General features: G+C 41.2%; 1 pseudogene; it reads right to left on the bottom strand.

Annotated features, from left to right (window-relative positions):
- Positions 1–31,750: 31,750 nt before the first annotated feature.
- LOC104671350 lies at positions 31,751–33,086 on the bottom strand (annotated as a pseudogene).
- Between the last annotated feature and the right edge of the window lie 39,003 nt (positions 33,087–72,089).

Consider the following 72,089-nt stretch of genomic DNA (forward strand, 5'->3'; position numbering starts at 1 on the left):
AACAACCTTTCAGCCAATCCGTAAATGCTTTATTAATGCCAGCATTTTGTGCCAGTTTGTTGGCTAGAGTTGTCAGTCCTTGTAAAGTTTTTGTGATGGTCCTGTATGGGGCAATATTGCTGGGAATGAAAGTACATTTCCTACCCAGCATAACACATATACCCCCTTTTTCTGCTGGTATTACGTCTAGTGAAAGCCTGCTTCCTCAGGCCATTTGGCTGGTGGCATTTCATGGGCTAACCACCCCTTTGAAGGTGTCCCGAGTATAACTGATGAATCTCTGTTGATTATAATAGATGTAGTTAATCCAATGCACATTCTTATTAATAGTTGACCACCAGAAGAGTGTTCACTTAAACTCAGCCGCTATTTGGTTTGGGGCCTTAAATTGACTAGGCACCCCACTAGGGACTCCTATTGAGTCAACACATATATTGAGATTAAAAGAATTTGTCAAGTCTCTCTGGTTTTGGTGGCCATGTGTATTTTGGGGTATCTTATGGAATGCCAGGGTGAAGGGAATGGCCAATTTGACTATAGGACAAGTCCCGGTCCAGTTGGAGGGTAACAGGTTATGGAGGTTCCTTTTCCCGCAATACCACCAGACATCAGCCCAGGGTATATGAGGGCTGAGGAGTTGCCATTGCCTAACTCACCAGTGATGTTTAGGATGTGGGTACAAGTTGAGAGTTCTACCATGGGCTTATTGAATTCTGCCACCTGCCTAGAGAGGCAAGAGGAGGGGTTCATATTTCCTACAGAGAACGAGGGGATTGCTCTTGGATCTGACCTCTGCAATGTGGGAAAGAGCAATGAGAGACTCTTGCAAGTCTCATTTCCTCATGCATCTTCGTTTTGGTATAGAGCCAACATTCAATGCATTCCTTCAAGATCGGTATCCCATCCTGGGGGAAATGGAACCACCTGTGCCTGAGGTTGTCACACAGCACACGTGTAGCAGTTACTGTTGTTGAGGGCTTGTATGGAAAATTTGACCCATTCCACCCAGGCATTCACATTCCTGTACCCTGTTTTAAGTTTTAAGGGTTGCATTAAATCCTTTACCTCAATTATTTTCACTCTTTTAGGGTTATTTATTTATTTATTTATTTATTTATTTTTTGAGACGGAGTCTCGCTGTGTCGCCCAGGCTGGAGTGCAGTGGCGCGATCTCGGCTCACTGCAAGCTCCGCCTCCCGGGTTCCCGCCATTCTCCCGCCTCAGCCTCCGAGTAGCTGGGACTACAGGCGCCCGCCACCGCGCCCGGCTAGTTTTTTGTATTTTTAGTAGAGATGGGGTTTCACCGTGTTAGCCAGGAGGGTCTCGATCTCCTGACCTCGTGTATTTGGTGGACTAAAGTGTTTATTAGGGTTTGGGGTTGGAGTAGTCCCAGGCAAATGGGAGGTTGAGTTCTTGATTAGTTTGAGAACAAATTGCCCTAGGGAGATCTTTCCTTGTGATGTCTGCTCCTAACCCATATACCCGAGATGCTACTTTTGGTTCTTGGTTTAGAACATCTGGATTGTCAATGGTGATGAGTATAGGATTGCATTCTAAATTCTGACAGTTATTTGGCAAGGAGCCCTTCCCTTGGACAGCTGTAGTTTATTCTTTAAGGGTTTCCAGCTCAGAGTTACCCACCCCATGTTTACTGTTCAACCCTGAAATTGATCAGTTTACCATACATCATCCCAGCTGGGGCAGGATGATGCCCTACTGTAACCTGTATCTGGTTTAGGGCAAATACATTTATTCGCCTGCAAGAGTAGTCTCTGATTTTCTAAATTCCCACAGAGTAAGACCTGGCAAGCATCAAATCTTATAGTCTGGGGTGTTACTGTCTTGGTTACATTAATTACCAACCTAATTGGGTAGGGAGAAGTCCCCTGCCATTTTACATTTTGAGCTTCTGTTCTTTGTATAGTAGCCTATCCCAGCAATATTAACTTCCAGAAATGGGGCCAGCCCATTTTTTCTTTTTAGATTTTTCTCAAAGTTAACTTTAAGGGTTTCTCAGCTGACCCCTACACTTTCCACTGGTCTTTTTCCCCTCTCTTCTGGGGTCTCTTTTACCAGTCCTGTGACTTTAGTATTGTGAGTCCACCCCTGTTCAGCTGTTTGCACGGCCATCTCAGTGGTCAGGAGCACTTGATAGGGACCTTCCCAGCTTGGGCGGAGCTTGTCTTCTTTTCAAGTCTTAATCAGCACCAACTCACCAGGCTGAAAGTGGTGAACCGCGAATTTAAGAGGCAGAGTTTGAGTCAGAAGTCCTTTTAACCTGAGGGATGACAGGGTGGAGGATGTGGCCAGTATATAATTTCTTAAGAATTGATCCTTGGTTTCCATAGTAGGGAGATTTGTAGCTCTGCCTAAATGTGGGAGCCCATGTAATAACTCAGGGGGACAATCCTAAGTCTTTTCTTGGGGCTGTCCTAATCCTAAGGAGTATATTGGGAGACATTTAGTCCAAGACATTTTTGTTTCTAAGATTAGTTTGGTGATATGCTTTTTGAGAGTTTGATTCATTCTTCCTACCTTTCCAGAGGAAGGGGGACATTATGAGGTGTGATAATCCCATCTAATTTGTAAACCTTCCATAATTCCCTTTAACATCCTTGAGGTAAAGTGGCTCCCATTGTTTGAATCCGTATTTTCCACCAGGCCAAATCTAGGCACAATCTGTTTTAATATTATTTTGACCATATTCCTGGTGGTGGCTGTTGGAAGGGGAAAGGATTCCACCCAGCCAGAAAGGTAATCTATGATCACCAGTAAATACTTTAGTTTTCCTACTTTGGGCATTTTTGTGAAACCTACTTGAATGCTTTGAAATGGGCTTAGTCTGGGAGGTTTTCCTCCCATGGACTGTTTTCTAACTACCTTTACGTTTATCCTTTGACAAATTACACAACTTCCACATACTTGTTTAGTGAGGGTAAAATTCCTATAGTATTACATTACAGAGAGCCTGGGGTCCCCAGCTGACTCCCTTTGTGTAATATAGACATTAGTTCTCTCATCAGGGGTTTACTGATTATTTCTCTCCCATCAGGAAGTACTCATTTCTCATTTTTAGTTTAAGTGACCTCTAGTCTGTCTAATTCTTCCTTCTCCTTTCTGGTAAACTGGGGCCTTAATACTACCTTAGGAATGTCTGGGATCTGGCTAAATAGTATAATTTGTTCCTCCAGGGAGGCTTGCTTAGCAGCTTTGTCTGCAAGTCTGTTTCCTGCAGCTTCTGTAGTGTTCCCTTTCTGATGACCATTTACATAAACTATGGTTACCTTTGCTGGAAGCAGGAGGCTTTTTAAAACCTGTTTGGCCAGTTCCCCATGCACCAATTATTTTCCCCTGCTATTTATTAGGGCCTGCTTTGTTCAGATTTCTCTAAAAGTGTGTACCACCCCATAAGCATATTTAGAATCAGTATATATAGTGCCTTTTTGGCCTTCGAGTTTCAGGGCCTGGTTAGGAGCACATAATTCACAAGTTTGGGCCCAGGAGCCATTAGGTAATCTACCTTTCTCACATGAGGAGTGTTTATTTTCATTAATGACAGCATAACCAATATTTTTTTTGCCATCTATCATTGGGATAACCCACCCACAAACAGCCTTGTCCCGTCAGGTACTGGAGCTTCCCTGAGGTCTGGTTTAACTTTGGTTTGCTGTTCTATGATATCTAACAGTTACAGTCTCATGTCTTTTTGTTCTCCTCTCCTTTCCATAGGAAACTGGCTGGATTCAGGCGAGTATTTGTTGTTACAACCAAATCATCTTGTTCTAGTAATATGGCTTCATATTTTATAATCTGAGAATCCGTTAACTATCTCTTGGCTTTTCAATTTAATACATTCCTGACCTGCTGTGGGGTGCTTACTGTCATGTGTGTCCGTGTGAAGAGACCACCAAACAGGCTTTGTGTGAGCAATAAAGCTTTTTAACCACCCGGGTGCAGGCTGGCTGAGTCCAAAAAGAGAGTCAGCGAAGGGAGATAAGGCTGGGGCCGTTTTATAGGATTTGGGTAGGTAAAGGAAAATTACAGTCAAAGGGGGGTTGTTCTCTGGCAGGCAGGAGTGGGGGTCACAAGGTGCTCAGTGGGGGAGGTTTTTGAGCTATGATGAGCCAGGAAAAGGACTTTCACAAAGTAATGTCATCAGTTAAGGCAAGGACCGGCCATTTTCACTTCTTTTGTGGTGGAATGTCATCAGTTAAGGCAGGGGCAGGGCATTTTCACTTCTTTTGTGATTCTTCAGTTACTTCAGGCCATCCGGGTGTATATGTGCAAGTCACAGGGGATGCGATGGCTTGGCTTGGGCTCAGAGGTATCAAAAACCACACTTACTATTAGGGCCCTACCAAAGGTTAGTTTTCGACTCTTTTCTACCACTAGGGCTGTGGCAGCTACTGCTTGCACATATTCAGGCCACCCCCAAGAGACAGGATGGAGAAGCTTGGAGACAAAAGCAACAGGTTACCTCTTCCCTCCCCAGATTTGAGTGAGTACTCCTAGGGCCATGCCCTGCTCTCCTGTTACAAAGAGGTGGAATGGTTTCTTTAAAGACAGAAGGACCAGGGCCGGGGCTGTGATGAGGGCCTGCTTTAGCTCTTTTACTGCCAGAGTTTCCTTTGGGGACCATTGCAAGGGATCGGGTTCCTCTTCTAGTAACTTGAGATACAGAATCTCTGTCTTTTGAGCATATGAATTAATCCATAACCTATAATAGCCAGTTAAACCTAAACATTTTTGGAGGTTTCTCTTTGTTTAAGGCAAAGGCAGAGCCACTATTCTCGATAGTTTATTTGGGTTTATTTTCTGTTTCCCTTCACTAATCAGGTATCCTAAATATTTAACTTCTTTTTTTTACAAAAGGCAATTTGTTCTTAGAGACTCGTAATCCCCTTTTTCCTAGGAAATTAAGTAAGCTTAGGGTGGTTTTTGATACCTCGGGCCTCCTCTCCCTAGAAATTAAAAGATTTTTTACATGTTGTAACAACTGAGTTCCCTTGGAAGGTTGGAATTCCTCCAGGACTTTTTCTAAGACTTTTTCAATTAAGTTCGGGGCTTCCGTGAAACCCTGTGGCCGCACAGTTTGGTGGCACTGTTGTTTTCTCCCAGTTACAGGATTTTCCCATTCAAAGACAAAAAGGTCCCTACTCCTAAAGTCTAGGGAAAATGCCCAGAATGTCTTTTGGATCCTCCACACTGAACCACTTATGTTTATAGGGTATCTTACTAAGGAGAGTGTAGGGGTTAGGCACCCCAGGGTGGCGGGTCTGGACAATTTGATTTAGAGTCCTTAGATTTTGCACCAATTTATATGACCCATCAGATTTTTTGACAGGGAGAATTGGAATATTGTATGGTAACATGCAGGGTTCTAATGGTCCAATAGAAATGGGATATTGTGGCCTGGCGCGGTGGCTCAAGCCTGTAATCCCAGCACTTTGGGAGGCCGAAACGGGCGGATCACGAGGTCAGGAGATTGAGACCATTCTGGCTAACACGGTGAAACCCCGTCTCTACTAAAAAAATACAAAAAAACTAGCCGGGCAAGGTGGCGGGCGCCTCTAGTCCCAGCTACTCAGGAGGCTGAGGCAGGAGAATGGTGTGAACCCGGGAGGCGGAGCTTGCAGTGAGCTGAGATCCGGCCACTGCACTCCAGCCTGGGCGACAGAGCAAGACGGAGGGCAAACTACTTTTCCTGGTTGTTTCTCATTCCATCCATCAATCTTTTGTAATTGTTTTACAATGTTAGGCCAGCTCTGAGTTACAAAGTTAACCTTCAGAAGGCCTTGCCCTAGTGGGTCCTCTGGACCTAATCCAGAGTATTTTCTCGTCTGATCTCTGAGCCTCTGTAGGAATGCAGAGGGATTTTCTTCTTTTTTCTTGTTGAATCTTGAATGCCTTTGAGACACTTTGTGTCCTAGGGGTGGACTCTTTGATCCCTTTAATTATTAGTTCCCTGAAGCCTTGCATTCCGGCCTGGTCCCTGGGATCATTATTACCCCATTCAGGATTGACATTTGGAAATTTTTGTTTGGCTGGCAAGACTTCTTGCCTGGGAGGGTGTTGCCTCTCCTAATTATTGCCCTTTCTTCTCCTGTGAACAGGATATTCATAATAGACATCATTTCAGCCCAGGTGTAAAAGCTGGATCTAGGAATTGGTCCAGCTGATCTGCTAAACTGAGGGGATCTTCTAGGAGTGGTTTCATTTCCTTCTCAAAATTCCTAACATCAGTACTTGTAAGAGGAGCATTTACAAAGCCAATCTCTCCCTGTCCCATGGACACTTCCCTAAGAGGGAACATGCTAGATACCCACTGTGCAGAAGGGATAGGGAAATTCTCAGTAGTCCTCTTACACTGTTCTAATTCTTTTCTTAGATTTGGGTAAAGATTTAAAGAAGTAGTTGGTTCGGCTCCCCCATGGTTTCTAGGTTTTTCTTCCCCTAATCCCTTTGTTGCCCCTTGATCTTCCTGTCCCCTATTTTGTGAGACGTATGGAGGGGGCAAGCATGATGGGGGGGTTCCAGGGCTTTTACTAGGCTCTTTTTCTCCTTCCTTGAGGGGGACATAGGGGCTAATTCCTTGATCTGGCAGACAGCATAACCTATCTCTTCTTGTGAGGATGGGGTTTTATTATTTACATAGATAATTAAAGCTCGGCACATCCAACACTTGTCTGAACCAAACTTAGGCCAAAAGACCGAAGGATTATGGATGGGGTCTTTGGGCCAGATAAAACAGCAATACTTCATTATCTTTTGCTTTTCCTTGTCCCTGGTTCAAGGGTTGTCCCTCAAAACCTGCAGCATTCTCCCCAAAGGACTATCCATGGGAATGTCAGAGGGAGTCTTTGGCTCCCTCTTTCCTTTGTCCCCTAGGCCTAGAATTTCTGTTTCCCATTTTCAGTCAGTCTCTGTGTCTGAACTTTTCCCGATGTACTCAACACCCTCTCCTGGAGGTTTCTTGCACACCCTGAGAATTACTTGCAGGAGAACAGAACCGCGGATTGGGACTCTGCACTTGCTTTGTATCTAGGATATGTTTCAGTCACACATGCTCAACCTCCAAAAATGTCCAACCACCAAGCAGTACCTACTGTCCAATTTTCCTACCTTGGCTTGTGCACCAGGTTACCTGGGTGTCACGGTGCCTGCTTTTTTCCCTGTGTCACCTCTGCTGCCTCCTGAATAACAGTCTCAGGTTTGTCTAAGGCCTCTATGGGGAGCTGGGACACCTGGACAGAGTGGGCCACCTAAATTGAGTGGGATGCATCTCCTCTCTTGGCCAGAGTCCCACTTCATGCAAACACAGAGATCCCGGATGGGTCCCCAAGTTTGTAAGAAACACATTCTCCCATCCAAACTCAAAGATATACTTGGAGATACGAAGAACAGCAGAAGCGAGACTTTTCATGGCGGTCTTGCAAGATCAGGTGTCTGGTAGGCAGGCACACCCGGGGCAGTTACAGCAGGTAGTTTATCTCCTAGCACGCAAGTCCCTCCCCGAGTTCCTCATTGGTTGAGTACTATGGGGTTACAATCTTTCCAGATTTTGCCTAAGTTTCATTATCCCCTTTATAAAGTTATACTCCGGTCCCCTTCCTTGCTTAAGTTTCCATTTCCCAATAATGAAACTTTCTTCCCTTTTACGGACTGACCCTTCCTCTACATTCTGTTTGTTTATCATGACTTCTAGGTGCATGAGCCATGTGGTTTGTTACATTTGCAGGCTGGCTGCCAGGACTTAGATTTATCATGCCTTGAAAATGGACCATTTAAAATGATTTTTCACATAGAGGGTCTTCTATATTTTGTTATCAAAGTTTCTCCATTTTGTTTTTCATATTTATGTACCATAATCAATCTGGGATTAATTTTTTGTGTGTGTGAGAAGAAAACTAATGCACATGTTAATTTTTCTGCATATTTGAATATTTGAAATATTTCATAGTTAATATTAAAATCACTCTAAAAAATGAATACTTGTTTATTATAGAAAAGTTAGAAAAATACAATAAAAATGAAAACAAAATTTCCCCTATAATAACATAACTCAGCAATAACCACTTATAATGTGAGGTGTTTCCTTTTGGTCTTTTTTTATTTTTTGGAAAAATTGAGATCAAACTGTTTTCTATTTTTATCACTTAGCATTGTCTTGTGTGTATTTCCCTGTATCATTTGAGTTCTACAAAATTATTTTTAATGATATATATAGTTTATCATATGGGTGCATCATAATTTTTTTTTTTTTTTTTTTGAGACAGAGTCTCACTCTGTTGCCCAGGCTGGAGTGCAGTGGCGCAATCTCAGCTCACTGCAAGCTCCGCTTCCTGGGTTCACGTCATTCTCCTGCCTCAGCCTCCCGAGTAGCTGGGACTACAGGCGCCCGCCACCTTGTTCGGCTAATTTTTTGTATTTTAGTAGAGACGGGGTTTCACTGTGTTAGTCAGGATGGTCTCAATCTCCTGACCTCGTGATCTGCCTGCCTTGGCCTCCCAAAGTGCTGGGATTACAGGCGTGAGCCACTGAGCCCAGCCTACAATTTCTTTAACCAGGAATTTACTGTTAGACACTTAGCCTGTCTCCAGGTTTTCAATTTAAATGTTAGTTCAGCAATGAATGTTCTTGTACAAATATTTCTGATTCATTTTTGAGGACAATTTCTAGAAATGAAGTTTTTGGGTCAAAAGGTTTGAACCATTTTAAGATCTAAAAATACAGTTAGAGAAAGATACCCTCTGGAAAGTGTGTGCCAATTTTAATCCCACCTCCCCCAGCAGTGAATGAGCTGGTCAGTCCTGCCACATGCACCCTCCTGACACTTTTGCTGAAATACATGAAGACTCTAACCTTAGCTGATTCATGTGGTCATAACAAGGTCACATGCTGATGAGAATGCAAAATGTGGAAAAAGCACATAGCAAGAAGAGAAGTCTGTAATAATTTATTAATATAGTAGCTTCAGTTCTCCTTATTAAATTTATTTGGCAAAAATTTGCCATTCTGCCCAGGTGATACCCTGATACACACAGCTCAAACCAAGAGCCAGGCATAGATGTTTAAGATATAGGAAGGACTCCAACTTAACTGGTGCTCAGAGCAAAAGAAGAACACACCAGGGCATCTGCCACTCTGCTTAGGAGAGGTCAGAGGGGGCCAGATCACTCCTTAAAACATTTCAGTGTCTGTTTTGAGCCACTCATTGCGTTGGAGGCTGGGAACACAAAAATGACCAATCTTGACAGAAAATTACAATTTGGAACACTAAGGACTCTTACAGGATCTAGCTGCAGGGCACTGTGAAATCACAGGTAGGAGTGTCCCATATAGCCTGAGGATGTCAGGGATATAGTTTCCCAGAGAGGGATGTCTAGGCTGATCTTTGAAGAGGAAGAGGGTTTGGCCAGGCAGAGAGGAAAACAGGCATCCTAACTAGCTATAGCGCAGACAAACTGTGGAGTAAAAGGTGAGGAATGTGATGGAAGGGACTGGGGCAGGAACTATATGTGAGAAGGCTTGAGGAGGAAGGGACTGGGTTATGAAAAGCTTCACGTGGCTTTCTATGGAATTTGTATTTTTTACAAGACCCTATGTGTTCTGGTCCCACCACTTTTCTGATCATATGTCCTGTCCCTCCCCTATCCCAACCACTCTGCTCCAACCACATTCGTCTCCTTGCCATTCCCCAATTATGCTTCCACCTCAGGACGTTTGCACATGCTCTTCTCTCTGTTAAGAATGCTATCCCCCAGGAATATGTATGGCTTTCTTCCTCTCTTCCCTCAAGTGTCTGCCTGATAGTATCACGTAAGCAGAGAGACTACCTCTGATAAACTTGGACAATATAGTGTGCTGCTCTTGCTACCTACTCTGCTGTTCTCTGCCTTCTAACTAGGCTGTATTTTTCTTCTAGTATTTATTTTCTATCTTTCACCTTACCATCTACCAGAATGAAAGCTCCATGTGGGTGGGGACTTTGCTTTTTTATTTATTGGGATCTATTGAATAGTCTATTCCTTGTGCCTGGAATAGTGTCTGATGCATAGCAGATGCTTAATAAAAATTTGTTAAATATGCAAGTGAATTTTGTTATAAAGAGAACGAGGAGCCATTGAAGGTATTTTATATTGGAGAAGGATCCTCAAATGTGTATTTTAGTCAGCTCTCTGTGCCCTTAGGGTGGAGGATGAGGCCAGGCAGCTTGACCAGGAGGTTCCTAAAGTCATGTGTCTGGGTTAAGGTAGAAAGCTTGGGGTGGAAGAGAGGGATGGTTTCCAAAGGCATTAAGTAGGAAGCATATTTGCCTGGCCTCGGTGCCTGTTTGAACGTGGGAGCTGAGAGAGCAGGCAAATGATATTCCAGGTTATTGATTTGGGAATCTGGATGGGTGCTCCCCTAACTTAGATCAGAGGATGCTGGCAAAGAGTCAATTCAGGAAGAATGACAATGAATTCAGGTTCATGTAGAGCATGCCGGGTTTGAAGTTCTTTGGCATGTCCCAGGGTACATGTTTAGCAGGCAATATGAATATTGCAGTTACTGGAGCCATTTGTGGGGTGAGATCACTAAGGGAGGATGTGTACCACAAAGATAGAGGAGTACTAAGAATGGAACTCCAGGGCATATCACCCCGGAAACAATGGAGGAAGCATGAAACAGTAGGAAAGAGTGTCTAGAAGGTGGGAGTGGTCAGTAACATCCAATAACAATACAAATAGATGAAATAAGGACTGAACAGGTTCGATTGCATTTTGCACCTGGGAAGTTGCCAGTGGAGTGCTCAGTACAGGGAATGTAAATGAAAAATAGAGGCTGAATAAGGACTATTTGAAAGAGTAGGAGCACTCTGGAAAGAGTAGAGCAGTAAATGTGAAGAGAAAGAGAAAGACAAAAGTTGGGCAGCAACTGAAAGGGAAAGGAAGGTGATTTTAACAAAATTAGGTCTGGAAATTCTTCATGCTTTTAATTTTGAGATAAAGATTCATAAGTAGTGAATAGTAAGTGCAGAGAAGTCCCACAAACCCCTCACCCAGTGTCCCTAGTGGTTACAACTGTACATAATTATAGTACAATATCAGTAACAGGGATTTGACTTTGGCACAATGTGTGTGTGTAGTTCTAACTCATTTTTATCACATATGTAGGTTCATATTTAATATAATCATCATTGTATTCAAATACAATTTTTTTTTTAGAGACAGAGCCTTGCTCCGTCACCCAGTCTGGACTACAGTGGCCTGATCAGAGCTCACTGCAGCCTCGAACTCCTGGATTTGAGCAATCCTCCTGCCTCAGACTCCTAAGTAGCTGGTACTATAGGTGTGTGCCACCATGCTCAGCTAATTTTTATTTTTTTGTAGAGTTAGGGTCTCGATATGTTGCCCAGGATGGTCTTGAACTCCTGGCCTTAAGCAACGATCTTCCCACCTCAAATACAAAATTATTCCATTATCACAAACAGCTCCTTTGTGCTACCCATTGGCAGTCACACCAGCACCTCCTCCCTCCCGTCATCTCTAACCCCTGAAAACCACTATTCTGTTTTCTATTTCTATAATTTTGTCATTGAGAATGTTACACAAATGGAATGATAAATCATATACTATTTTGAGATTGACTTTTCTTCACTCTGCATAATGCACTTGAGGCCCATTCAAGTTGTGTGTATCAATAGCTCATTCCTTTGAATTGCTGAGTAGTAGTGTTTGGTAGAGATGTACTACAATTTTTTCTCCAATCTATAGTTGAGGAACATTTGTGCTGTTTTCTAGTTTGGGGTTATTACAAATAAACTATTAACAATGGCGTACAGCTTTTTGTGTGGACATAACTTTTTATTTTTCTGGGATAAATGCCCAGTGTTTCAATTGCTATATTATAAAGCATTTGCATGCTTAGTTTTCTAAGAAACTGCTAAGCTGTTTTCCAGAGTTGTTACACACCATTTTATAGTCCCACCAGCAATGTGTGTGTGATCCAGTTTCTCTGCATCCTGGCCAGCAGGTATGTAGTGATATTTCATCAAGGTCTTAATTTGCATTTTCCTAATGGCAAGTGACGTTGAACATCTTTTAATGTGCTTATTAGCTGTCTTTATAACCTTTTCAGTGAAATATCTCTTTACGCCTTTTGTCCATTTTCTAATTGGATTATTTGGGTTTTTTTAAACATTAAAATTTGAGAGGTGTTTGCATATTGAAAATAGAAGTGTTTCAGATATGTGGTGTGATGGTTAACACTGAGTGTCAACTTGATTGGATTGAACGATGCAAAGTATTCATCCTGGGTGTGTCTGTGAGGGTGTTGCCAAGGGGATTAACATTTGAGTCAGTGGACTGGGGAAGGCAGACCCACCCTTAATCTGGGTGGGCACCATCTAATCAGCTGCTAGTGAATATAAAGCAGGCAGAAAAATGTGAAAAGGCGAGACTGGCCTAGCCTCCCAGCCCACATCTTTCTCTCGTGCTGGATGCTTCCTGCTGTTGAACATCAGACTCCAAGTTCTTCACCTTTGGGACTTGGACTGGCTTCCTTGCTCCTCAGCTTGCAGATGGCCTATTGTGGTACCTTGTAATTATGTGAGTAAATACTACTTAATAAACATATATATATATACATATATATAACCTATTAGTTCTGTTCCTCTAGAGAACCCTGACTAATCCATATGGTTTGCAAATTTTCTCTAGATCTGTATGTAGCTTGATCTTGGGTTAAGGTTAATTTTTTGCCTATGGATTGCTCCAGTACCATGTTGAAAAGACTATTCTTCCTCCATTGAATTGCTTTTATGCACCTGTAAAAGATAAGTTGGCTATATGAGGGGGCTTCAAAAAATTCATAGAAAAATGAAATTAAAAGATAAAAAGTTTACTAACTAAAGAAAAATGGGTGCCCTTTAAAGATTTCTTAAGATTACAAAACAAAAAGAAGTCAGAAGGAGTCAAATCAGGACCATAAGGTGGATGCCCAATGATTTCCCATCAAAACTCTTGCAAAATTGCCCACATTTGATGGGGAGAATGTGCAGGAGCATTCCTGCGGTGAAAGCCTCTCTGGTGAAGCTTTCCTGAGTGTTTTTCTGCTAAAGCTTTTGTTAGAGTAGGTAGCTAGCCAGGCATGAGCAGGGCAGGTGAAGGCCCCCCAACACCAGAAATGTCAGGTAACCATAATTGCCAGGGAAAGGCAATTTCCCAATAGCTAAAACACCTGGAACTGGTGATCAGCGGCTTCCCATTAACATCTCAAAAATTAGGCGAGCATTAAAAGGCATAATTGTGGAGTATGACCTTTGCTAGGCATTGCACTGGAAAAAGTAAGAATGCCTCAGGTGAGCATGCATACAATTCTAGTAAACACACTGTATATGCTTGCCTCCAGGGTGTTTGCATGCCAGTGGCCCACCCTGAGGGAAGAATCATGGGAAAGGGGATGCAAGACCCCAGAGGTGTGCCAACATATAAATCCCAAGTCAAAAGGTCAAAGCCCACACTTTACCTCCAAAATGCCCACTTGGCCCTCTTCCAAGTGTACTTTCCTTTCCTTTCATTTCTGCTCTAAAGCTTTTTAATAAACTTTCACTCCTGCACTAAAACTTGCCGCAGTCTCTTTTTTTCTGCCTTATGCCACTTAGTCAATTACTTTCTTTCGAGGAGGCAAGAACTGACGTTGCTGCAAACCTCTATGAATTCGCCACCAGTAACTTGGATAACTTCAACTGCTAATACTTTGGCTGACTTTCTCAAAAACACTTTCATAATAAACAGATGTTATCACTCTTTGGCCCTCTAGAACGTCAGCTAGCAAAATGCCTTGAGCATCCCAAAAAACTGTTGCCATGACCTTTGCTCCCCACTTTTGCTGTAACTGGACCACTTCCATCTCTTGGTAGCCATTGCTTTGATTGTGCTTTGTCTTCAGTAATATAGTGGTAAAGCCATGTTCCATCTCCTGTTACACAATTCTTCAAAGAAATGCTTCGGGATCTTGATCCCCCTTGTTTAAAGCTTTGCTCTTGTCCGCAACTGATCTGGCTACAATGGTTTTGGCACCCATTGAGTGGAAAGTTTGCTCAACTTTAGTTTTTCAGTCAGAATTGTGCAAGCTTCTAGGGGGAGATGGTGACAGATTATAGGAAGGTGGCAGGGGGCAGTGAGTGGGGTTGGTAGGGGGATAAAATCCATGGTGAACAAAAGTTGTCTTGTTGTGCAGATATAACCTCTCAGGTAGCAGCTCTTGAGTAGGTGAGGTGTTGACCTTTGGTTTCTTTTCCAGAGAGAAGATCTTTCCTAGATGCATTTTTAGTCAAATACGGGGACCTCAGATAACCTCTGCTTGCATCCACTGTTTCCTGCTGTTTATCAATCAGCATACCAAAGTGTCAAACTTTGGTGGATTGTTTCCTGAGCTGCAACAAGCGTCATATTTGGGAATGTGTCACAGAATTAGATACGATCAGACAGTTTTAAGAAACTAAGATTGATTTTTATGGAGCCAAGGTTTACAAAGTTCTATTGGGCAAACTTGCCTCGTACCTGATTTATAGGTTCCCAGCCTCGCAGATGAGAAAGAAAGGTCACTTCCTGGCCCAGGAAATTTTGGGAACCTCTAGAAGAGCGGAATTCACCCAAATCTCTAGGTACTATAGGTGGACAGTTCTTGGCTTGGCTTCCTAGCCTTGAAAAGCTTTTAAAAGTTCAATCTGAGATTCCTTATAAAATGTTCCAGCAAAGCAAACTTAAAAAGGTTCAACTACCATTCCTGATGCACTTATTTAAAGAATCAGGCCAGATCTAATGAGATCAGACATACTTCATAATCAAGAATAATGTTACCTTGATCAGTGTGCAGGGAAGATAGTTAAAAAAAGTGTTTAAAAAGAAAAATAAAGAATAATGTTACTTTGATTATCTTTGATTCAAAGTGCGAGTTACTATACAGGGAGACTTTCTATTTCAGTAGAAAACCGTAGCACCCACTGTGGGTTATCAGAACACAGTTCTGTTCATCGTCTTTGCACTATTTTTCACCTCTTTGTAAATGATGTGGCTTTGTTATCTACCTGTAAATTGGACTAGATCCTTTCATCTTACACATTTTGCCCGTCTTTACCAAATTCTCAATTCTTTCAGTTTTCTTCAGTATCTGCCTACATTCCCCAAACTAATGTTTCCAGTATTTCTCCCACCTCCTGACGTAGTGTCACTAAGAACTAACACCCTACTGTCCAGATCTTTAGAGGGCTCTCGATTCTCTCATAGCTGGGCTTTTCCCCCAGCATCCAAAGTTGCTAGGGAGCTGAAGCTGAATGACTTGGTGTAAACTTTGAAGGACTCGTCCCCACTGCGGATCACAGGTGGGCAGCCTTGGTGCCCGGAGCTGCTGCTATGTGAGCCACTCAGGAGGTTACTAAACTCCTGAGTCTTTAGATTGCTCCAGGAAATATCAGACAGTCTTACAGAAACCTCCCTAATGTCTATGCCATCACCAAAAACATTGAGGATGCAAACTAGGAAATCTGTCGGATTGCCACTGTCATCCTCACTCCACTATCTGATGACGCACTGAGCCCTATGTCTAAAAATTTTCTCTACTGGTTGCTCTCTGGACTGGGAAACTAGGTTATAGTCGGCTTCAATGATTGTTCTTTGTTTCTCGATTTCTCTTAATAGAAATCCCGTCAATTAAATGCCTTATGCTCATACCATCCAGAAAACATCCTGTACTGTCACGTCGCAATGAATGATTTCACTAGTACTACAACAGAAGTCTGCTGAAGTAAATTACATAGACTAGTTTTGCTAAGTTCTTCAATGGAAAACATGGTTTCCCTAGAACAAAACAGGGGGCTAGCCAAGATGGTCTTAATATTTTCCCCAGCTGGACTAAACTTTACACACATGTCTTTTTCCTGGCCATAGACCCTAACCTCCCTTTTCTTAAAGCATTCACTTTGGAAAACTAGTATTTGCAAATTATTTCACTGCCCACTTTGAAATGTAGAAAATCTTCTCCCAGTCTCCTGCCTGTTTTGCATCTCAGGAATGTATTTCTCAAGAACCTGAGAGTCATCTCTCTGAAATGTACCAATCAAGAAAGAGCGAGCCCTACCTCCTAGTCTCTGTGGGAAGGTGAAAGCCTAACTTGGATAAATACCACTTAGCAAATACAGATGATTTAGTAACATTGACCAAACTCCCAGCTTACATCCTCCAGCACTTTTTTGCTAGCCCATTCCAGCCTTAAAATTCTCTTGCTTTTTGTTTCAAAGGAGTTGAATTCAATCTGTCTTCCCCATTGTGACAGTATTGATCCCTGTTGGAATTGTCTTGAATAAAGCTTCCCCTGCCTGTTTATCTCCTTCTGGTGCATGATTTCTGACATCCTCCAGTCTGTTGTTGAGTTTGTCCACTGAGTTTTAAAAAAATTTTTGGATATTTTATTTTTAAGTTCTAAAATTTCCATATGCTTCCCATCACGGCTCACAGCAGCCTTGATCTCTTAGGCTCAAGTGTTCCTCCCACTTCGGCCTCCTAAGTAGCTGGGACTACAGGCATGCACCACCACACTTGGTTAATTTAAATTTCTTGTAGAGATGGGGGTCTTACTGTGTTGCCCAGGCTGATCTCAAACTCCTGGGCTCAAGGAATTCTCCTGCCTCAGCCTCCCAAAGTGCTGGGATTATAGGCGTGAGCCCCTGCACCCAGCCTTTCCTGAGGCTTTCATTTCTTTGCTGGGGCTTTCCATTTTTTTCTTTTTTTCCAGGGTGCTTGTAATTGCTCATTGAAGCAGTTTTATGATAATTGCTTAAAATCATTGCCAGATAATTCTAATATCTCTTGGTGTCGCATTTATTGATTTCCATTCCCCCTTTTTTTTTCATTTAGTTTGAGATCTTCCTGGTCCTTAGTAAGATGAATGATTTTCAATTAAATCTTAGAATTTTGGTAGCTATAAATGCTTGCAGTAGAAGAAATGAGAGATCTCAAATTAATAACCTAACTTTATACCTTAAAGAACTAGATAAAGAAGATCAAACTAAATCAAAAGCTAGAAGAAAGAAGGAAATCATAAAGATTAGAGCAGAGATAAATAGAAAAGAGAATAGAAAACAATAGAGAAAATTAATAAAACCAAGAGTTGGTTTTTCAGAAAGATCAACAACAATCTTTGCTAGATTGGCAAAGATAAAAAAGAAAGAAGACTCTCAAATAACTAATATCAGAAATGAAAATGGAGACATTACTACTGATTTTAACAGAAATAACAGAGACCATAAGAAAGTACTATGAACAATTATATGCCAACAAATTGTATAACCTAGATGACATGGACAAATTCCTAGGAACAGTTTCCATCCAACTGAATTGTGGAGAAATAGAAGATCTGAATAGACCTATAATGAGTAAGGAGATTAACTCAATAATCAAAAACCTCCTAACAAAGAAAAGCCCCAGTCAATTGGCTTAACTGGTGAGTTGTAATGACATTTAAAGAATTAATAGCAATCCTTCTCAAACTCTTTCAAAAAGTTGAAGAGGAAGGAACAGTTCTTAACTCATATTTGTGAAGCCAGATAAACATATGAAAAGAAAACTACAGACTGATATCCTTTATGGCTATTGTTGCAAAACTCAACAAAACACTAACAAAATTCAGCAGCAAATTAAAAGGGTTATACACCATGACCAAGAAGGATTTATCCTTGAATGTAAGGGTGACTCAACACACAAAAATAAATCAAGGTAATACATGACATTGATAGAATGAGGAAAAAAGCATGAATGATCCTCTCAATTATTCAACATCTGACAAAATTCAACACCCTTTCATAATAAAAAAACACTCAACAAAGTAGGAATAGAAGGAAAATACCTCAATATAATAAAGGTCATATGTGAAAGGAAACCCACAGCTAATATAGTACTCAATGGTGAAAGAATGAAATCTTTTTCTTTAAGATCAGGAATGAGACAAGGTTGCCTGCTCTCACCACTTATGTTGAATGTGATATTCAATATAACATTGGAAGTGTTAGCCAGAGCAATTGGAATGAAAAAGAAATAAAAGGCAACCAAATCAGAAAGGAAGATGTAAAATTATCTCTGTTCACAGATGACACGATCATATATGCAGGAAATCCTAAAGATTCCACCAAAAACACCTGTTAGAACTAATATATGAATTCAGCAAAGTTGTAGAATACAAAACCAATATCCCAGAATTCGTTGAATTTCCATACACTAACAATGAACACCCTGAGAAAGAAAGTAAGAACACAGTTCCATCTACAATAGCATCAACAAGGCTGAAATACTTAGAAAATAAACTTAACCAAGGAGGTAAAAGACTTGTATGTTGCAAACCACAAATATTGCTGACATAAATTAAAGAAGTCACCAATAAATTGAAAGACATCCTGTGTTTATGGATTGGAAGACTTAGTATTGTTAACTACAAGTATTACAAAACAATCTACAGAGTCAATGCAATTTCTATCAAAATCCCAATGACTATTTTGTGGAAATAGAAAAGTTCTTCCTAAAATTCATATGGACTCTCAAGGGACCCCAAATAGCCCAAATAGAAATAAAAACAAGGTTGAAAGTCTCACGCTTCCTAATTCTCAAACTTACTACAAAACAGAATGGTAATAGCATAAACACAGACATGTGGACAGATGGAATAGAATAGAGGGCCTATGATTAAACTCTCATAATTTTTGACAAGAGTGCCAAGGCCATTTGTTATAGACTAAATTATATTCCCTGAAAATTCCTATGTTGAAATTCCAACCCCTGTTATCTTAGAATGTAACTACATTTGGAGAGAAAGTCTTAGAGGTGGTTAGGTTAAAATGAGGCTGTTAGGATTGAGCCTTAATCTAATATGACTGGTGCCCTTATGAAAAAGAGGAACAGACACCAGGAGCATGTGTGTACAGAGGAATGACCAGGGGGAAAGGAAACAAGACATCAGCCATCTGCAAGCCAAGGAGAGAGGCCTCAGAGGAAACCAGCACCTTGATCTTTGATTTCCAGTCTGCTGAACTGTGAGGAAATACATCTCTGTTGTTTGAGTCACCAGCCTGTGGTATTTTGTTATGACAGCTCTAGGCAACTAATATACTGTTCAGTGGGGGGAAAGAATAGTCTTGTCAGCAAATGGTCTTGGGAAAACTAGATATTATCCACACGCAGTGGAATAATGAAGTGGGGCCCCTGTGTTATACCATATACAAAAATTAACTCACAATGGATCGAAAACCTAAATGCAAGAGCTAATCTATAAAACTATATGAAGAAAACAACCGGCCAGGCGCAGTGGCTAACACCTGTAATCCCAGCACTTTGGGAGGTAGAGGCGGGAGGATCACGAGGTCAGGAGATCGAGATCATCCTGGCTAACATGGTGAAACCCCGCTTCTACCAAAAAAAAAAAATGCAAAAAATTAGCCGGGCATGGTGATAGGTGCCTGTAGTCCCTACTTGGGAGGCTGAGGCAGCAGAATGGCATGAACCCAGGAGGCAGAGCTTGCAGTGAGCCGAGATCAAACCACTGCACTCCAGCCTGGGCAACAGAGCGAGGCTCCATCTGAAAAACAAAAACAAAAATGAAAACAAACAAAAAACAACAAAATAACCTGATTCAAAATTGAGCAAAGGACTTAAATCGATATTTCTCCAAAGAAGAGATACAATGACCAGTAAGCCCATGAAGAGATGCTCAACATTACTAATCATTAGAGAAATGGAAAATCAAAACCACAAGAAAATACCACCTGGAGCAACTTTTAGCAAAAAAGAAACACACACACACACACACACACACACACACACACACACCAGAAAATAAGTGTTAGAGAGTATGTAAAGAATCTGGAACATTGCGCACTGTTGTGGGATTGTAAAATGGTGCAGAGGCTATGGAAAGCAGTATGACAGTTCCTCGAAAAATTAAAAATAGAATTTTCATGTGATCCAGCAATTCCAGTTCTGGGTATACACCCACAAGATTTGAAAGGAGGGATTCAAACAGATATTTGTACTCCCAAGTTTATAGCGCATTATTCGCAATAGCCAAAAGGTAGAAACAACCCAAATGTCCATAGACAGCTGGATGGATAAGCGAAATATGGTATATAGGTACAATGGAGTATTATTCAACCTTAAGGAAATTCTGACACTTACTACGACATGGATGAACCTTGAAGACATTACACTAAGTGAAATAAGCCAGTCACAAAAAGAGGAATACTGTATGATTTCACTTATATAAGATAACAAGAATAGTGAAATTTATAGAAGCAGAAAGTAGAATAGTGGTTGCCAGGGGCTGGAGGGAGGGAGGAGTTAGTGCTTAATGGGTACAGAGTTTCAGTTTGGGAAGATGAAAAATTTCTAGAGAAGGATGATAGTGATGGTTGCGTGACATGAAAGTACTTAGTGCCTCTGAACTGTACCCTTAACATGGTTAAAATGGTAAATTTGATGATATATATATATATATATATAACTAGATTAAAAAACCTGGAAATTTGGGCATTATATATTATGAGACTTTGGAACTTTTTAAAACCTGCTGGCTTTGGAGGGGAAGGGAGTGCTTGATGGGGTGAAAACACAGGTGGGGATGATGGTAAGGAGGATGGGCAAAAATAGGAACTATAGGCAGTTGTGGTTAGAGAAGGAGATGCTAAAGATTTCTTGGTAAGGCAGATCCTGGAGGTGACAAGGTTTGTAGTGTGGGTAGCTGAAAGGTGGGGGAGGCAAAGGATTTGAGGTCAAGAAATGCAAGGGCAGAAAGGTAGTCACTTTCCCAAGATTACACCGGTAGTCACTGGGAGAGGTGGGACTCAAACCAGACTCAGAATCCAGAGAGGAGCTGGAAAACACGGGGCAGGACCAAGGGAGTGAGGAGTGGTGGGGATGATGAGTGAGAAGGCTGGCCCAGGCAGCTCCCATGATGCTCGAAAGAGATGGGTGTTTGCATGCACAGCTTAGAAGGGAACTCAGGGTGAAAGAAGGATGCTGGCCTTACAGCAACAATATTCACTTGCAGAGTTTTTTGGTACCTCTGTGCGCTGTGCCTGGTGCTAGCAACATTGAAATAAAAGATACAGGTGCTGCCCACAGGAAACACACAGTCATTGGGGGAGGCAGGCACATAAGCCCATCTGCAAAATAGAATGATACTCTGATAATCGCTGTTGGAACAAGAAGCAAGGGAGTGGCCCTGGCTGGAGTGGTGAGCTCCGGGGCAGGAGGGACGTGATGCTTAGGCACCTTGTGCGAACTTCATAAAGTGGGCCCGATGGAGCAGACGCAAGAGTAGGGTGGAAGGATACAACTGAGAAAGAGTCTGGTATATTCAGGAACCTCTGCGTGGTTTGGCGTGGGGAGCACCAGGACCACATGTCAGGGGGTGAGGGTAGGCAGGGCCCTCACTAGGTCATGTCTGCAGCTTGGCCTGAGTGTCATAGGAGGGGAGTGACAGGGAACAATTTGCATTTTAGAAAATGTGAAAGGGCAGATGAAAAAAGTGAGCACAATGACTACAGTATAAAATGTATTACTAGGCCGGCACAAGTAAAAATGAACAGGTTCTTAGAGGAGGATTATGTTCTCATTCCTTTTCAGGAAGTTTCCTTTACCATGACTTTGTTTTTACACTAAAATGTGATTACCGTAAAAAGGGAACTATGGTTAATGTGAAAAGGGAACAAACATGGAGTTACTAGAATCACATTTTCCTGACTGAAAAGAAGTCACGAGAAAACAACACAGAGAACCCTCACTCCATGTTCGGCATGAAGGAGAACTACATGCTCCAGGGAGGATTAGGGGACCAAGAAGGTGGATAGGCTCTAACTGGGGCAGGCAGCAGGTGCGGATGGAGAAAAGTGAGGGACTCTGAACTCCGTGGTGCCTACCTAAGAGTGAGCTAGACTCAGAAAGCCTGAGGGCCCTTCTAGTTGAAAGGTGACTGATACAAAGTTTGATCCCAGATTGGATCTGGGTTATGGGAAGACAGCTCACCAAAGACTATTTAAGGGCAATTGGCAAAATGTGGACATGGAATATGGACCAGACAACAGCATGAGATGAATGTTAAATTTCCTGATTTTGATCCTTGGTCTGTGGCTATGTAAGAGAATGTCCTTATTTTTAGAAAATACACATGGGGCATTTTGGGGAAGTTTTTAAGGGCATGGTATCTGTAACTTACTCTCAAGCAGTTCAGGAAAATAATATATAAATTAGATATGAAGAGAAGTGAGGGGAGGAGAATAACACAAATGGGGACAAAATATTAACATTGGTGCATCTGGATAAAATGATCTTTGGACAGAGTTCTTTGAACTATTCTTGAAACATCTGCATAAAATTTGAAGTTATATCAAATTTGAAACTTACAAAGAAAAGGCTTAGGGTTAGATTCTGCTTGGGCTGGAACATAAACTCAAGGTGAGAATATAGCCAACTTTGTGAATGGAGCAACTGAACCAATACTGGGTTTTTTGGTTTCTTTAAAAATCAGTCTCTGTGGAAGATCAACTTAAATCTATTCTGCCAATATTAATAATTGCTGACTAGCATGTAGTTTTATTTCACTATCATTTTAACGGTGTTTACTTTCTATATTAATTTTTGGCCTAATTAATTGGAGGCTTCCAGAAGGACAGTCCCCTGGAGCAACTTTCCTTGAGTGTCCCCCTTTTTGTTCTGCAAGCGTATGGTGTATGGCAGCAAGGAGGATCTCATTACTCTCAGGAAGGGTGCAGCACACAAGGGCAGTGTGTGGCCTGATGAAAGCTGCTTGGCCTGGGAGCTCTCAGCACACAGAACTTTAGTGGAAGGGAAACCATTTCACATCGGGAGCCAAAAAACCTTGTTAGGGGAGGGACTGAAGATATTGAGTCGAGCAAATCTGGCAGGGTGGCTTACGGTGAGAGGAAAGGACTAGAGGACCAAGAGCAAAGGTAAATTCACCAGGGCAAAGGCAGTCTGAGCTAAATGCAAGAGCCTGGGCTTTGTTGTGTGTATGCAGGGAGATTATGGAATAGCACAGCCAAGACCAGCAGCCTCCTGGCCCAGCAACTATGGCATGGGGCCATGCCCTGGGAACGATGGAGCTCCAGGCTTGGAGCATGTGTGAGCCGAAGGAGCTCCAGGTGGAGGCTGGTGGGTGGCACCTTGACAGTGATTTGGAGGGAGCCAGAGTAGTGAGGGTCTCGCCTCATCAGCAGGCAATTGTCTCTGGGGCTGCACCAGTCAAGGCTTCAACACTGACCATGTGAGGTCTCTAGAACAGAGCAGTGGTGGCCAGAGTAGCCCCTTCCATTCTCTCCTAGCTTATGTTTGGAAGAAGGACAAAAGTTTTTCAAGCCCTCAGTATTCTGTTATTTGAAAAGGAGGCCTCGGGTGGGAGGCACTGGGCACCATTCTTCTGGAACTATTAACTGATGAAACTTGAAAATATATATATTTGTACCCAGTGGTAGATAATCTCCAAATGTGGTCACCATCAGGTCCGATATCCTTTCCTGTATGCGTCAAGGGGTGGAGTGTATGTACCCTCCCCTCATATCTGGATTTGCCCTGTATCTGCTTTGACCAAATGTGGAAGTGATATGCTGGGACTTCCGAGCCCAGGTCTTAAGGCCTGGAAGATTCTGTTTTCTTCCTCCGGGGACATTCATTCTTGGTTGCTCCCTCTGGACCCCAGTGCTCTACTATGAGAAGCCCAGTTTAGAGAGGCCAGGTGGTGGAGCACTGAGGCCCTGACCAACAGCCTCAGCAGAGCTCCTGGTAGACACAGACCATCTGACCAGCTCTGTGAGGGGGTCCAATCTGTACCTTCCAGCCCTGCAGCACCAGCTAAGACATACAAAGAAGAACCACTCAGTCAATCCACAGAATCATAACGAATGGCTTTGTTATTTTAAACCACTAAGTTTTAGGGTGGTTTTAAAAAAGTATTGATTGAGCTTCAAAATATACCCTAAACTAGTCAAGTGAATGAAGCAGAGATTTTCTCTCTCTCTCTCTCTCTCTCTCTCTCTCTCTCCTAATTGACCAGGTCAGGCAGTGGCTACTTCAGGCTTGGCTGACTGTGCCTGAACCTCTTTATTTAGCCCACAAAGATGAGGACACCTCCGATGGCTGTTCCTCCATCTATAGCTTCCTAAACCTTGGCCCAGGGACTCAGACATGTCAGTGCTGGAAAGAGCCATAGGGGCCACTTAGTCCAATGACTTCATGTTGTCAATGGATAAACTGAGCCCAGAGAGGGAAGATGACCTGCTCAGGTTACAGAGCTGGTAGTGAAGCTGAATCAAGACTAAGTCTTCTGAAACCACCCAGTTCCTTTTTCCACTGTCGTAATTAGGTTCGCCTGTGTCGACTGCTTTCTGCGTGCTGTGCACCCTGTGCATTCTCCCTGTGAACCCTCCCTGCAGCTCTGCATCCTCTGTGGTCAATACTGTGGCCTATACCCACTTTCCAAAGAGGAAACCAGGGCTGAGAGGAGGTGAAGTAGATGCCCAAAGTCATGAGCTTGGAAAAGTGGAGCTGGACTTTGAATTCAAGGTTAAGGAAAGGGGCTCCAGTGTTGGCAACACCCTCCACTGCCCTTTCCTTCATCACAAGGTGGGCTCAGAGTTCTGGATGTAGTTTTACCTTCCTGGTGTACCTTTCGATACGTTAGTTTGCTGCTGTGAGGTGAAATGGGAAAGACTGTTCCATAACCCATGATTGCCAGTCAATATGAACACTCTTATAATGTGAGGTGCTGTGTGGATGTTCACTCATAACTCATGTTTAATTACATTGGTTTTATAGTGAGATTTAAAGAAAGATCTTCTTCTGCCTTTTCTCCTTTTTCAGTATAAACATAGCACAATTTAAAGAGAGGAGTTGTCTCTACAGCTCTGCCAAAGTCCCTCGTTGGAGTGTGTGGATTCAAATGCACTCTGACTTCTGGCACAGTTCACGCTTAAAATGTCCCCATGGGAGAAAGGAGGATGATTGTCCTGGTGTTTTTTTGCCGAGGAGGGACCTGGAGAACTGAAGTTTTGATTCACCTGTTTCAGGTGACTCCTTGGGCTGTTGGGGCTGCCTCGTGCAGCCTAGGAGAGTGGAGGTCCCCAAAGACCCCCGCCTCCAGGCTTGGGGGGTTCACAGCCCTACCCAGCAACACTTCTGAGTTTCCCCTTTCTGTGCTACTTGTATTTCAGACTCCCTCACTCACTAAAATTCTCTGGCCCTCTTCCTGCCCCCACTGTCAGCAAATGACCTTGTCACCTATTTTACCAAGAAAATAGAAGGTGTCAGGATAAAACACTCTTAGCTTCTTGCCAGAAATCCTCCCACTTCATCTGCGCTCTCAGCCCTCCTGGGCTTGTTCTCACTGACACATGGTAAAGGTGAATCCCATCCACCCCGGCTCCCCTCCGCAATGACTTTGCTCCATCAGCTGTGCCTATCTTTTCTCTCTCCCTCTCCATAGCTCACATCTTCCCCATTGAACACAATCCTTCCCTTGATCCCTCCAGCTGCTGCCCTGTTGCTCCCCTCTCTTCACAACTAAACTTCATGAAGCCAAATGCACATTCTCAACTCCCATTTGCTCCTCAAAGTACTCAAATCTGATGTCTGGCATCCCCATTCCACTGAAGCTCATCACTCCACAGTCACTCGTTAAACCTTCTGGGAGGTCCAGAGGCCTTGTCGTAGCTGCTCAACTGCTCAGCTGCACCAGACACTAAGAGCACCACTTGTGTCCTGAAATGCTCTATTGTTTTTGTGTTTACCTCCTAGAAAACATCCCTCTCTTAGTTTTCCTCCCATTTCTCTGACTGTTCCTTTACTGTCTTGTCTTCTTCTGTCTCTAAAAGTTTGCTTCTGCCTCGGCTTCTGGCCCTTTCTCTTCTAGCTCATCACATTTTCCCTGGGCCAGGGGTCTGTCCAGGGACTGAGAGTAATGCAAACCAGAGTGGCCAGATAGTCTCATTCTCCAGAAAAGCCAGAAATCTGGATTTTGTTTGAAATCTTTTGGTAACTAAATGCTGGCATTTAGAAGATCTTTTGGGAGCACACATCTTTAGGTGCCCCCGAGCATCTCACAGGCACCTGCAACTGGTACATCCAGAACCCAATCCATCATCAAATAAGTCAAGTTTGACTTATTTGCTGATCGAGTTGGGCCCAAACCTTCAGTGTGGCTTGCAAGGCTTCTTGTGGTCTGGGCCCTGCTGAACACTCCTGGTCTCCTCCCTCTCTCTGCTCACCCCACCCTGCTCTGTGCTCCTGCCTTTCTGGTCTACTTTTAGTTCCTTAAATGAGTCAACCTCTCTCTCACTTCCAAGTCTTTTTGTCTGTCGATCCCTCTGCCTAGCATGTCCTTCGTTCCACCCCATTTACTGCCACGTTCTTCTTCATTCTCACAACTCAGTTTAGAGATCGCCCTTCTAGGAAGTCCTCCAGATGTCCTCAGCATGTACAAGTTTGTGCCCCATCTTTTCTTTAAAATAACATCTTTATTGATATATAACTCACATACCATATAATTCACCCACTTAAAGAGTAAAATTCAGTCGTTTTTAGCGTATTTACAGAGTTAAGTGACCATCACTCCAATCAATTTTAGAACATTCTTATCACCCCAAAGAGAAGCCCTGTACATATTAACAGTAAGCCCCCTTTCCCAGCAATCACCCTCCACTGCCACCTAAACCCTAGGCAACCACTAATTTACTTTTTGTCCCCATAGATTGGCCTACTCTGGACATTTAGCATAAGTGGAATTAAATACCTGTGGTCTTTTGTGACTGGCTCCTTTCACTTAGCATACTATTTTCAGGTTCTGCATGTTACAGCATGCGTCATTACTTCTTTCATTTTTTAATTGCCAAATAATATTCCCTTGTATAGCTATACTGTATTTTACGTATCCATGCATCAATTGATGGATATTTAGGTTGCTTCTCCTTTTTGTCCATTATGAATAAGTCTGTTGTAATGATTAGTGTACATTTTTTTGTGTGGACAGATTTTTATTTCTCTTGGGTAAGTATCTAAGAGTAGAATTGCTAGATCGTATGTTAACTCTATGTTTAACCTTTTGAGGAACTGCTAGACTGTTTTTCAAAGTTGCTGCACCATTTTACATTACCAACAGCAGCACACGAGTGTTCCAGTTCTTCCACATCCTTTCCAACCCTTGTTATTTTCTGTCTTTTTGATTATAGCCGTCCTAGGGGGTGTGAAGTCATATTTCATTGTGGTTTTGATTTGCATTGTCCTGCTGGCTGATGTTAAGCATCTTTTTACTAGACATCTTTTTTTGAGAAAATATGTATTCAGACCCTTTGTTCATCATTAAATTGGCTTGTTTGTGATTTGTATGATTTTATGGGTTCTAGATACAAGTCTCTTATCAGATAGGTTATTTGCAAATACTTTCTCTCTTTGGGTTTTCTTCTTACTTTCATAATGGTATTCTTTGAAGCACAAAACTTTTTAATTTGATATAGTCCAATTTATCTATTTTTTCTTCTGTGGCTTATACTTTTGGTGTCATACTTAGAAGGTCTTGTTTACCCCAAGGTTGTGACAAGCTAGATATACTCAACAATGATCTTAATTAAGTCATAGCCTTTGTGGGTTGTAATTTCCTTTCCTTAAAAACAAAGATAGCAAGAATATCTGGTCTGTGGATGTAGGTTACTGTGAAGGTCAAATGGGATTGTGACTTTTAGGGACCTCTCCCATTCATTAAGCATTTCGCAAGGTGAATATCAATCATGATGGATCTGTGGGAAGGAAGGAGAACTCTTGGACCACTGTACATGCCCTTTGGACATGACCATTTGCATTTCCCTAGGGCTGCCTGCCTCCCTTGCCTCCATGGAGACTGCCTCTGAAGACCCTTTCCCCAGGTTCTGGCCCCAGCACTTCTGCCTCCTAGGTCATTTCTCTGCTTGATGACGGAGGGGGCACTAAGGCTTCCTGGGATGGTGCTAAGTCTGCCTCTTGCCATGAAGCATGGATTTATTACATATCAGGTACCAAGCACTTTGCCAGATACCTTGATGGATACAGATAGGAATAAAATGTGGTCCTTGAGAGCACAGGGTTTAGTGGAAAAGACAAGCTGCTCACATGCACACTCATACACACTCAGATACACTTATATGCATATATACTTACAGATTCACATACACTGACATACACACATACATATACACATTCATACACACCATAAAATACAAACACATGTTCATATGCACACTCACAAACACACATACGTATATTCACAAACTTTCATGCATGCACACTCATACACAAATGCACTTTTACTCATTCATACAGCACACATTTACATATACATACACTCACAGATTCACACAAGTTCACACAAGCATCCACATATACATGCTAACACCCATACATATACTGACACACAAATACACACTTACCTGTACACTCATACTGGTACATGTACACAAAGACATTTATACACACACAGTCACATGAAAGTACAACCATATACATAACACACACTCTTGCACACAATTATACACCTACTCATACAAAACTCACACATACACACACATCCATACACTCACATGTACATGCACACAGTGGTATGTATTAAGTGGCAAAATAAAGTCAAAGGAATCCGAGGGAGCTTTTAGATAAATAGAAACTAGTATTTATTGATCATCTCTTATATTCCAGGAAATTTACATTAATTATCTGTTTTAAATCTTAAAATTGCCCTATGAGATACTGTCACAGGGAAAGGACATTTATAGAGGGGATACTGAGACTCAGAGAGATTGCCTCTGCAGAGTGAGGATGTGAAGCCAGTCTGCTTGATGTCCAAGGATATGCCCTTTATTCCAGCTGAGTCTGGGGCTGTAGGGGCTGCTGAGGGTGGTGGTGTAGAAGATATTCCACTAGGGTGAGGGAAGAAAATAGGACTCCTGTTTATATTTATTTGGATAGAATACTTTTATCTTCCTTTTTTTTTTTTTTTTGCTTTTTTGGAAGTTAATTTTATTATATGAAAACGGTATGCAAAATATATTCATTATGACTAGAAATATAGTACCAAACCACGTCTGTCTTATATCTGTAGCATATATTCTTGGTTTGTATAAAAGTAACTTTAAAATTCCAGTTTCCTTAGTTATGCACAAATCACACACACACACACACAGTTACACCACTGTTGGTCAAAGATGCACTCCTCCTTAAATCAATTTTAATGAGGCTAGCGAGTGTCTGCTTGATGTTTGCATTCTTATGGGCTAGGAAACAAGGCACACATCCCTAAAACTAACATCTAGATGTCACTTCTTGGACTGATAAGACACAGACTTGCATATGGTTTCAGCCCCATTCCACCCACACTGTTCTGGGTACACTATCTCAGAAACCCTGAAAGGAAGTGCTTGTTCTTTGTTAGTGCCAACCATTTTTGTCATAAATGGCAAATGATTGGAGTATTATCGTCAGTTAATTCATGTTTCAATTTTCAGTGCTATTTTAATGAACAAGCACTGTGTAACTAGATAGCTCATTATTACAAACCTCCATTTCTCTTTCTACATGAAGACTCCAGATGGAACCATTCTTTGACTGATGGACTCCTGCATGCCACAAACCTGAGTTTGAAGAAGCGAAGTAACGTAATTCTAATGGTTTTTCTTTTCTCTTGGAAAGGAGTATTTATTATGGTCTCTTAATGATTAAGAATTAGATTATTGAAATCAAGACATTATATGAATAGCTAAGGTTTTCTTTGTTATCACTATTTGCTGGGTTATTATCTGATTTGGAAAAGTAAGTAGAGAATTGCTTGAGGCCTTCTTTTTTCTGTGTTTAACTTCATTCCACTTACCTGATTTATAATACTGCCAGCTGTCACAGGTGCTTTTGCATATGTAAAGATGAGGAAGAACAAAGATTTGTCCCCTTTTCTGGCTCTAGCCTGGTTTTGTTTGGAGGCTTTTGTGGAGCCTGCTTAGGAATGTGCTGATGACAGTCCCATCTCTACATACAGAAAGGCTTTAAACAAGAATGTGACACATAAGAATCGAAACATACATTCTTCTGTTACTTAGAGTTCAGGTTATAGAGTTAAGTTACATGGGTAAAAGGAAGCATACTCTTCTCCCCTAGAAGCAGCAATCCACTGTTGCTCATCCAACTTCTGATTGGCTGCAGAAGGTGCAGACATTCTAAATACATAGACCCTAACTTGCATAAGTAGCATCACAGCCAGCTTAGCAATCCAAGGCCCACTTGATCTTTAGACCCTGAAGAGTAGGCATTCTTTCCTACCCTGTCTCCCTATTCCCATCATGCTCAGACCCCAGGCAAGTTTCAAAGCAGTTGAAAATGGGCTTTTCTTCTAGTGATGGCTCATTAACTAATATCCTGTGTCCCAACTGTAGAAATATCTTGCATAAATTACATACCACCTTTTTTCTCAAGGAGCTTAAAGTGCTTAATATGCATCAGCTAATGCTCTTCCACACCTTTCCAGATTAGTATGAGACAGTGGAATCCCCATACAATGAAAAGGAAAAATGACTGACTTCCTGTGTTTTGGGTCCCAACTGTGTTGGTGAATTGGTTTGGTTGGTATAGAGACGGGGTTTTCCCTCAACCTTATTGACTTTTTTCCTCCCTCAGTCCTAATTTTGGTATGAATAAAACCCTCCTTAGGACTGCATTTTCATTCTTCTCAGCTTTCTTTCACAACTAACTGTGCAAAACAGGATAATACCAAGAAATTGAGTTAAGTGTCTGGACTATATATTAATACTCGAAATAGAATGTGACATTTTAAGTGTAAGACCATCATGCCATGAAGACCACCTAGCTCTGGATAAGTTTTCAGCGCATCTTACTAGAGGAGCCAAAAGTATGGGCTCAGAGTTGAGCACCACCCTCAGTGCTATAAATCAAAACATGCCACGCATGGGAATAGACATAGAACTAGTTCCAGAGGTATAGTTTTAAAATTTGTTTTAACTCCAAAAAAGATGTTTATCCTTTTCTTGTCTCCCAGAATCCAGAAAATGTCCCCTCTTCTCTGTCCTGTCTGCTCCTGGCTGGGCCCTCAAATGTAGAATGGTCAGAGCTGGGAAGCCTCTGAAATGGCATTGCCCTGTCTCCCTCCCCGCCCACATGGTGCGTCTCAAATTCTTTCTCATGCCTTCTCCCGGTTTCTCTTTTCTCCCTTGTTTTCTCCTTTTTTCCTTCTCCTCCTCACGTGTTTTAGGCCTGCTAGAGGACTCCTGAGCCATTGCTCAGTCCAGCCAGCGATCCCTGGGGCTAAAGGGCTTGTTGCCCTGGGTTTTGGGCTACAGAACTGGCCCAGTGGAGTCCGTGATGCATTGCGTGATCAGTGCAGTTCCTGAATCACACTGGTCCTGCATGCCCTGAGGTCTCGGGTGTTGGAGCAGGGAAGTCATTGGGCTTAGAAAGGATTTCTCGAACGCTGAGTAACATGAGGATTTAGCAGTAGTGTTCCTCACTTGTCACTATTTCTCTATCTGGAGTTAACATTCTTGTTAGTCGAAAAAAAAAAAAAAAGGAAAGAAGCATTGTTAAAAAAATCACAAAAAGCAGCCGGCTCCCATGGAAAGGTAAGGGTGTAAACTTATATATGCATCATACTGGCAAAAGCTAGTTTTCTGGGGGTGTAAATACACGTGCTTCTAGAAATAAGGCTTTGTGTTAAACTCTAGACGAGTGGAGTACAAGACCACCGAGTTGTAGCCGACTACAACTCCCAGAGGGGCGGGGAGCAGCATGCCATCTTCCTTTCCAGCTTGGTGTTGTGGTAGGTGAACCCGTGCTTGCCTTCGCTGATGTGCCCACTATTGGAATGGCGGAACTGGGCCTGCTGACATCAGAAAGCCCCGACTCCTTACTTTTACTAGTTAGTCTCAAGTCAATCTTGAGCGAGGCCTTGGGTTTGCTGTCAGTCCTGGTGAAGTGCTTCAGCATGGGAAAGTCCAGCAGAGAGCACTGCTGTCCCCCGGTAGTCATCAAACATGGAGGTGGCATTTGGTAAAAGTTCTTCAAAGGTTTTGATTCTTTCCAGGCTCATGAACTTGAAAGTATTTACATATCTGACATCATCAGAGCTTCCTGAATTAAACTTTGGAGCTGAAATACCTTCCTTGAAGAAGTCCTCAGAGAAGGCAGGAGTTCAGTATGTAAACCAACTATTTCCTGTCAGTATGACATTGAGTGGGATGTAGTTTTTACTATCCTGTTATACATTTGCTTGAGGCAAATCACCTGGTTTTTCCACAAGTTCTGCAAATCTTGGCCTTTCTTTTGGGTCTTTGTGCCTGCAGTCCGGCATGAGCTGATAGATTTCAGGAGTGGAGTACTCAGCAGCTCTCATCCTCATGCCTTCCCTCAGGCAACTGCAGAAGTGCTCATCCATTTGCACTCCTGGGTATGGAGACCCGCCTAAGGAGATTTCCCACAGCAATACTCCCATAAGACCACACGTCGCTCTTGGTGCTATAGATTTTGTCAAAGATAGATTCAAGAGCCATCCATTTCAGAGGAAGTCAAGTACCTCCTTTTCTCACATAACCAGGGTTCTTATAAATATCTTGGGCAAGGCCAAAATCACAAATCTTCACCACATTGTTCTCAGATAAATGAATGTTTCTCGCTGCCAGGTCCCTATGAATGCACTTTCTGGAAGACAGAAACTTCATGTCTCTGGCCACTTGAAAACTGTAAGAAATCAGATCTTCCGTAGTGATGGGCTCCTTGTAGAAACTGTCAGAATCCTCTTCTTCATCAGCATCACTCAGACTTTTACTTCCTGAAACCTGGAGCTCCCAAAGCTCTCGCTGCTGGTGATGCTATCTAGTTTTGTTTCTTGCCTTGTTCCAGGCCTGGCTCCATTTTTTCTTTCTTACACTCCATGTGTAATGCCACATCCTTGTTGAGAAAAAATAAGTCATGTTTGCTCTTGAGGTAGTTGGATAGATTTCTATATTTGCAGTATTCAACAATCACCATCAGAGGCCCTTGGTTTGCTGACCTGACCCCGGTCTGAAGGAAGCAAGAGGGTTGAGAAGGAAGTCCAGCTGCACTGTGGGGCCCCTGTGGTGCCCTGAAGGCCTCCTCTCCCTGCCCTGAATTTCCACTGCATGCCCGGGCTGGACACACAACCCCTTATCTTCTTTTTTGTGTTTTATTCTACACATAAGATACTACCACAGTAGAACACATCTGTAAAAATAAACAAATGCATATTCATATGTCGGAGGCACATGTCCAGAACTGTTGTTGACGGCAGCGTGCAACCAAAGGTGCAGAGGCCTTTGCCTCCTACTGCATCCTGCAGCCTCCCCTTTGGGCAGGGGCGCTGTGCCAAAGGAGACTCCAGGCAGCCCTGCCTCCCTCCACTGCTTTGGATTTGGCCCGCATTGAGCTTTCACTGCCCCTGCTTCCTCTTGGCAGAGATTCTTCCTCTTCTCCTTCACTCTGCAGGATCTGAAAGGACAGACTCCTTTCCAAATAATATTATGTATTGAAATGCAGAGAAACAGAAAGCAGATAACAAAATTAACTCTATGGAAGTGGTTACAGGACATCTCAAGAGGTCTTGGCATCAGCTGGCCCTGGTCTCCACTCAGTTCTGCCCTCCTAGGTCTCCTTCCTTCTGTTCTTTCTTGGTGAGCCCCACAGAAGTCCTCTTCCTTTTTCCCTTTTGCACACCCATGTACACACCCATGAGCACACCCCAGGCTCCATGACCCATGACCCACCTCTGTGCCCACTACTGCCAGCAGTGATGCCCAGGCCAGGGAACATTGCACTACTTTGATCTTTATGGCATTGATCTTTGGCTTCCTCAAAGGAGGGGAAGTGGGCACAGCTCAAGAATACCAGTTAAATTTTTAGTTCTCTTACAGAGATTATTTTATGATTGATTACAGAATAATGTTCTATGCAACATTTACTGCTTAGTCAATTTTAAGGAAGAAAACACAGGTTAGGATCACTAATGCAAAGGCGAATGGCAATGGTGAAGTTTCAAATGGATCTTGACAGACTGGGTCACTGAACTGAAAATAACAAGATGCAATTTAAGGAGAAAGAAAGTAAATCTGGGAGTGCTCTGATACTTTAAAAAATAGCCACATACAAAAATGAGATGGTAAGAGCTGTTGATGGATATCAGTTCAAGGGAAACAACTATTTTGTGACTAGGTCATAAGTAAAAAAGGCCTACTTTACAAATAGGCTAATAAGAGCCCATCCTGAGACACTTGCTAGAAAACTGATTGTGAAGAGGTGATTATTCCCAGGCTTAGAAAACAAATGTAGTCTACTCTCCTACCATCTACCCAGCACTTGGGAAGAATCAAAGCCTCACTGTGGATAGGTTATCTTTGGGTGGAATGAACAACTGGTTTTGGAATATATACAATGATCACCACACATGTAATTCAGCAGCCCCATTACACTAAGTAGCTGGTCAACACTTTTAGATGTGGAGGATTAGAAATAAGGTCTCAATTCTGATTCTGGTCTTTTTCCAGATGCTTTTATGTCTTCAGTATCTGCTGTTCAGTTATTAGGTCTTGGGCTACTCAGATGTTGGCTGACTCAGAATAAGGGCACCCTGTCCTTGTAAACAAATGGAAAAAAGCGAGATCCTAGTTACTGAAGGGGAATGTGAAAGGGACTGGATGACCTTCCGTTGACCTATTGCAGAGGGTATTCCTGCACTGGAATTGACATCCTGCAGAGAGTTTTAGTCTCCAAAGGGGTCAAATGTGGAACCGAAAAATTGAGAGCATTTTGACTCTAGTCTCGTAACGTCTCACTCAACAGTTGCCAAACAATTCGGAAATGAAATTTTATTTTTCTATTTTTTATTTTTTATTATACTTTAAGTTCTAGGGTACATGTACACAATGTACAGGTTTGTTACATATGTATACATGTGCCATGTTGGTGTGCTGCACCCATTAACTCATCATTTACATCAGGTATATCTCCTAATGCTATCCCTCCCCCGCCTCCCCACAATAGGCCCCGATGTGTGATGTTCCCCTTCCTGTGTCCAGGTGATCTCATTGTTCAATTCCCACCTATGAGTGAGAACATGCAGTGTTTGGTTTTCTGTTCTTGGTATAGTTTGCTGAGAATGATGGTTTCCAGTTGCCATGATGTCCCTACAAAGGACATGAACTCCTTTTTTTATGACTGCATACTACTCCATGGTGTATACTTGCCACATTTTCTTAATCCAGTCTGTCACTGATGGACATTCGAGTTGATTCTAAGTCTTTGCTATTGTGAATAGTGCCGCAATAAACATACTTGTGCTTGTGTCTTTATAGCAGCATGACTTATAATCCTTTGGGTATATACCCAGTAATGGGATGTCTGGGTCAAATGGTATTTCTAATTCTAGATCCCTGAGGACTTGCCACAGTTTTCCACAATGGTTGAACTAGTTTACAGTCCCACCAACAGTGTAAAAGTGTTCCTGCTTCTCCACATCCTCTCCAGCACCTGTTGTTTCCTGACTTTTTAATGATTGCCATTCTAACTGGTGTGAGATGGTATCTCATTGTGGTTTTGATTTGCATTTCTCTGATGGCGAGTGATGATGAGCATTTTTTCATGTGTCTGTTGGCTGTATGAATGTCTTCTTTTGAGAAGTGTCTGTTCATATCCTTTGCCCACTTTTTGATGGGGTTGTTTGTTTTTTTCTTGTAAGTTTGTTTGAGTCCTTTGTAGATTCTGGATATTAGCCCTTTGTCAGATGAGTAGATTGCAAAAATTCAAATTCTTAAAAGAATTTTCAACCCAGAATTTCATATCCAGCCAAACTAAGTTTCATAAGTGAAGGAGAAATAAAATCCTTTACAGACAAGCAAATGCTGAGAGATTTTGTCACCACCAGGCCTGCTCTAAAAGAGATCCTGAAGGAAGCACTAAACATGGAAAGGAACAACCGATATCAGCCATTGCAAAAACATGCCAAAATGTAAAGACCATCGATGCTAGGAAGAAACTGCATCAACTAGTGAGCAAAATAACCAGCTAATATCATAATGACAGGATCAAGTTCACACATAACAATATTAACCTTAAATGTAGGTAGACTAAATGGTCCAATTAAAAGACACAGACTGGCAAATTGGATAAAGAGTCAAGACCCATCAGTGTGCTGTATTCAGGAGACCCATCTCACATGCAGAAACACACATAGGCTCAAAATAAAGGGATGGAAGAAGATCTACCAAGCAAATGCAAAACAAAAAAAGGCAGGGGTTGCAATCCTAGTCTCTGAAATTTTAAATGCTAAAAAAATCAGATGCTGTGAGGACATCATGGTATCAAGCGTCTGGATGGAAAAAGAGGAGTAAAGCGCTGGCTCCTAATAGATTGGATGGCTCCAGGAAGGATGGAAATTGTGACCATGGTGTCTGTATTATTTTCCCATTGCTGCTGTAACAAATTAACACAAATTCAGTGACTTAAATTAGTGCAAATGTATTCTCTTACAGTTGTGGGGGCCAGAAGTTTGAAATGAACCTCATGGGACTAAAATCAAGGTGCTAGGAGGGCTGGCTCCTTCTGGATACTCCAAAGGAAAATCTATTCTTTGTCTCTTTCAACTTTTCTTGGCTGATGGCATTCCTTGGCTTGTGGCTGCATCACTCCCGTCTCTACTTTTGTTGTCACAGTGCCTTTTCTTCATTAATAGTCATATCTCCCTCTATCTTCTTCTTATATTCTTGTGATTGTGTTTAAGGCTTAGCAGGATAATCTCCCCATCTCAAGATCCTTGACTTAATCACACCTGCAAGTCCCCTTTTGCTATATAAGTTCACAGGTTCCAGGGATTAGAGCCTGGGTATACTTGGGGGCAAGCATTCAGCCTCCCATAGTGTCTTTGTAAGAGGTCTCTTTCCTTTAAGCAGAAGGTGCTCATTCTTGGAAGCACTTGTGGTTGCCTTTCATCTTGAGGGTGGCAGGAGTCTCTAGTGCAGCAGTTGTACACTAAAGTGTCTATGGGGGCCAGCAGGGGTACATGTGTGGTTACAGACAACAAAGAGAAGTGAGGCCTATGGCTATATAAGGAGTATAAGGCATCCAAATACTATGGTATTAACATTAAAACAACTCACATCGCTGCTGCTAGTCAGACACCATCAGTGGACTAAAGTTTAATGGTTTCTTACTTTGTACACGTTCACTTTGTGTTTTCTATTGTATTGAAACTCCTCAAAAAGTCCGGAAAAGAAATTCCTTAAGGAATATTAACCTACATTTCTTTTAATTGAGAGAAGCCAGGGCTGGCTTCTAAAATCTACACACACACTCATAAGCTCAGATGGAAATAAAAATCAAATTCCAAATACAGGAAATGAGGTTTTCCACTAAAAGATGTTAAGTAATTCTTCCATCATTCAGTCATTTATATACTTTAAAAACCCCCACGAGTTCCTTACTAATCAGCCACAAGATAACTTTAGTCTTATTTGACCAAGCACATATCAGACCATCTAGAAGGTGTTCACCTTTTGCAGAGCGAGTTCTGTGCTGGGGAGTTCTGAAGGCAGTAAAAGAGAGAGTTGCTGCCCTCTACAAAAGCCATAATATGACAAGAGGATGCAGTTTTTAAAAATTATGCACATGTACCCTTAGCATTTTGGGCTTTACCAATGGGCTTGAACAAGTGTGCTCTTGTTGACATTCATGTCCATAATTTGATGACCTTGAGCTCCTGCCTACTTGTCAAAAAGCTACTAAATCTTCTACCAAGTCTTATTTCACAAGATTTCTGGCACTTCCCAGGGAGGATGCAGGTGTCCATTCATCAGGCCTGGGCTTTGTTCCCTGACACAACCAGCAGAGCAGTAGTCCCCAGACACAACAGCTCTCAGAGCTGCCACTCCAAGCCAAACTTCCACTCCTGGGAGTAGAAATTTGCAGGGCCCAGTGGGGGTACAAAGAGCCCTGATTTGTCCACTAGCATGAGTGAGGGAAGGAGGGTTGGACGTGCATGCATGTCAGCTTAGTCATTCAGCAATGTCTGTGGTGACGGGAACAGCTGCCTGCTGGCGTCCTTGACACCTTCCTGGATCATGGTATAACAACAAAACCAATGAAAATCAACACCCTGTGGACATGTTGGCCAAATGGTACAAACTTTCAGTTAAGAGTAAGTTCTGGGGACCTAATATACAGTATGGTGATGATCATTAGTAATACTGTATTGCGGCAGTTTCCAACCTTTCTGGCACCAGGGACCAGTTTCATGGAAGACAAATTTTCCAAAGACCCAGTGTGGCGGGAACGGTTTTGGGATGAAACTGTTTCACCTCAGATACCAGGCATTAGATTCTCATAAGGATTATGCAGCCTAGATCCCTCATATGCACAGTTCACGATAGGGTTAAAGCTCCTATGAGAATCTAATGCTGCCACTGATCTGACAGGAGGCGGAGTTCAGGTGGTAATGCTGGCTTGCCCTGCTGCTCACCTCTTGCTGTGCGGCCCCATGGTCCATGGTCCAGGGGCTAAGGAACCCTGCTGTATTGTATACTTGAAATTCATTAACAGTGTAGATCTTAAGTGTTCCCACCACAGTGATAAGTATGTGAGATGATGCATATGTTGATTAGCTTGATTGTGGAAATCATTCACAATGCATATATATATCAAAACATCATGCTGTATACCTTAAATATAAACAATTTTTATTTGTCAATCGTACTTCAAAAATCCACTTCGGGGAAAAAAGGAGTACTTTATGGTGAAGAATCTTGAAAAATACTACCTCAGCCAGATGACCAGTTGGTATTAACAGGTGTGAGGGATGTTGATTGTCTGTGCTCTTGATATCACTTGATGAGATGGGCACTGTGCTTTGTGGTCTTCGTCCCCAAAACCCATGCCTCCAGTCTAATTATGAACAAAAAACGTTAGACGAATACCACTTGAGGGACACACTACAAAATACCTGACCAGCACTACCAAAACTGTCAAGTTCACCAATAGAAGGAAAGTCTGAGAAACTGTCACAGCCAAGATGAGCCGAGGGAGACACAGCTATTAAATGTAATGTGGCATCCTGGATATAGGGAAAGGAACGCTAGGTAAAAACTAAAGAAATCTCAATAAAGTATGACTTTAATTAATAATAATATGATCAGTGTTGGCTCAATTGTAACAAATGTATCATACCAATGTGAAGGGTTAATAACAGGGAAACTGGGAGTGAGTGGTCTTATGGGAACTCTCAATACTATCTTTACACCTTTTCTGTGACTCTAAAATTGTTCTAAAAATAGTTTGTTTATTTATTTATTTATTTATTTATTTATTTATTTATTTATTTATATTTTTTGAGATGGAGTCTCGCTCTGTCGCCCAGGCTGGAGTGCAGTGACACAGTCTTGGCTGACTGCAAGCTCTGCCTCCTGGGTTCATGTTATTCTCCTGCCTCAGCCTCCTGAGTAGCTGGTACTACAGGCGCCCACCACCACACCCGGCTAATTTTTTATATTTTTAGTAGAGACGGGTTTCACTGCATTAGCCAAGATGGTCTCGATCACATGACCTCGTGATCCGCCCGCCTCCGCCTCCCAAAGTGCTGGGATTACAGGTGTGAGCCTCTGTATTTATTTATTTTTTTAAATTAATCCCCAACATGCAGGCTGTGTGTTTGCCTGTTTCTGGACTATTTTCCAGGTCGAAGACTAGCTGAGTGATTCATTTGTCAGCGCACAGGAATGGACATTTAGTTGGTGATTTCAATGTTTCTTCAAGCTTCATTTTATAATTGGTAAGCCTGACCCCAGCACCCCTCTGTGGCTGCCTCGTGGTGCAGGCTTCTATTCTGCACACCTCCTCCCTCTCTGCCCCTCCCTCCAGATTGGCCCATCTTCTCCCACCTCTCCCCTCCCTCCTGGCAGCGTCTGGTCCTTCTTGCTGGAACTCTGTGGGTCATGAAGAACAGGGCATAAAGTGTCAGGCCTCAAAGCAGAGGCTGGATCTGGGGCAATGTTGGGGCAGGAAAAGGAATCAAAGACAGAAGCACAGGGTGGCAGAACCGAGGTCCTTCAATAAAGATGGACACATCAGAACTTTTGAGTTGTTTATTCAGTCACTCAAGAAATATTTTTAGGTGTCTACTATGTGCCAAGGCCCGAGGCTGGATGTTGTAAATACAATAGCAAGCAAATTAAATCTACTCCCAAATAATACAATAATGCTCATTCTGGGTTACCTGGACAACGAGTATATTGGAATTAGGGATACTCCTTCTTCCCAGAGGAGGGGCTGCCCTAGGAGTCTCCTACATTAGAGAAGTAGCATGTTTCTATGGTCCCTGAGGTCTCCCAGTGCCCAGCAGTGGGCATTTCTGGACACTTTCTTTTCTTTTTTTTTTGTTTTTTGTTTTTTGAGACAGAGTCTTGCTCTGTCGCCCAGGCTGGAGTGCAGTGGCAAGATCTCCACTCACTGCAACCTCCACCTCCTGGGTTCAAGCAATTCTCAGGCTCCTGAGTACCTGGGATTAAAGGCGCCCACCACCACACCCAGCTAATTTTTTTTTTTTTTTTTGTATTTTTAGTAGAGACAGGATTTTACCATGTTGCCCAGGCTGGTCTCGAACTCCTGAGTTCAGGCAATCTGCCCACTTCGGCCTCCCAAAGTGCTAGGATTACAGGCATGAGCCACCGCACCCGGCCTTCTGGACACTTTCATAAATAACTGGCATCCACATCCAGACTGCCAGACCCCCATGCATTCTGACCAACTTGCTCTCCTACCTGCCCCACAGGAAGTGAGAGCAATGGGCAGCATGGTCTTTCTGTGAAATCCTCACTCATGCTGCCCAGCCAATGGCTTGGCCAGGCCCTCTACACAACTCTCTGTGGTATGCGGGAGGTCCAGAGGAGCTACCTGCTCTCTCTTGCCGACACTGGCTTGAACATTTCCCCATTTCCCAGTAAAGCCTCTTCCTTAACCCTTTCATATGACACTGCAAGCTTTATTTTATGTTTTGCTCCCTGATAGTGGCATGACAGATGGCCACCACAAAGGGATGCATTCTGCAGGACCTGGCTAGGGCCTTCTGGAAACCATGGAAGGGGTCAATTGGACAACTTCAGGAGTAAAAGAAAATCTCCTGGAATTGAGAGCAGGAAAATCAATGGTTGGGAATGGCCAAAGAGTCCACAGGTCACTGCAGCTCCTGAGGACAGACATTTGGGTAGCTGCTGTCCTGATGGCTGCTTTGTCTGGCTATAAGCTGGAGTGGGTGTCTGGCTATTAGCTGGAATTTTCAGAGCTCCCAGGGCAGTAGATTCAGAAAGAGAGAAAGCCCAGACCTGAGGGTTCACAGACAGCAACATCTGCATGCCCTCTTGGAGGAAGACCGGGAGTCTGTGGCTTGATCCCTTGGATTCTCCTGCTTGGTCTCTCTCCTGGAATACTAACTACCTCTACTCCCATTATCCTTCAGCTCTCAGCTTAGATGACACTTTCTACAGGAAGTCTCTCCAACCCCACTCCTCAGAGCATTTAATCTCCTTGTGCTGTAATAGGCTGTTCATGTCCCACCAACTACCTGATGGCAGAAGACCATGCCCTGTTCCCTGCAGTGTCCTCCAGCATTAGTGCTTGGCACACAGTAGGTCCTCCATAAATATTCACCCAATGAGACAGTCAGGGTCCCACTCTAAGACCTCTTGGTTATGCTGTAATGATTCAACTTCCACTTGAAAGCCTGAAATCATGCAAAGGCTGCAACCTTGAACACAGAGTCCGGAGGCCTAGAGTCCATGGGGAAACCAGAAGGCAGGCTGCTTGTAGAACCACAGTAGAGAAAGGACAGCAAGCCTTTAAAAGTACATTTCCCACCTAAACTAGGTCACCAGCATGTATGGGGCAGCTGGCCTGGACACCTGGACAATCCTGTCACACTCTGAAGGCTGATGGAAGTTTGTTTTGCCTGCTTAGAGGTGGATAGGTGGAAATCAGAAGGTATAGCAGCTCTCTGCACCCTCATCTATGGGGACATTTTAAAATCATCCCAAAGAAAAGCATTCACAGAGTTCTGGGGACATTTGAAACCCTCCAGGGTCCTGAAATGGGAAGTCATTTTTCTTGAACTGAAAGGGAGACAAGTTCTATAACCAACCCTTCTTCAGAACTCCTGGCTCCCTTCCTAATTTCTTTGTTGCCCATATGCCTAAGTTCAAGAATTTTACATACATGGAATCGAACAGTATATAAACATTTGAGATCAGCTTTTTCACTGCATGTAATTCCCCTGAGATTCACCCAAGTTGTTGCAAGTACCAATGCTTTGCTCCTTTTTATTGCTTAGAAGTATTCATGGTATGGATGTGCCACAGTTTGTTTAACCATCCATCTATTGAAGAATATTTGGGTTCTTGCTAGTTTGGGGCTGTTATAAATAAAACTGCTAAAAATCAATTGGCCATATGTGTATGGGTCTATTCCTGGGTTTTCTGTTCTGTTCCATTGGTCCAGGTGTCTGTCCCTCTGCCAGTACTGCACTGTCTTGGTGATCGTAGCTATATAGTGAACCTGAACATTGGGCAGAGTGATTCCTCACGCTTTATTTCTCTTTTTCAAAATTGTTTTAGCTACTCTAGGTCCTGTGTCTTTCTATGTAAATTTAACAATAAGCTTCTCTACAATTGTTGTTTGCAATTGTTGTAAAGCGATTGTTAACATTAAGCTTGTCAATGTCTACAAAAAAAAAAAAACTTTTCTGGGATTTTGGTATACATTGCAGTAAAATGAGGCAATTGACATCTTTATAACGTTGAGTCTGTTGTTGAGTCTTCTGACTCATGAATATGACCTGTCTCTACATTTCTTTAGGTCTTCTTTGATTTCTTTAATCAGCATTTTGTAATTTTCAGGATATAGATCCTGTACATGTTTTGTTAGATTTTGAGTATTTCATTTTCTTTGGAGCAATTGAAAATTGCATTTTGTGTATGCATGTGTTTTTTAAAGACTTAATTTGTTAAGAACAGTTTTAAATTCACAACAAAATTGAAAGGAAGGTACAGAGATTCACTATATTATCCCTGCCCTAACACATGCATAACGGTTCCTATTATCAACATCCTCCACCAGAGTAGCGTATTTTTGACAACTGATGAATCTACACGGACACATCATAATCACCCAAAGTGTACAGTTTACTTTGGTGTTCACTCTTGGTATTGAACAATTTTGGGTTTGAACAAATGTATAATGACATGTATTTGCTATTATAATATCATTCAGAGTATTTTCAATGTCCTAAATTTATCTTTGCTCTACGTATTCATTCTTTTGTTCCCTGCCAACATATTGTGTTTTAATTTTTTCTTTTTGTATACTTGTTAGTATATTAAAATGCAATTGATTTTTTTAAACTTCTATTTTAAGTTTAGGGGTACATGTGCAGGATATGCAGGTTTGTTACATAGGTAAGGATGTGTCTTGGGGGTTTGTTGTACAGATTATTTCATCACCCTGTTATGAAGCCTAGTATTCATTAGTTATTTTTCCTGATCCTCTCCCACCTTCCACCCTCTGCCCTCTGGTAGGCCCCAGTGTGTGTTGTTCCCCTTTGTATGTTCATGTGTTCTCATCATTTGGCTTCCACTTGTGAGTGAGAACATGTGGTATTTGATTTTCTTTTCCTGGGTTAGTTTGCTAAGGATAAGGGCCTCTAGCTCCATCCATTCCTTGCAAAGGACGTGATCTCATTCCTTTTTATGACTGCACAGTATTCCATGGTATACATGTACCAGATTTTCTTTATCCACTCTATCATTGATGGACATTTAGGTTCATTCTGTGTCTTTGCTATTGTGAATAGTGCTACAGTGAACATATGCATGCATGTGTCTTTATAATAGGGAAACATTTATATTTCTGTTGGTATATACCCAGTAATGGGATTGCTGAGTTGAATGGTATTTCTGCCTCTAGGTCTTTGAGAAATCACCACACGTCTTCCAAAATGCCTGAACTAATTTACACTCTCATCAACAGTGTAAAAGCATTCCCTTTTCTCCACAGCCTCACCAGCATCTGTTGTCTTTTGACATTTTAATAACAGTCATTCTGACTGGTATGAGATGGTATCTCATTATGGTTTTGATTTGCATTTCTCTAATAATCAGTGATGTTGAACTTTTTTTCATATGTTCGTTGGCTGCATGTATGTCTTCTTTTGAGAAGTGTCTGTTCATGTGCTTTTCCCACTTTTTAATGAGATTGCTTGTTCTTTTCTTGTAAATTTGTTTAAATTCCTTATAGATGCTATATATTGGACCTTTGCCAGATGCATAGATTGCAAAAGTTTTCTCCCATTCTGTAGATTGTCTGTTTACTCTATTAATAGTTTCTTTTGCTGCGCAGAAGCTCTTTAGTTTAATTAGATCCCATTTGTACATTTTTGCTTTTGTTGCGATTGCTTTTGGCATTTTTGTCGTGAAATCTTTTCCTGTGCCTATATCCTGAAAGGTGTTGCCTAGGTTTTCTTCTAGGGCTTTTATAGTTTCGGGTTTTATGTCAAAGACATTTAGGTTTAAAGGGATTTAGGTCTTTAATCTATCTTGAGTTGATTTTTGTATATGGTGTAAAGAAGGGTCCAGTCTCAATTTTCTGCATATGGCTAGCAGGTTCTCCCAGTACCATTTATTAAATAAGGAATCCTTTCCCCATTGCTTGTTTTTGTTAGGTTTGTCAAAGATCAGATGGTTGTAGGTGTGTGGTATTATTTCTGGGCTCTCTATTCTGTTCCATTGATCTAAGTATCTGTTCTTGTACCCATACTATGCAGTTTTGGTTACTGTAGTCCTGTAGTATAGTTTCAAGTTGGGTAGCTTGGTGTCTCCAGCTTTGTTCCTTTTGCTTAGGATTGCCTTGGCTATTTGGGCTGTTTTTGGGTTCCATGTGAATTTTAACATAGTTTTTTCTAATTCTGTGAAAAATGTCAGTGGTAGTTTAATGGGAATAGCATGGAATCTATACATTGCTTTGAGTAGTATGGCCATTTTTATAATATTGATTCTTCCTATCCATGAACATGAAATGTTTTTCCATTTGTGTCATCACTGATTACTTTGAGCGGTGGTTTGTAGTTTTCCTTGTAGAGATCCTTCACTTCCCCTGTTAGCTATGTTCTTAAGTATTTTATTCTTTTTGTGGCAATTATGAATAGAAGTTCATTCATGATTTGGCTCTCTGCTTTGCCTGTTATTGGTGTAGAGGGATGCTAGCAATTTTTTGCACTTTGATTTTTATATCCTGAGACATTGCTGAAGTTGCTTATCAGCTTAAAAAGGTTTTGGGATGAGACAATGAGATTTCTTAGATACAGGATCATGTCATCTGCAAACAAAGATAATTTGACTTCCTTTCTTCCTATCTGAATACTCTTTCTTTCTCTTGCCTGATTGCTTTGGCCAGAACTTCTCATACTATATTCAACAGGAGTGATGAGAGGGGTATCTTTTTCTTGTGCTGCTTTTCAAGAGGAATGCTTCAGGCTTTTGCCCATTCAGTATGATATTGGCTGTGGGTCTGTCATATATGGTATGTTCTTATCATTTTGAGGTATGTTCTCTTTTTTTTGGAGATGGAGTCTCACTCTGTTGCCCAGGCTGGAGTGCAGTGGCGCAATCTCCACTAACTGCAACCTTCTCTTCCTGGGTTCAAGCAATTCTCCTGCCTCAGCCTCCTGAGTAGCTGGAGGCTACTCAGCTGGAGGCATATGCCACTACAGCCGGCTAATTTCTTGTATTTTTAGTAGAGACAGGGTTTCACCATGTTGCCCAGGCTGGTCTTAAACTCCTGAGCTCAGCCAATCCACCCGCCTCAGCCTCTGAAAGTGCTAGGATTACAAGTGTGAGCCACTGTGCCCTGACGTCTTTAGTTCTGTTTATGTGATGATAAACAGAATTTGTATATGTTATTGATTTGTATATGTTGAACCAACCTTGCGTCTCAGGGACGGAGCCTACTTGATCATGGTGGATAAGCTTTTTGATGTACTGCTAGATTTGTTTTGTCAGTGTTTTGTTGAGGTATTGTTAATTGTATTGGCCTGAAGTTTTCTTTTTTTTGTTTTATGTCTTCTAGGTTTTGGTATCAGGATGATGCTGGCCTCATAGAATGAGTTAAGGAGGAGTTCTTCCTTTTTGATTTTTTGGAATAATTTCAGTAGGAATGGTACCAGCTCTTCTTTGTACATCTGGCAGAATTCAGCTGTGAATACTTCTGGTCCTGGGCTTGTTTTGATTGGTAGGCTATTACTACTTCAATTTCAGAACTTGTTATTGGTCTGTTCAGGGATTCAATTTCTTCCTGGTTGAGTCTTGGGAGGGTGTATGTGTTCGGGAATTTATTTATTTATTCTAAGTTTTCTAGTTTGTGTGCATGTAGGTGTTCTTAGTAGTCTCTTATGGTTATTTGTATTTCTGTGGGGTCAGTTGTAATATCTCCTTTATCATTCCTAATTGTGTTTATTTGAATCTTTTGTCTTCTTTATTAGTCTAGGTAGTGGTCTATTTTATTAATTTTTTTCAAAAAGCCAGCTACTCTATTTGTTTAACTTTCGAAGGTTTTTTTGTGTCTCTATCTCCTTCAGTTCAGCTCTGATCTTGGTTATTTCTTGTCTTCTGCTACATTTGGGGTTTGTTTTCTCTTGGTTATCTAGTTCTTTTTGTTGTGATGTTAGGTTGTTAACTTGAGATGTTTCTAGATTTTTGATGTGGGTAGTGAGTGTTATAAATTTCCCTCTTAACAGTGCCTTAGCTGTGTCCCAGAGATTCTAGTATGTTGCATCTTTTTTCTCATTAGTTTCAAAGAACTTCTTGATTTCTGCCTTAATTTACTGATTACCCTAGTCATTCAGGAGCAGGTTGTTCAATTTCCATGTACTTGCATGGTTTTGAGTAGATGTCTTAGTCTGGAGTTCTAATTTGATTGCACTGTGGTACAAGAGATTTGTTTGTTATTATTTCAGTTCTTTTGCATTTACTGAGGAGTGTTTTACTTCCTGATTATTTGATCAGTTTTAGAGAAAGTGCCATGTGGAGATGACATGATCATATATTCTGTTGTTTTCAGGTGGAGTGTTCTGTGGGTATTTATCAGATCCATTTGATCCAGAGCTGAGTTTAGGTCCTGAATATCTTTGTTAATTTTCTATCTCAATGATCTGTCTAGTATTGTCAGTGGAGTGCTAAAGTGTCCCACAATTATTGTGTGAGAATCTAAGTCTCTTTCAAGGTCTCTAAGAACTTGCTTTATGAATCTGAGTACTCCTGTGTTGGGTACATATCTGTTTAGGATAGTTAGCTCTTTTTGTTGAACTGAACCCTTTACCATTATGTAATACCCTTCTTTGTCTTTTAAAATCTTTGTTAGTTTAAAGTCAATTTGTCAAAACCTAGACTGCAACCCTGGCTTTTTGTGTTTTCCATTTGCTTGGTAAATTTTCTTCATCCCTTTATTTTGAGCCTATGTATGTCTTTGGATGTGAGATGGGTCTCTTAAAGACAGCATACTAATTCTTTATCCAGCTTGCCACTCTGTCTTTTAACTGGGGCATTTAGCCCATTTACACTTAAGATTAAGGTTAATATTGTGTGTGTGAATTTGATCCTGTCATCATAATGCTAGCTGGTTGTTTTGCAGACTGGTTTATGTTGTTGCTTCCTAGCGTCACTTGTCTGTGTATTTCAATGTGTTTTTGTAGTGGGTGGTAACAATTTTTCCTTTCTATGTTTAGTGCTTCCTTTAGGAGCTCTTGTAAGGCAGGTCTGGTGATAATGAATTCTCGAAGCATTTGCTTGTCTGAAGAATCTTTTTTCTCTTTTGCTTATGAAGCTTAGTTTGGCCACATATGAAATTCTGGGTTGGAATTTCTTTTCTTTAAGAATGTTGAATATTGGCCTCCAATCTCTTCTGGCTTGCAGGGTTTCCACTGAGAGGTTTGCTGTTAGTCTGATGGACTTCCCTTTGTAGGTGATCTGGCCTTCCTCTCTGGCCGCCCTTAACCCTTTTTTTTTTTTCATTTTGACCCTGGAGAATTTTATGATTGTGTCTTGGGGATAATCTTCTTGTGGAGATGAGGTTCTCTGCATTTCCTGAATTTGAATGTTGGCCTGTCTATCTAGGTTGGGGAAGTTCTCCTGGATGATATCCTGAAATATGTTTTCCAAATTGGTTCCATTCTCTCTGTCTGTTTCAGGTACCTTAATCAACCATAGATTCGGTCTCTTTTTACATAATCCCATGTTTCTTGGAGATTTTGTTCATTCCTTTTCATTCTTTTTTTCTCTATTCTTGCCTGGCTGTCTTATTTCAGAAAGTCAGTCTCCAGGCTCTGAGATTCTTTCCTCTGCTTGGCCTATTCTGCTTTTAATACTTGTGATTGCATTGTGAAGTTCTTGTAGTGTGTTTTTCAGTTCTACCAGGTTGGTGATGTTCCTCTCTATACTGGTTATTTTGGCCGTCAGCTCCTGTATTGTTGTACCATGATTTTTAGCTTCCTTACATTGGGTTACAATGTGCTTCTTTAGCTCAGTGAAGTTTGTTTTTATCCACATTCTGAAGACTACTTCTGTCATTTCAGCCATGTCATCCTCAGCCCAGTTCCAAATCCTTGTTGAAGTGTTGTGGTCATTTGGAGGAAAGAGGGCCTGCTGGTTTTTTTAGTTTTCAGTGTTTTTGTCCTAATTCTTTCTCATCTTTGTGGGCTTATCTACCTTGGATCTTTGAAGTTGCTGACCTTTGGATAGAGTTTCTGTGGGTTTTTTTGTTTGTTTGTTTCTGTTTGTTTGCTCATTTTTCTTTTAACAATCTGGCCACTTTTCCATAGGGCAGCTGTAGTTTGTTCTGAATCTGCTCCAGACCCTAGTCACTTTGGATTTTCCAGTACCTAGAGGTATCACCAGTGAAGGCTGCAAAACAGCAAAGATGGCAGCCTGCCCCTTTCTCTGGGAGCTCCATCCCAGGGGCGTATGGATCTGTAGGAGGTGGCTGGAGACCCCAGTTGGAAGGCCTTGCCCAGTCAGGAGGAACAGGATCAGGGACCTGCTTAAAGAAGTAGTTTGGCTGTGTTTTGGTAGAGCAGCTATACTTTGTTGGGGGAATCCCTTCAGTCTGCAATCACTTTGGGCTCTCCAAGGCTGAGATGCCCAAACAGGAAAGGTGGTAGCCCACAACCCCCTACCACCTCCCCAGCCCCTGCTGCCAGGCACTCTGTCCCAGGAAGAAAACAGAAAATTGTCGGCCATAGAACACTGGTGAGGGTGACCGGAGGCCCTGGCTGGGAGGTCCTGCCCAGTGAGGAGGAATGGGTCAGGGTTCCATTTAAAGAAGCAGTCAGGCCATGCCTTGGCAAAGCAGTCATACTGTGCGGGGGTGTTGCCTCCTCCCTGGTCTGTTTGTACTCTCGAAAGCCCACAGGCTGGAATACCCAAGTGACCCAAACAGCAAAGGTGGTAGCCTTCCCCTCCTAGTGGTCACTCTGTCCTAGGGAGAAATCTGAACTCTGTCAGCTATAGGATATGAGTTGGGGTGGCTGAAGGTCCCAGATGGGAGGTCCTGCCCAGTGAGGAGGAATGGATCAGGGTCCTGCTTATAGAAGCAGTCTGGCCACATTTTGGTATACCAGCTGTGGTATGCCGGGAGATCCCTTTCTTGTCTGGACCATTTGTACTCTCCAAAGCCCACAGGTTGGAATGTCTGAGTCATCCAAACAACACAGGTGGTGGCCTGCCCCTCCCCTCAGGCACTCTGTCCCAGGGAGAAATCAGAACTCTTTAAAATATGGGTGAGGGTGGCTGGAGGCCCTGGATGGAAGGCCCAGCCCAGTGAGCAGGAGTGGATCAGGATCCCACTCAAAGAAGGAGTCTGCCCACATTTGGTAAAGCAGCTGTGTTGTGATGGGGGAATCCCTATCCCGTCTGGTCCACTTGGACCCTCCAAAGCCCGCAGGCTGGAATGGCTGAGTCATCCAAACAACAGAGGTGGAAGCCCATCCCTCCCCCAGGAGCTCTACCTTGTCTCAGGTAGGTGCTACCCTGTTGCTGGTGGCTAGCTGGAATTCCAAGCCAGTTGGTCTTATCCTGTGAGGTCCCTTGGAAGTGGGTCCTACAGACTGATCCTACAGACTGATAAAGCATTTAGTGCTATAAAATTCCCTCTTAATAATGCCTTAGCTGTATCGCAGAGATTCTCATATGTTGTGTCTTTGTTTTCATTGGTTTAAAATAACTTCTTGATTTCTGCCTTAATTTTATTATTTACCCAAAAGTCATTCAGGAGCAAGTTGTTCAATTTCCAAATAATTGTATGGTTTTGAGCAATTTTCTTGGCCTCAATTTCTACTTTTATTGTGCTGTGGTTCAAGAGTGTAGTTGGTATGATTTAAGTTTTTTTGTTTGCTGAGGATTGTCTTATGTCCAACTAAATGGTCAATTTTAGAGTATGTACCATGTGGCAATGAAAAGAATGCATACTCTATTGCCTTTGGTGGAGAGTTTCGTATATGTCTATTAGGTCCATTTGTTCAACCATTAAGTTCAGGTCTTGAATCTCTTTGTTAATTTTTTGCTTTGATAATCTGTCTAATACTGTCAGTGGGGTTGAAGTGTCCCATTATTATTGTGTGTGAATCTCAGTCTCTTTGTAACTCTCCAAGAAATTGCTTTATGAATCTGGGCACAGCTGTGTTGGATGCATATAGAGTTAGGATAGTTAGATCTTCTTATTTAATTGAACCCTTTACCATTATGTAATGCCCTTCTTTTTCTTTTTCTTTTTCGAGACGGAGTCTCACTGTGTCGCCCAGGCTGGAGTGCAGTGACACGATCTTGTCTCACTGCAAGCTCTGCCTCCTAGGTTCCTGCCGTTCTCCTGCCTCGCCTCCTGAGTAGCTGGGACTACAGGTGCCCGCCACCATGCTCAGCTAATTTTTCTGTAATTTTAGTAGAGATAGGGTTTCACTGTGTTAGCCAGGATGGTCTCGATCTCCTGACCTCATGGTCCACCTGCCTCGGCCTTCCAAGGTGCTGGGATTACAGGCGTGAGCCACCGTGCTGGGCCCCTTCTTTGTCTTTTTCGTTCTTTGTTGGTTTAAAGTCTGCTTTGTCTGAAATTAGAATTGCAACACCTGCTTTTTTGTGTTTTCCATTTTCTTGGTAGGTTTTTCTCCATCCTTTTATTTTGAGACTATGGGTGTCATTGCATGTGAGTTGGGTCTCTTAAAAAAAAAAAACAGCATACTATTGGGTCTAGTTTCTTATCCAGTTTGCCACTCTGTGCCTTTTAATTGGGGCATTTAGCCCATTAACATTCAAGGTAAGTCATTGATATGTGTGGTTTGATCCTGTTATCATGTTGTTAGCTGGTTACTATGCAGACTTCTTTGTGTGGCTGCTTTACAGTCACTGGTCCATGTACTCAAGTATTTTTGCAGTGGCTGGTAATGATCTTTTCTTCCATATTTAGTGCTTCTTTCAGGATCTCTGGTAAGGCAGGTATGATAGTAACAAATTCCTTTAGCATTTGTTAGTGTGAAAGGAGTCTTATTTCTTCTTTGCTTGTGAAACTATTTTGGCCAGATGTGAACAAATCTTGGTTATAATTTCTTTGCTTTAATAATGTTGAATATAGGCACCCAATCTTTTCCTGCTTATAGGGTTCCTACCGAGAGTTCTGCTGTTAGTCTGATGGACTTCTATTTGTAGGTGTCCTGTCCTTTTTCTTTAGCTGCCTTTAACATTTTTTCTTTCATGTCAATCTTGGAGAATCTGATGATTATGTGTCTTGGGGATGATCCAATTGTGAAGTAACTTGTAGGGATTCTCTGCATTGCCTGAATTTGAATGTTGGCCTTTCCATCTAGTTTGGGGAAATCTTTATGGATGATATTCTGAAATGTTTTCCAAGTTGCTTCATTTCTCTTCATTTCTTTCAGGAATGCCAGTGAATCGTAGATTTAATCTCTACATAATTCCATATTTCTTGAAGGTTTTCTTCATTCCTTTTCATCCTTTTTTCTTTATTCTTGTCTGACTGTCATATTTCAGAAAGCCAGTCTTTAAACTCTGAGATTCTTTCCTTAGCTTGATCTATTCTGCTTTTAATACTAGTGATTGCATTATGAAATTCTTGTAGCGTGTTTTTCAGCTCTATCAAGTTGACTACATTCTTTTCTATACTGGCTATTTTGTCTGTCAGCTTTTGTATCATTCTATCATGACTCTTCATTTCCTTGGATTGGGTTTCAATATTCTCCTGAATCTCGATGATCTGGATTCCTACCCATATTCTGAATTCGATTTCTGTCATTTTTGCCATCTCAGCCTGGTTAAGAACCCTTTTTAAAGAGCTATTGCTGTCGTTTGGAAGAAAGAAGGTACTCTGCCTTTTTGAGTTGCCAGAGTTGTTGCACTGGTTCTTTCTAATGTATGTGGGCTGATGTTCCTTTGGTCTTTGAAGTTGCTGTGTTTTGGATGAACTGATTTGCTTTTTTCTTCTTTGATGCCCTTGGAGGTTTGATTATGGTATAAGGTGTGTTTGGTTGACTGGCTTCAATTCTAGTCTGCTCCTGGGTCTTGGAGGAGTCCCCTCCGATTCCTACCTCTGTGTCTGCATTTCTTTCTTGGGTATTCTGGTCCACAGGGTTCCCTCAGGTTGAGGATGAAGTTGGCCAACAAGCCATTGTTGGCCCTAATCTACTGTCATGTGCTTCCTGGGGAAACACAAGTTTGAATCTGCCTGCAGAGTTCAGGTGGAAGCAGGACTGCTAGGTTGAAAACTCTAGCAGGTGTGGCCTATCTGGCTATGTTGTTGGGGGTTTGCCAGTCCTGCTATCCAGATGTTTTCAGAACAACAGGAGGCTGCACCCCTTGGTAAATTCAGGCAGATGTAGGACCACTGAGCTGGAAGCTGTCAAGCTAGAGTCTTGGGCTCTACTTTTTTATTTCGAAGGGAAGGTTTCCAGGGAGTGTATTCTCCTGGGTTTGGTGATAACTGCAACTCAGTCTTTTATTTTTAACACAATACTTCTGCTGACTTCTGAAAAATTTTCACTTGAATGTGTAATGAAGGGGCAGCAGCAGCAACAGTCCTCGGCCCAGAGATCCACTGCAGTACCCAGAAAGTCTTTGGCACTACTTGCCCCACCCTCTTCTTGGTGTCCAGCTCCCTCCCTGGCCCTAGTCCCTGGGTTAGGCCACCCAACCCCTACTTAGCACTGTGCCTGCCCTGGCACCAACTGGGCCTGCTGGGCTACTGCCTGCCCTCTGGGTAAATGTGGAAGCGGTGGGGCATGTCACTGCATGGCCTGTCCCTGGACACAGTCTCCCCAGGCCTGGCCCTGCCATGTGGAATGGCCCGCAGGGTGGATGTGAGTCTGCAAAGTGCTTGGTGGGAGTCTGCAGCAAGCAGCAGGGCCACAGTAGCTGCTGCAGAAGCTCAGCTTGGCTCAGGCAGTGTGGTGTGAGTGATGCTAAGAATGTTTGTAACAATCACACAAATGAAATAAACCACATTTAAATTTTGTGCATTGATTTTGTTCCTGCAAACTTGCTGAACTCATTTATTAGTACTAGAAGATTTTTTTGTTAGATTCCCTTGGAATATTCCATGTAGACAATGATATCATCTGCAAGTAGAGACAGTTTTATTTCTTCCTTTCCAATCTATATGCTTTTATCTCAGTTATATGTTGAATAAGAATGGTGAGAATGTACATCCTTCCCATGTTCCTTATTTTAGGGGGAAAGCATTCATTCTTTCACCATCAAGTATGTTATTGCTAGGCTTTGAGGACGCTCTTTTTCATGCTGAGGAAGTACCTGTCTGTTCCTACTTTGCTGAGAGTTTTTCATCATTAACAGATGCTGGATTTTGTCAAATGATTTTTCTGTACCTAATGGTATGATTCTACGGTTTTCTTCTTTAGCCTGTTGATATGGTGAGTTACATTGGTTGACTGTCAAATATTGAAACAGCCTTTTATATTTGGAATAAATCCCATTTTTTCATGGTGTACAATTATTTTATACATTGTTTTATTACTAATGTTTTGTTGAGGATTTTTGTGTCTAAGTTCATGGCCTTTTGTGTTCTTTGTTTATACTGTCTGCCTCTCTGATTTTGATAACAGGATAATACTAACCTCAAAAAGTGAGTTAGGAAGTGTTCCCTCTTTTAGCTTCTGGAAGATATTATGCAAAATTGGTACTAATTCTTTTTTAAATATTTGGTAGAATTCTCCAGTGAAACCTTCTGGTCCTTGAAGATTTCTTTGTGAAGAGCTTTTTTTTTACAAATTTATTATCTTTAATGGTTCTTATACTAGTCACATTATCTATCTCATATTGGTTGAGTTTTGGCACTTTGTGGTTTTTAAGGATTCAGTCCATTTTTTATATGTTGTTGAATTTATGACACTAGAGTTATATGTAGTATCCTTTCAGTATTCCTGTTTCATTTCTGATATTGGTTATTCATGTCTTTTTCTCTTTTTTTTTTTTCTTTTTTGAGAAAGGTTCTTGCTGTAGTGCCCAGGCTAGATAGTATGAAGTGGCATAATCAGGACTCAAATGATCCTCCTGCCTCAGCCCACTGAGTAGCTGAGACTATAGGTATGCACCACCACACCTGGCTAAATTTTTTTGAATTTTAGTAGAGAAGTGATCTCACTATGTTGCCCAGGCTGGTCCTAAATTCCTGAGTTCACACAATCCTCCTGCCTTGGCTTCTCAAAGTGCTGGGATTACAGCACTAGAGATTTATCACTATTATTGATTTTTTTGAAGAAGTAGCTTATTTTTCTCATTGATTTTTTTCTATTGTTTTAATTTTCAGTTTCATTGATTCTGTTCTTATCTTTAAATTTTCTTATTTTAAAATATTTAATTGACAAATAAAGATTGTATATATTCAAGGTGTACAATGTGATCATTTGATATACATATGCATCATGTAATGATTACCACAATTGCATAAATTACACATTCATCATCACCCATGCTCTACCTCAGACACCTGGAACTTGTTCATTTCGTAACTGAAAGTTTGTACCTTTTGGCCAACATTTCCTTTATCTCCATTACCTTAGCCCTTCATAATAATTTTCTACTCTCTGCTTCTGTGAGTTCAACTTTTTAAAATTCCACATATAAGCGAGATCCTACAGTATTTGTCTTTCTGTGTCTGGCTTATTTCACTAATCCTAATGTCTTCCAGCCCACTCATGTTGCTATAAATGGCAGAATTTCCCTTTTTTTTAGACTGAATAATATTCCGTTGTGTTTATATACCACATTGTCTTTATTCGTTCATCTATTGATGGACAATTAGTTTGTTTCTGTGTCTTGGCTATCACGAATAATCCTGCAATGAACATGGGGATCCCACTACCTCTTTGAGATACTGATTTCTTTTCCTTTGGATATATGCCCAGAAGTGAGATTGCTGGATCATGTAGTAGTTCCATTTGTAATTTTTTGAGGATCCTCCATACTGTTTTCCATAATGGCTATACCAATTTACATTCCCACAAACAGTGTACAAGGGTTCCCTTTTCTACGTACCCTCACCAACACTTGTAATCTCATGTCTTTTTGAGAATAGCCATCCTAACAAGTGTGAGGTGGTATCTCATTGTGGTTTTAATTTGCATTTCTCTGATGACTTGTAATATTGAGTGACTTTATATACTCATTGGCCATTTGCATGTCTTCTTTGGAAAAAGTGTCTATTCTTGTCCTTTGCCCATTTTTCAGTCAGGTTATTTGTGTTTTGCTATTGAGTTGTGTGAGTTCTTCATACATTTTGGATATCAATTTCTTATCAGGTATATGGTTTGCACATTTTCTTACCATTCCATGGGCTGTCTTTTCATTTGTGTTGATTGTGCTCTTTGCTCTGCAGAAGCTTTTTCATTTGATGTAGTCCCCCTTGTTTATTTATTTTTGAGATAGAGTCTCACTTACTCTGTTGCACAGGCTGGAGTGTTTATTTTTGCTTTTGTTGACTATGCTTTTTGTGTCATATCCAAAAAAATCATTGCCAAGATCAATTTCAGGGAATCTTCCCTATGTTTTCTTCTGGGAGTTTTATGGTTTCAGATCTTACATTTAAGTCTTTAATTCATTTCAAGTTAATTTTGTATATGGTGTAAGACAAGGGTTCAATTTCATTCTGCTAATGTGGTGTATCATATTTATTGATTTGTATATGTTGTAACACCCTTGCATCCCAGGGATAAATCCAGTTTGGTTATGGTATATGATCCACTCAGTGTGCTGTTGAATCTGGTTTGCTAGCATTTTGTTGAGGATTATTGCATCTATGTTCACGGATATTGGCCTGTGATTTTCTTTTCTTATAGTTTTCTTATCTGGCTTTGGTATCGGGGTAATAATGCTGTAATGAAATGAGTTTGAAAATATTCTCGTCTCTTCAATTTTTTGGGGCAAGTTTGAGAAGGACTGGTATTTCTTCTTCTTTAACTGTAGAATTAACCTGTGAAGACATCTAGTCTTGGGCTTTTTGAGGCTGGGAGGTTGGGAGGTTTGTGAATACTGATCCAATCTTCTTACTTGTTATTGGTTTGCTCAGATTGTCTATTTCTTCATAATTCATGCTTTGTAGGTTGTATTTCTAGGGATTTATTCATCTTTTCTGAGTTACACAGTTTGTGGCATAATTGTTCATAGTGGTCTATTATCGTTATTTATATTTCTGTGATATCAGTTGTAATGTCTCCCCTTTCATTTATACTTTCACCTATTTTAGTCCTTTCATTCTTAGTTTGTCTAGCTTATTGTCAATTTTGTTCACAAACTCAGTTTCACTGATCTTTTTCTATTATCCTTCTAGTCTCTATGTCACTTATTTCTGCTCAATCTTTATTATTTCCTTCGTTTTTCTGATTTTGGGCTTAGTTTCTCTTTTTTAAATTTTTATTATTTATAGAGATAGGTCTTGTTCTGTCACTCAGGCTGGAGTGCAGTGACACAATCATAGCTCACTGCAATCTCGAACTCTTGGGCTCAAGCAATCCTCCCGCCTCAGCCTTCCAAGTAAACGGGACTACAGGTGTGAGTCACTGTGCCTGGGTGATTTTTAAATTATTTTTTGTAGAGATAGGGTCTTCCTATGTTGCCCAGGTTAATCTTGAAGTCCTGGTCTCAAGTAATCCTCCTGCCTCAGCCTCCTGAGTAGCTGGGATTACAGGTGTGAGCCACCATGCCCAGACAATTTGTTTTTCTTTTTCTAGTCCTTTGAGGTGTGAAGTTAAGTTTTTTATTTGAGATCTTTCTTTTTTCTTAATGTAGGCATATATTGTGATAAACTTCCCCCTTAGCACTGCTTTTGCTGCATCCCATAAGTTTTGGTATGTGGTGTTTCCATTTTCATTTGTCTCAATAAATTTTTGGTTTCCTTTTTGATTTTTTTTCTTTGATCTATGGGTTGTTCCATAATATGTTGGTTCATTTTCATATATTTGTGAGTTTTCCAAAATTCTTCCTATTATTGTTTTCTAGTCTTATACCATTGTGGACAGAAAAGATACTTGCTAACATCAAGTATCTTATTATTTCCTTATTTGTGCACGCTTTAGATTTATTTTGCTCTTCTTTTTTAGTTTCTTGAAGTAGAAATTTAGACTATTTATTTGAGACCTTTTTAATTTTTTAATGTGTTCAGTGCTGTAAATTTTCCTGTCAGCACTATTTTAGCTGTCTCACTCATATCTTGATAGACTACTACATTTTTGTTTTCATTCACTTGTATATTTTGCTTTATTTCTTTCAAAACTTCATCTTTGATCCATGCATTGTTTTGATCAGTCATGGACTGATTCTTTTATTATTATGTCATGTCCCTCTTTGTCTCTAGAAGTGTGCTGTTAAATTTCCAAGTGTTTTCCTGTTGTCGTGGTCAAAGAACAAATCTCGTAATCTTATATAATTTCAATTTTTAAAAATATGTTGGGATGTTATTTTTGGCCCAGGATATTGTCAATTTTGGTAAATATTCCATGGGCAATTAAAAAATGTGAGTTCTGCTGTTGTCAGGTGGAATGTCCTATAAATGCCAATAGCTCCTGACGGTTGATTGTGTTGTTCATTTCTTCTATATCCTTGCTGTTTTTCTGTCTAATAGTTGTATAAGTTGTTGAGAGTAGGGTGTGGAAGTTCCTATATACACTTGTGAATGTCTCTATTTTTCCTTTCATGTTTATCACTTTTTGCATTACGTATTTTTATGCTGTATTGTTTGGTGCATACACCTTTAGGATCATATGTATTCCTCATGGATTGATTCTTTTACTATTATGTCATGTCCCTCTTTGTTTCTAGTAATTTTCTTTGCTCGTAAGCCTGCTTTATATGATATTCACATAGTCACTCCTACTTTTTATCAATTATTATTAAGACTTGCATAGTATATCGTGTCCCATCCTTTTACTTTTAACTTACCTATGCTGCTATATCTAAAGTGAGTTTCTTGTAGCAGCATGTTCTTATGGTTGTTTTATTCACTTTGCCAATTTTTGCTTTTTAGTTGGTATATTTCAACAATTTACATTTAAGGTAATTATTGATATGTCAGGGCATTCTAAGTCTGCCATTTTATTACCTATTTTCTGTTTGTTCCCTGCATTTCTTGTTCCCTGGTTTCTCTTTTCTTATCTTCCTGTGGGTTACTTGGACATTTTTCATAATTTCATCTTGATTTATTTATAGTGTTTTTAGTATGTCGCTTGGTATGTTTATCTTAGTCATCGTTCTATGTATAAGTACGTTCTTAGCATGGATACATATAACTTATCACAGTCTACTGGTATTGATATTTTACCAGTCCAAATGAAGTGTAGAAATTTTATTTCCATTTAGGTCCTTTTATCCTCCTCACTTTTTTTTCTTTTCTCTTTTTTTTTTTTTTTTGATGGACTCTTGCTCTGTCGCCCAGGCTGGAGTGCAGTGGCTTGATCTGGCTCACTGAAAGCTCCGCCTCCTGGGTTCACGCCATTCTCCTGCCTCAGCCTCCTGAGTAGCTGGGACTACAGGTGCCTGCCACCACGCCTGGCTAATTTTTTGTATTTTTTAAATTTTATTTTAGTAGAGACGGGGTTTCACCGTGTTAGCCAGGATGGTCTCGATCTCCTGACCACGTCGTGATCCACCTGCCTCAGCCTCCCAAAGTGGGGGGATTACAGGCATGAGCCACCGCGCCCAGCCCTTCCTCACTTTTCAATAATAATTGTCCTAAGTATTTTCTCTTTATACATTAAATACCACGTCAGATGGTGCTAAACGTTTTGCTTCAACTGTCAAATGTAATTTTAGAAGCTCATGAAAAGAAGGTCTACAATATTTACCTATGTATATGTGTGTGTGTGTGTGTGTGTGTGTGTGTGTATATATATATATATATGTATATATATATATATATATATATTTTTTTTTTTTTTTTTTTTTTTTTTTTTTTGAGACAAAGTCTCACTCTGTCACCCAGGCTGGAGTGCAGTGAGGTGATCTCAGCTCACTGCAACCTCCACCTCCTGGGTTCAAGCCATTATCCTGCCTCAGCCTCCCAAGGAGCTGGGATTATAGGCACCCGCCACCACAACCAACTAATTTTTGTGTTTTTAGTAGAGATAGGGTTTGACCATGTTGGCCAGGCACGTCTCAAACTCCTGACCTCAAGTGATCAGCCCACCTGGGCCTCCCAAAGTGCTGGGATTACAGGTGTGAGCCACTGCACCCGGCCTACCCCTATTTTTAATAATTGCATTCTTATTTTTTTTTTCTGAAGTTCCAAGTCTTCTATTATAATTTCCTTTCTGTTTAGATAACTTCTTTAGCTATTTTTACAGGTAGGTTTGCTTGCAATAAATTCTCTTGACCTTTCTTTGATGAAGAATGTCTTTATTTTCTCTTTATTCATAAAGGAGATTTTCATAAGGTTTAGAATTCACAGTTAACATTTATTTTCTTTCAGCCCTTGAAAAATATTGAGTTATTTCCTTCTGGTCTCCATGGATTCATATGTCAAATATGCTGTCATTTATGTTGATATTCATCTATCTATAAGTAATGTGTCATTTCTCTCTGGATGCATTCAAGATTATTTTGTTTGTTTTTAGTTTTCAGGAATATAAGTATTACGTGTCTTTGCATGGATTTATTTAGGTTTATCCTATTTCAGATTTGAGAAGTTTTCAGCCATTATTTCTTTGAACACTTTTTTCATATCAATTCTTTTTCTCCTTTTGGGACTTTGATAATATGAATGCTATCCCTTTTGTTATTATTCTACAGATTCCTGAGACGCTGTTCATTTTTTTTCAGTCTATTTTCTCTCTGTTCAGACTGTGTTTTCATCTCTCCTCAAGTTCACTGATTTTTATCCTCTATCACCTCCGTTCTACTATTAAGCCCATCCAGCAAATTTTTTATTTCAGTTATTTTAGTTTTCAGTTATATAATTTTCATTTGATTATTTTGATAAGATCTATGTCTGATGAAAACATTTATTTAAAAATATTTCAAGGGATCATTAATTTCTTGTTGAAACATTTTTATAATGGCTACTATAAAACCTTTGTCAGATACTTCTAACATCTGATTCATCTCAGTGTTGGCATATGTTGATTGTGTTTTCTTATTAAAGCTGTGATTTTCCTGGTTCTTGCTGTGGCAAATGAGATTTTTACTGTATCTAAACATTTAAATATATTTTAGTAGATTTTAAGTCCTGTTTAATTATCTTTTTTCTTTTATTATTATTATTATTTAGCAAGTAGTCCCTCTGTTGAAGTGTAGTGTGAGGAGCAGATTAGTGTGTATGTTTATTTTCCAGCTAGGCCCCACTACCATCACTGGCAAAAATAGAGGATTGACTCACACTGCCTTTTTAAAGATGGGTGGGGTAGAAGTTCAACTCCCCATTGGATCTCCCTGATACCTTGGGTCTTGCTGATACCTCTGGGTGAAAGTGGGACACCAACAGACACTGTCTCCCTTGAGTGGAGGTGTAAGCTCTGCTCCCTGCTGGGTAGGGGAAGAACTCCCTGACACTGGTAGGGGAGATGGAAAATTAAGTGGCTAGCCCTATCTCACACTGTTTCATTCAGTCTCACTGATGCTGGGCAGGGTGAAGGATCAGTTCCTTGTTGGGTCTCCACTGACACCACGAGGTGGGGAGACAAGACAGCCTACCAGCTCCCCTTCAGGCCATCTTGTTCAGACTCTTTGCTGCTGGGTAGTTGGGGAGGTTTAGTTCCCCATTGGGCCCTACTGAGACCAAGCATGGGGGGAAAGTGGAGCACTTACAAGAACTAATTTGCATTGCTTTGTTCAGTCTCATTAATGCTGGGTGAAGGTGGAGGCTCAGGGTACTGCTGAACCCTGCTAACATGGCTACCTTGGTCCTGGCAGGGGATCTCAGGGCACTGCCTGCTTCCACAGAGCAGGATATGGTAGATCAGCTCTCTGCTCAGCCCCTCCAAACATCACCCAGTGGAAGAATTGGAGCACAGCCTGTTTCTGCCATATGGGGGATGGAAGGTTAGCATCCCTGTGGGCCCTGCTGACACTGGCACCATAGAGCAGAGTAATCAGAGAAGCACTGCTGCCCACTTCCACATGTGTGGGCTGGGCAGGATGGAAAGCAGCTTCCTGCTTGGCCCCTTTGAAATTACATGTGTGTGTGTGCTGCAGAGGAGGGAAGGTTGTGAGATTTTGCTGTTGGTATTTGGCTGGAGTACCACACATAGTGCCACAAAGGTTTTCTCTAGTTTGGCCACCCCTTTTCCAGGCTTTTGGTTAAGGGGAAGAGGCTTTCCTTATAGTTTTTTAAAAATCTGTGCCTATTGGCAGTTCTAGGTTGGAGGCTCCTGCAGCCCTGTCTATGTCCAGAATATATGGGAGGCAATAAGGAAACCCAGAGAATTCGGTGCCACATCATTTCTCAAGTCCCAAGGTTCTTTGGAAGTCACCTTTCTCCCCACTGTTCAGTCTTCCTATACTTTGTAACGTTCAGGGTTTTTTTTTAAGTTGTAAGAAAAGGGACCTGGGACGAAACAGCACTGCTCCATCTTGGTCACAAGCAGAAGTCATAATTCATAGCATTTGAATACTTCAAGGAGCACTGGAGATCATCTACAGAATTTATGGAGTTTTATGTCATTCAGTACAACTCTTTAGTCTTAAAGGTAAGAAACATGTAGGTTGGGCGCAGTGGCTCACGCCTGTAATCCCAGCACTTTGGGAGGCCAAGGTAGGCAGATTATTTGAAGTTAGGGGTTTGAGACCAGGCTGACCAACATGATGAAACACCATCTCCACTAAAAATACAAAAATTAACCTAGCATGGTGGTGGGCACCTGTAATTCCAGCTACTTGGGAGGCTGAGGCAGAAGGATCACTTGAACCTGGGAGGCAGAGGTTGCAGTAAGCTGAGATTGTGCCACCGCACTCCAGCCTAGGCGACAGAGCGGGATTGTGTCAAAAAAAAAAAAAAAAAAAAGAAAAGAAAAGAAAAAGAAAGAAACATATAAATACCCATTTACAGTTATTCTCTGTTCCCAGCTCCAGTCAAGTATTGATCTGCTTTCTGCCTCTATAAATGTGTTCTTTTTGGACGCTTCATATATATGGAATCATACAACATGTGGTTTCTTGTGTCTTACTTATTTTGCTCAGCACTTGCTTTGAGGTTCACTCCTTTTTATTGCCCAACAGCATTCCATTGCATGGGTATACATTTTGTCTATGTATTTTCCATCTGATAGATATTTATGTTTCTGCTTTTTGGCTTTTATGAATGTGTTAGTTGGTTCTCATGCTGCTATAAAGATACCACCTGAGACTGGGTAATTTATAAACAAAAGACATTTAACTGACTAACAGTACCACATGGCTGCTGAGGCCTCAGGAAACTTGCAATCCTGGTGGAAGAGGGGAACAAAGGCAAGTCTTACATGGTGGCAGGCAAAGAGAGTAAAGGCAAAGAGAGTACAAGGTGGGAACTGCCAAACACTTTTAAACCCATCAGATCTTGTGAGAACTCATTCACTATCATGAGAACTGCAGGGGGAAACCACCCCCATGATCCAATCACCTCCCACCAGGTCCCTCCCTCCACATGTGAGGATTACAATTTGCGATGAGATTTGGGTGGGGACACGGAGCCAAACCATGTCAATGAATAATGCTGTTGTAAGCATGTGCACATTTTTTTATGAACATATGTTTTCATTTCTCTTGGATATATCCCTAGAAATGGAATTGCTAGGTCAGGTGAACACTCTATATTTAACATTTTGAGGAAATGCTAAATTGTCTTCCAAGCAGCTATACCATTGTTTGTCCCCACCAGCAATGCATGAGGGTTTAATTTCTCCACTGTCTTCCTAACACTTGCTGTTGTGTGTCTTATTTATTACAGCCCTTCTGGTGTGTGTGAAATGACATCTCATTGTGGCTTTAATTTGCAATTGCATTTCCCTAATGACTAATGATGTTGAGCATCTTTTCATACTTTATTAGCCTTTCATGTATCTTCTTTGGTGAAATGTCTGTTAATATTTTTGCTTATTATTTTTATTTTCATTTTGTAATTGTAAATTGACAAACTATTGTTGTACACAAAGTTTTGTTATAATGTATAATTACAATGTGGAATAATCAAATCAAGCTAATTAACATATCCGTCACCTCAAGTACTTACATTTTGTGTTAAAAATATTTGAAATTTACTCTCTTAGCAGTTTTGAAATGTACAACATATTATTATTTACTATATTCACCAAGCTGTGCAATATACCTCAAAGAAAGAAAAAATTACTCCTCCATGTAATTAAAGCTTTGTGGCTATTTTTTTTCTTTTAACTTTTGTTTTAGGTTCTGGGGTTCGTGTGCAGGTTTGTTATGTAGGTAAACTTGTGTCACAGGGTTTTGGTGTACAGATTGTTTCCTCACCCAGGTACTAGGCGTAGTACCTGATAAGTATTTTTTTCTGGACTTTTCCCTCTTCCCACCCTCCACTTTCAAGTAGGCCCCAGTGTCTGTTGTTCCCCTCTTTGTGTCCGTGTGTTTTTATTATTTAGCTTCCACTTATAAGAGAGCATGCGTCTATTTTTGATTAAGTTGTTTGTTTTCTTACAATTGAGTTGCACAAGCACTCTCTAAATTCTGGTACCAGTTTTTTTATCATAAATGTGTTTTGCAAATATTTTCTCCCAGTGTTTTTCCTGTCCTTCCATTTTCTTAATAGTATCTTAATAGTATCTTTTGAAGTGCAAAGGTTTTCAATTTTGATGAGGTCTATTTTATTAATTTTTTCATTTATGAATCACAAATTTTAAAAGAAATCTGTCTGGCCCGAAGTCCTAAAGATTTACTTCCGTGTTTACTTCTAAAAGTTTAATTGTTTCAACTCTTACATTTAAGTCTATGATTTGTTTTGAGTTAATTTTTGTGCACGGTGTGAGGTGAGGGTCCAAGGTCATTTTTTTTTTGCATACACATAGTTATATTATGAAATGTTTTTCTATAAGTTTATATGATAACAGCTTAATATTTCATTTTATGAACATACTATAAGTGATGGGTCCTGGTAAATGTTAAGACAATCATCTCTTTTAAAAAAGCCCGGATTTGTAGTATTTGCCAATTTCCCTGTGTAAATATTCCAAAAGTGTTCAATTTAAAGCTACTACATGACATAACATATGGAGTTGGGAAGAAGTCACACCATTGGTTCTTATGAATTGCTACAAGCTGGCTCTAGCATATCACTAAATCAATTTAACCAGTCTCCTGGGTTTTTGTTTTATTTTGTTTGCTTCTTGTTTTTCTCTCTTTTTACCCCCAGTATATACAAAAGATGCAAAAAAGAAACAAAAAGTAGGAAGAAACAGTCTATTTTATTCACTGCTATAAATGAATGCTGTATCTCTAGGGAGTTTCTAGTTCTCCCTCCTCAGGAACACAGCTGTGGGCAACATCCTTGAAGCCTTTCTGTGGTCACATTTAGTAATGTCTATCACATTCACTTGCAGACAACTTCCCCCACCAGCCTTGCTTCCTTTTAATGATAAAGAAAATCAAGTTTTGACAAATAGAGTATAAAGCAGCTTGAACTTCTGCAATTTTGCAAAGACACATATACAAAATTTGAATTATAGCGATGACTTCCCCCCTTTTTTTTCTCCCTCTCAAGAACCAAGTATAGAATTAAGCAAATGCTGAGGAGCAAAATAGTTGTCTTGACAGGCAATGGAAGTCAAGTGTGAATGGCCACAATGTGTCAGCTTCCTGAAGGTGTCTTGTAAATGAGAGTACTACAAAGAAATCACTACAGTGTGACACTGTTTCAGATAAATATATCTGATCTTCCTTTCGAGGAAATCTTGTAAGAAGTGCAAATAAAACTGGGGAGCCAGTTTGGAGCAGATGCTTTTTTTTTTTTTTTTTTTTTTTTTGGAGGCAGGGTCTCACTCTGTCACCCAAGCTGGAGTGCAGTGGTGTAATCATGGTGCACTACAGCCTTGACTTCCAGGGCTCAAGCAATCCTCCCATCTCAGCCTCCTGAGTAGCTGGGACTACAGGTGTGCACCACCATGCCTGACTCATTCTTGTATTTTTTGTAGAGACAAGGTTTTGCCATGTTGCCCAAGCTCTCCTCAAACTCTTGGGCTCTCAAAATGCTGGGATTATAGGGATGAGCCACAGTGCCTGGCCAATAGATGTTTTTAATAAGTAGTTATTAGATGCCTGTTTGTAGCTCTGTGGAACCCACATAACTTTATTCACATTGTTACAAATGGGAAGCAGCAGAGACCTGGGATCTGGGAGAGTGGTGAGCCATGGGGGATTTGGGGGAGAAAGGGCACTGAGTTGTATGGGGACAAGAGGGTTTTGAGCAACTGTCACTACTTGGCAAGACCTTTATTCAATATAATTATAATTACCATTATTTAAACTACCCCTTTCTATTACTATGAAAAGTGAGGCTCAGAGAGATGTTAAAGCGCTTACACAGGGACTCCTGGCTTGCAAATACCTGTTTTTTAAACCCTGTGCTCAGAGTGTGGATTGGGAGTCACCTCATGAAGAGGAGACTCAAGCTCAGTGTCTCATCACGACCTCCCACTCTGGCCCCATGTCTCAGTCAGCCCACTCACTGCCCCATGCTCCCCCTCTCACCCCTGCTCCCCTGCACATGTTGGAAGTCATACTAAACTTTGTGCAGGTCCCAGAGATAGTCATGCTTCTGGTCTTCATTCACGCTACACCCTCACCCTGGAATGCTCATCCCACTGTGTACTTCTAAGAAGCACCTGCTCATCTTTTTCTTTTCTCTGTCTCCTTCTCACTCTCTTTCCCCAACTTTCTCCCATTAGACTTCTTCTCTTTCATTCCCTTTCCCCTTCCTTTGTTTCTTTTCACAAAGAATAGTTTTTCTTATGATGTGGTCATTTTAAAAGTTGGATAGAAGATGGCCGAATAGGAACAGCTCCAGTCTCCAACTCCCAGTGCAAGCGACACAGAAGACCGGTGATTTCTGCATTTTCAACTGAGGTACTGGGGTCATCTCACTAGGGAGTGCCGGACAATCGGTGCTGGTCAGCTGCTGCAGCCTGACCAGTGAGAGCTGAAGCAGGGCGAGGCATCGCCTCACCTGGGAAGCGCAAGGGGGAAGGGAATCCCTTTTCCTAGCCAGGGGAACTGAGACACACAACACCTGGAAAATTGGGTAACTCCCACCCCAATACTGTGCTTTAAGCAAACGGGCACACCAGAAGATTATATCCCACACCTGGCCGGGAAGGTCCCATGGCCACGGAGCCTCCCTCATTGCTAGCACAGCAGTCTGTGATCTAACCACAAGGCAGCAGCGAGGCTCGGAGAGGGGCGCCCACCATTGCTGAGGCTTAAGTAGGTAAACAAAGCCGCTGGGAAGCTCAAACTGGGTGGAGCTCACAGCAGCTCAAGGAAACCTGCCTGTCTCTGTAGACTCCACCTCTGGGGACATGGCACAGCTAAACAGCAACAACAAAAAAAGCAGCAGAAACCTCTGCAGACGCAAACGACTCTGTCTGACAGCTTTGAAGAGAGCAGTGGATCTCCCCACACGGAGGTTGAGATCTGAGAAGGGACAGACTGCCTGCTCAAGTGGGTCCCTGACCCCTGAGTAGCCTAACTGGGAGACATCCCCCACTAGGGGCAGTCTGACACCCCACACCTCACAGGGTGGAGTACACCCCTGAGAGGAAGCTTCCAAAGTAAGAATCAGACAGGTACACTCGCTGTTCAGCAATATTCTATCTTCTGCAACTTCTGCTGCTGATACCCAGGCAAAAAGGGTCTGGAGTGGACCTCAAGCAATCTCCAACAGACCTGCGGCTGAGCGTCCTGATGGTTAGAAGGAAAACTATCAAACAGGAAGGAAACCTATACCAAAACCCCATCAGTATGTCACCATCATCAAAGACCAGAGGCAGATAAAACCACAAAGATGGGGAAAAAGCAGGGCAGAAAAGCTGGAAATTCAAAAAATAAGAGCGCATCTCCCCCTGCAAAGGAGCGCAGCTCATTGCCAGCAACGGATTGAAGCTGGTCAGAGAATGACTTTGATGAGATGAGAGAAGAAGGCTTCAGTCCATCAAACTTCTCAGAGCTAAAGGAGGAATTACGTACCTAGCGCAAAGAAACTAAAAATCTTGAAAAAAGAGTGGAAGAATTGCCAGCTAGAATAATTAATGCAAAGAAGGTCATAAACGAAATGACAGAGATGAAGACCATGACACGAGAAATACGTGACAGATGCACAAGCTTCAGTAACCGACTCGATCAACTGGAAGAAAGAGTATCAGCGATTGAGGATCAAATGAATGAAACGAAGCGAGAAGAGAAACCAAAAGAAAAAAGAAGAAAAAGAAATGAACAAAGCCTGCAAGAAGTATGGGATTACGTAAAAAGACCAAATCTACGTCTGATTGGGGTGCCTGAAAGTGAGGGGGAAAATGGAACCAAGTTGGAAAACACTCTTCAGGATATCATCCAGGAGAATTTCCCCAACCTAGTAGGGCAGGCCAACATTCAAATTCAGGAAATACAGAGAACACCACAAAGATACTCCTCAAGAAGAGCAACTATAAGACACATAATTGCCAGATTCACCAAAGTTGAAATGAAGGAAAAATTCTTAAGGGCAGCCAGAGAGAAAGGTCGGGTTACCCACAAAGGGAAGTCCATCAGACTAACAGCAGATCTCTCAGCAGAAACTCTACAAGCCAGAAGAGAGTGGGGGCCAATATTCAACATTCTTAAAGAAAAGAATTTTAAACCCAGAATTTCATATCCAGCCAAACTAAGTTTCATAAGTGAAGGAGAAATAAAATCCTTTACAGATAAGCAAATGCTTAGAGATTTTGTCACCACCAGGCCTGCCTTACAAGAGACCCTGAAGGAAGCCCTAAACATGGAAAGGAACAACCAGTACCAGCCATTGCAAAATGTACCAGACACATGCCAAAATGTAAAGACCATCGAGGCTAGGAAGAAACTGCATCAACTAACGAGCAAAATAACCAGTTAATATCATAATGGCAGGATCAAGTTCACACATAACAATATTAACCTTAAATGTAAATGGACTAAATGCTCCAATTAAAAGACACAGACTGGCAAACTGGATAAAGAGTCAAGACCCATCAGTCTGCTGTATTCAGGAGACCCATCTCACATGCAGAGACATACATAGGCTCAAAATAAAGGGATGGAGGAAGATCTACCAAGCAAATGGAGAACAAAAAAAAGCAGGGGTTGCAATCCTAGTCTCTGATAAAACAGAGTTTAAACCATCAAAGATCAAAAGAGACAAAGAAGGCCATTACATAATGGTAAAGGGATCAATTCAACAGGAAGAGCTAACTATCCTAAATATTTATGCACCCAATACAGGAGCACCCAGATTCATAAAGCAAGTCCTTAGAGACTTACAAAGAGACTTAGACTCCCATACAATAATAATGGGAGACTTGAACACTCCACTGTCAACACTGGACAGATCAACGAGACAGAAAGTTAACAAGGATATCCAGGAATTGAACTCAACTCTGCACCAAGCGGGCCTAATAGACATCTATAGAACTCTCCACCCCAAATCAACAGAATATACATTTGTCTCAGCACCACATCACACTTATTCCAAAATTGACCACATAATTGGAAGTAAAGCACTCCTCAGCAAATGTAAAAGAACAGAAATTATAACAAACTGTCTCTCAGACCACAGTGCAATCAAACTAGAACTCAGGACTAAGAAACTTAATCAAAACCGCTCAACTACATGGAAACTGAACAACCTGCTCCTGAATGACTACTGGGTACATAACAAAATGAAGGCAGAAAGAAAGATGTTCTTTGAAACCAATGAGAACAAAGATACAACATACCAGAATCTCTGGGACACATTTAAAGCAGTGTGTAGAGGGAAATTTATAGCACTAAATGCCCACAAGAGAAAGCAGGAAAGATCTAAAATTGACACCCTAACATCACAATTAAAAGACCTAGAGAGGCAAGAGCAAACACATTCAAAAGCTAGCAGAAGGCAAGAAATAACTAAGATCAGAGCAGAACTGAAGGAGATAGAGACAAAAAATCCTCCAAAAAATCAATGAATCCAGGAGTTGGTTTTTTGAAAAGATCAACAAAATTGACAGAACTCTAGCAAGACTAATAAATAAGAAAAGAGAGAAGAATCAAATAGATGCAATAAAAAATGATAAAGGGGATATCACCACCGACCCCACAGAAATGCAAACTACCATCAGAGAATACTATAAACACCTCTATGCAAATAAACTAGAAAATCTAGAAGAAATGGTTAATTTCCTGGACACTTACACTCTTCCAAGACTAAACCAGGAAGAAGTTGAATCCCTAAATAGACCAATAGCAGGCTCTGAAATTGAGGCAATAATTAATAGCCTACCAACCAAAAAAGTCCAGGACCAGATGGATTCACAGCTGAATTCTACCAGAGATACAAGGAGGAGCTGGTACCATTCCTTCTGAAACTATTCCAATCAATAGAAAAAGAGGGAATCCTCCCTAACTCATTTTATGAGGCCAACATCATCCTGATACCAAAGCCTGGCAGAGACACAACAAAAAAAGAGAATTTTAGACCAATATCCGTGATGAACATCGATGCAAAAATCCTCAATAAAATACTGGCAAACCGGATTCAGCAGCACATCAAAAAGCTTATCCACCATGATCAAGTGGGCTTCATCCCTGGGATGCAAGGCTGGTTCAACATTCGCAAATCAATAAATGTAATCCAGTATATAAATAGAACCAAAGACAAGAACCACATGATTATCTCAATAGATGCAGAAAAGGCTTTTGACAAAATTCAACAGCCCTTCATGCTAAAAACGCTCAATAAATTAGGTATTGATGGAATGTACCTCAAAATAATAAGAGCTATTTATGACAAACCCACAGCCAATATCATACTGAATGGGCAAAAACTGGAAAAATTCCCTTTGAAAACTGGCACAAGACAGGGATGCCCTCTCTCACCACTCCTATTCAACATAGTGTTGGAAGTTCTGGCTAGGGCAATCAGGCAAGAGAAAGAAATCAAGGGTATTCAGTTAGGAAAAGAAGAAGTCAAATTGTCCCTGTTTGCAGATGACATGATTGTATATTTAGAAAACCCCATCGTCTCAGCCCAAAATCTCCTTAAGCTGATAAGCAACTTCAGCAAAGTCTCAGGATACAAAATCAATGTGCAAAAATCACAAGCATTCTTATACACTAGGAACAGACAAACAGAGAGCCAAATCATGAATGAACTTCCATTCACAATTGCTTCAAAGAGAATAAAATACCTAGAAATCCAACTTACAAGGGATGTAAAGGACCTCTTCAAGGAGAACTACAAACCACCGCTCAGTGAAATAAAAGAGGACACAAACAAATGGAAGAACATACCTTATTCATGGATAGGAAGAATCAATATCATGAAAATGGCCATACTGCCCAAGGTTGTTTATAGATTCAATGCCATCCCCATCAAGCTACCAATGAGTTTCTTCACAGAATTGGAAAAAACTGCTTTAAAGTTCATATGGAACCAAAAAAGAGCCCACATTGCCAAGACAATCCTAAGTCAGAAGAACAAAGCTGGAGGCATCACGCTACCTGACTTCAAACTATACTACAAGGCTACAGTAACCAAAACCGCATGGTACTGGTACCAAAACAGAGATATAGACCAATGGAACAGAACAGAGTCCTCAGAAATAAAACCACACATCTACAGCCATCTGATCTTTGACAAACCTGAGAGAAACAAGAAATGGGGAAAGGATTCCCTATTTAATAAATGGTCCTGGGAAAATTGGCTAGTCATAAGTAGAAAGCTGAAACTGGATCCTTTCCTTACTCCTTATACGAAAATTAATTCAAGATGGATTAGAGACTTAAATGTTAGACTTAATACCATAAAAACCCTAAAAGAAAACCTAGGTAGTACCATTCAGGACATAGGCATGGGCAAGGATTTCATGTCTAAAACACCAAAAGCAATGGCAGCAAAAGCAAAATTGACAAATGGGATCTAATTAAACTAAAGAGCTTCTGCACAGCAAAAGAAACTACCATCAGAGTGAACAGGCAACCTACAGAATGGGAGAAAATTTTTGCAATCTACTCATCTGACAAAGGGCTGATATCCAGAATCTACAAAGAACTCAAACAATTTACAAGAAAAAAACAAACAACCCCATCAAAAAGTGGGCAAAGGATATGAACAGACATTTCTCAAAAGAAGACATACAGCCAATAGACACATGAAAAAATGCTTATCATCACTCGCCATCAGAGAAATGCAAATCAAAACCACAATGAGATGCCATCTCACACCAGTTAGAATGGTGAT

The sequence above is a fragment of the Rhinopithecus roxellana genome, chromosome 1, assembly GCF_007565055.1.
Source record: "Rhinopithecus roxellana isolate Shanxi Qingling chromosome 1, ASM756505v1, whole genome shotgun sequence".
NCBI lineage: Eukaryota > Metazoa > Chordata > Mammalia > Primates > Cercopithecidae > Rhinopithecus > Rhinopithecus roxellana.